Consider the following 71117-nt stretch of genomic DNA (forward strand, 5'->3'; position numbering starts at 1 on the left):
GCACAACTTTTCCCAGTGGTGAAGATTGGAAGGGATTGTGTAGAGCACCAGAAGTATCTCTCTGAACTGGGCGAATGAGCAGCAAAATGGCAGATGCGTTTCTGTGTAAAGAAGTTTAACGTAATGCACATTGGTACAAAAAAATAAAAACTTAACATATAGGCCAGGGCCGCCCAAGCCCTGGCCCTAGGGCCGCCCAAGCCCTGGCCCTAGGGCCGCCCAAGCCCTGGCCCTAGGGCCGCCCAAGCCCTGGCCCTAGGGCCGCCCAAGCCCTGGCCCTAGGGCCGCCCAAGCCCTGGCCCTAGGGCCGCCCAAGCCCTGGCCCTAGGGCCGCCCAAGCCCTGGCCCTAGGGCCGCCCAAGCCCTGGCCCTAGGGCCGCCCAAGCCCTGGCCCTCGAGGCCTCTCAATGTGGCCCTCAGGGAGCCCCCAGTCTCCAATGAGCCTCTGACCCTCCAGAGATTTGTTGGAGCCCGCACTGGCCTGATGCATCTGCTCTCAGCATGAGGGTGACTGTTTGACCTCTCTCTCGCATGAGCTGTGGGATGAGGGCTTCCTCCACTGCTTGCTGTTTCATGTCTGTGATACAGTAGCGGCAGCAAAGGAAAGGCCAGTCTTGCTTTGTGCAAGGCCTTTTACAGGCTTTGAGCTATTTCAAGACCTTCATTCATTCATATAAGTTCATCTTTAATATAGTCATTTATGTAATCTTATGTAATTTTATTCAAATTTTAAATGTAAATTGATTTTTTTCTTCTGCAAGCAAAGCTGCAAAAGCAATGCAGAGATAATTAGAGGGCTGTTAATCTCCAAGGCAGCTCTCCAGAGTAAAGCTTCAACCAAAGTTAAACTTTTGTTCTCCTGCTAAAGGCTTCCTTTTATATCAAGCAAGCATCATTCCATTTTGTAAATGCTGCTGCAGTCTGGTTTTTTAAGCACCAGGATGTAATCTTCATTTTCATTTGAAACGAAGTCCCAGGCTACAGTTCAGTGCACCATTACTTAAAAATAGCACCCAAGCAATGGGTCTGCTTCTGAGTAAATACGGTTGCACTATGTGTAGCTGCTCTTGTTCAACAGTAATTCCTTGTTGTTTATCTCTCTGCTGTGAATTGAATTGCACACTCCTAGTTATGTGTTATAAGTTGCATGTTATATGTAGAACCTCTGGCTTAACACACCAGGCACCTTAAAGAAAGATTTGATTAATGGTTTTCCTTCAGTGGTTCCCAACCTTTTTTCACTTCCATAACCCTTGGCAGCCCATTCGATAAATTGTACCCCTTGTATTAGCAAAATGTTTGTAATTAATATGAATAATATAAGCCTTCATCTCCTCTATATGAAAATCCATACTTAATGTATTCATCACAGTATTTTCTCTTTTTATCTGTTTGAAGAACTGAAGACTCTGCCTTTGCACTGTTTTGCCCCAGAAGTGTCCTGAGAAATTCTTGGTGATTGATCACTTTCTATATTGTTTTAGCTTTTTTACTGTGCTGGTTTTCAATCACTGATTCATACATGAATTGACGACCAAAAACTAGCTATTGGTGGCTTTAATGGCCAACTAGGTACCTCCCTTCCTGCCTTGCTGGCCCTGCAAGGCATTCTGGAGCACTACCTACCTTTTTCTGACAATTATGCAATTCTTTTTCAAATACCCATAAGGGTCCTGTCAAGTGCCCTTGTGGGTACATATACTCCAGGTTCGGAACCACTGTTCTACTGGTATGTTGTTTACGGTGCACTTAATCTGATAGTGTTTACAAAAAGATTGTGAAGACCAGAATTTAAAAAGTTAAAAAATAAAAATGTATCTTATGATTTTACTATATTTTTAATAAATTGGAGACTGTGCATTTCTTGGGTAAGAATTACTGATAGGTTATTTTTCAGGATCTGACCTCAGGGAAAAAATCAGACAAAACTATAGTCAGACACCTCCCTAAGTTTAACCCCCAACTTATCCAAGAATCACAGAACATTCCGTGATTTTTGGCTCAAAACCTGCTCTCAATTTATCTGTGAGATTGACTTATAGGTTCATGGTAATCATTTTTTTTCCCAAGCTTAAAAGCCCCACATGCTGTAACCTTACATTATCAAGAAAATGTTCCAGCCCTCTGATGATTTTGGTTGCCCTCTTTTGCGCCTCTTGCAGCTCTGCAATACCTTTCTTGAGGTGTATCAATCAGAACCAGACACAGTATCCCAAGTGTGAATGCACCATAGATTTATACAGGGGCAATGTAATATTAGCAGATTTGTCCCTGAGCAGGACTTGTGCTGGGGGGAGGGAGCAGGGAAAGAGGGAGGTGGGACCCTCGCTCTACACGGAGGCTCTTGATCCACTGCCGACCTTTTGGTTGGCGGTGAATCGAGTAGCCCCATTGTGGGGCTACTCTTTTTACCTAGGGAAAGGGGACTAAAGCCCCCTTCTCCCGAGGAGCCGCCGGCAGCTGCCCAGAGTGCGTAGGATGGGGCGGCAGCCATTTTCCAGGCAGCTCAGGATTGGGCTGTCAGTCCAGGAAAACCAGACCAGTTTTAGAATGTAATCTAAAAGCCACTGTACAACACCATGACACAGGCAACTGCCCTAGACTGATACCCCACCCCCAAGCAGCAATACCTTTGTAGTAATTAGCATGTTCCACAGTAGAAGAAATAGCAGCCTCCCCCCAGCCAGTACAAGCAGAAATCTCTCCCAGCCCTCCCTGAAGCTGCTCTCGACTAGCCCTGCTCTCTGTGTGCTCTGGATAGGGGCAGGGTGACCAGATGTCATAACTTCCAAGGAGCCCCAAGGACCCTGTTTTACTCACTCTATGCACATGTGCTCTCTCTCCCCCCATCCCTGCCAGAAGTGCCAAGCCCTCTTCCCTCCTGTGTGCGAAAATGACACTGCACAAAGGGCTTCAACTTGCCCCCAACTGATGCCGGAATAGAGCTCAGCAACAGCCTCCAGAACCCTGCACAGGGCAGGTCATGCTTGCTGCGGCTGAGCTCCCAGGAAAAAGATGGAGGGCAGTGGAACACATTCAGTTCAGGCTCCTTCCTTCCGCTTCTCCCATGTCATGTGACTATCAGGGGAAGGATCCCTATGATTGGCTCCTAGGCTGAGTTTCTAAGCAACAGCAGCCGGAGCTGACTGGGGGAGGCTGCCTTCAAGGAGGGGCTGAGCAGTCAGGGTACAGAAGTCAAAATAGAGGACATTCAATCAAGATTGGAGGACAAGAGGTCCAGTAAAAATGCTGGGGTGGGGTCAAAGCCCCCCTGCCCCCCCAGCTACAGCCTTGGGAGGCAGCTGCTGAAGTCTCCTCTGGATAAGGGACAATCATTCCTTTACCCAGGGGTAAGCCTCAGCAGCATGTGGGGTCTACTCAAACCTTTGCTAGCTAAATAGCAGGCAAATGTCCACGTGTATCTGTGCCATGGATTCCGCTGCTGCTGCTGAACCCAGCTGCTTCCTGGACCAAACCTGCCCATCCCCCATCCTGTTACCACCCACCCATCCCTGTTCTCCCCTCCTCTCCCCCACTCCTGTCTCTCCCACTGACGTATCTGCTTTTGGTGGGTGGCAGGAGAGCCAATAATGCTGGTGGGAAGGTGCAGGCCTTCCCGCCAGTTTCCCTAGCAGCGCACTGTGTAGCACACTGCTGGAGCACCTCTTATAAGTGGCGCTGACTGCTTTACTGCTATGGTTTCTGCCCCTCAGCTGGACTCTAAGCAAGTGTGAGAAAGATGGGGTGAGAAGGAGCCACTTCATGAAAGTACTGGGAACCCTCTAGCGGCAGTGGGGGGAGTGCAGCTTGGGGTGCAATAAGCCAGTCATTTTGGTGTCACTCCTCCTGTGGTGTCACCCAGTGCAGTTGTCACTCCCCTAATTACACTTCTGGAGCAGCTCAGCATTTCTCCAAGCAGCTGCTGCTGCTTCTTGCTGTTGTTTGTTTTTCTGATGTCTTCACAGCAGCACCTGCTTCAAAAAGCCCCAACGTAGCCCATTCGTAAGTCGGATGTCTGTAACTCGGGAACCTCTTTGTTTTTCCTTTAGGATGCTTTCACAGCATTTCACCTTGACAAAACTTTGGTGAGGAAGTACATGAAATCACTTCTGATTGGAGAACTGGCTCCTCATGAGCCCAGCTTTGAGCACAGCAAGAATGTAAGTTTGTCTTCCAATCCACAAGTGGAATTAACAAGGGTGGTGGCAGCTCTAGGCAAAAGACAAACTTGGGGTGCAATCCAGAGAGCACCCTTGGCTGGCGCAAGTCCCTTGTGCCAGCCGAAGGGTGTTGCAAAAGTGCTGTATCTGCAATGACTCTGGAGGAGGGAGGCCAGTCCAAGCCCCACTGGGCCAGCGTGAACCCAAACCGGCCAAGTCAAACTGGTGCAGGCATCTGGGAGGGGACAGGCAGAGGCATTTCGGGAAGGGGGTGGGGACAACAGGTAAATGGGGGGTGGAGTCAGGATCAGGTACTTGTGCCAGATCCTAACCCTGATCCATGTGGCCCAGAGCAGGTCCAGGCTGCTTGGATTTGCAGCACCTCTTGAGGCAGCACAGATCTGAGTAGACCATGGTATAGAAAAGAAAATCAAAGCTAAAAGACAAAATGGGGGATTTTCACATAACGCTTGAGGTGGTACAGATCTGAGTAGACCTATTGGGGCTGCTGTGGCTTTGTCCAGGGTAAGAGTAATGAATTCCCCTTACCCTGGGCTGAACTGCAATTGGTCCCAACCCTGCTCTTGATGGGGGGCAGGCCTGCTGGCATGCCTGCTCCCAGGCAAGTTTGGATTGGGCTCTCAGTGTTTCTTAATAGCAAAATTACTTGCAACCTACATCACACTGTACCAGGGAATTGTTGCTGTCAGCAAAGCAGGAATGAGTTGTATAGCATCCATGAGTTTTCAAATGTCAGAATGGTCTAGGAATCTCAAGTTCTATGACTCCTACCTAGGAGACGGGAACATATTACAATCCTTCTTTTGGCAAAAATGCCCACATGAAGACCAGTCTAGACAGTGGCACGTGCGTGACATAACTGCTCTGATTTCTAAGGCAAGTATGTTCCCACGCTTGGAGCAAAGTGAGATGCAAATTTGGATCTCTCCACAGAAATTGTTAGTAGAGGACTTCCGGGAACTGCGGTCCACTGTGGAGAAGCTGGGACTCCTGAAGCCAAATCATCTCTTCTTCTTCCTGCTTTTTCTGCATATCCTACTACTAGAAGCTGCTGGCTGGTTTGTCTTGTGGTACTTTGGGATCTCTGTAACTACTTTCCTGATTTCTACAGTGCTGCTTACTCTTGCCCAGGTAATTTTGTTCAATCAATTGCTTATGCTCATATTTATTTAGGGGCAGCTACAATCTTTCTATTGTATACTGTTGAGGAGTATCTTTCAACAAGCCTAGAAGAAAAAGAAAACCTAATAGAAGCCTAGCAGACACAGAACTCCACTAGAAACAGACGTATTTGGTTCACTGAGACAATTATATGGGTATTCAGCAGGGGTAAACAATGAACCCCATGAGGCAAAGTGTAGTTCTACAACTTAAATGCATTTTTTCCATATGGTGGCTCTTGAGGAATAGTGGAACAGATGAGTAGGTAATGGAATAACATTATAGAAATAATTGTCTCTTCTAGGAACATAGTTGGATAAATTCAGAAGATAGAGCTATATAAGCATATTTGCTATATGTATGTGCCCATGGTCAGTATGCTACTGGAAACCAGGAACTGAGGGAAAACAACAAGGAATAGTACCTTTGCTATCATGCCCTGCTTGGGGACCTTGTTAGGGCATTTGGTCCTGGTGACAGGAAAATCCTCTGGACTAGGTGAAGCTTTGTTCTGATCCAGCATGATAATTCCTATTGCAGATTCCATCCCCGAGTTTCAAGCTGTTGAGAATGCACAGGCTGTATTAGTCTTCAGATTGAGAAAGGAAGGGCATGATCCTGACCCCATTTGTTGGAACCTAATAACAGGCTCCTCTCTTCTGACCTGCCCTTTTTCCACTTTAGTGCCAGACAAATTGGCTAGAGCATGATTTGGGGCACCTTTCGGTCTTCAGCAGTCCAAAATGGAACCACATTGTTCATGAGTTTGTGATGTGCCATCTGAAGGTAAGTGCATTACTTTGGGTATGTTCTGAAGCTTTGGTCAAAAGTGAGAGTGGAATATAGTACAGAATATTGAAAAAGGTTCAGTAAGGGGCTTATGGGCCATTTTCTTTCAATGAACTTGTGGCAAACATGGAGCTTTGCTAGTAAGAAGAGCATTGAAGCCTGAGTTCTCAGCTTTCTTCTTTCTTAATAGGGGCTATCAGCCAACTGGTGGATACGTCACCATTCCCAGCATCATTCCAAACCAAATTGTTTCCTGAAGGATCCAGATCTTGACATACATCCCATCCCTCTTTCCGTAGGGGAAACTCCATCTATGGAGGTAACCAGCAATTCGTATTCCAGAACTGCTTGGGTGACATGCCAAGGCGTTCAGGGTTTCATGAGGGAGACTGCCTTTGTGGCCTTGGCAAACAATCTCTGTCTAGATGCAGACATAAGGAATTGAACTGAACCATTATTCTGAAATATCTCAGCAGTGGTAGACCACCGTGCCGTTCTGGACTGCCTGAGGCAGTTGGGGATTGGGTTCTGCTCCTATTTGAAGGGTCAATATTGGACAGTAGCAGTGGAGACTGTTGCTATATGACATGGGTGCTGCTCTGTGGGCACTGCAAGGCCACCAAGTAGGTGGAAGGAACTTTTTAGCCTTTCTTCACAGTACTAGTACATGGTATTGTCCAAACACATTGAGAGACAGTCGATTCAGGAAAAACAAAAGAAAGTACTGAATTATTTAAAAGAACTTGCTGTTGCAAGATATGGTGGTGGCCACTGACGATTGAGAACAGGGCTGGCCCATTCATGCACCAATTTATGATGTGGCTTGCATCGGTAGCAGATTGCAAGGGATATGAGGGGACAGCAGATTTAGTCTGTCTTGGTCTGTTTATTATTATTATTATTATTATTAACAGTATTTATATACCGCTTTTCAACTAAAAGTTCACAAAGCGGTTTACAGAGAAAAATCAAATAACTAAATGGCTCACTGCTGTCCCTTCCAACCTGCCACCACAGAATGAAATGATCTGCTTCTCACTCACTTGAGCAGAAGCAGATCATTCCCCGTCTTACTATACTTCTTGGGTGCTGCCAAGAAACTCAAAAAGGCAGGACTTCTAGCTTCATTTACAGGGACAGAGTGAGAGTTTGTGCTGTCCTGGTAGTCGCACACTTCTGGTTTCAGAGCAGCACTTGTGGAGCATGCTACGGTTTTAGTGGGATTTTTTGTAGAACAGAGGAGGCAGATCCAAGATAACATCACGTCGTGTTTTAGCTCATAATACCCCTGATCAAGAAGATAGCTTTAGAAGGGGATAAGACAAATCTAAGGAAGATAATGACGAAACCCTATCCTTGATTGGCCTGTGGGGTGCAATGGTGCTGACACAGTCTCTGCTGCCTCCTGCAGATACCTGGGAACACGTGGTAAATGGGAACGGTGTGGTAAATGAAATTCTTACTTACCTCGCCTGCCATGCCATAGTCATGAATGGGTCTGTTCAGATCTGTGCCAGCTCTTTGACTGGGCAAGACTGAGTGAATCCAAGGGCCACATGGGGAGCATAAGATATCAGTGGCACCATTGCTGGCAATAACTGCCCCTTGCCCTCCCCAACATGCCTCCAGGCAACCCTGATACCCACCATGATCTTCCTCCTCCTTGCGCACAGCACACCTCCTGCACCAAATCACCTCCTCCAGCAGTGGCTCGGTGCTTCAGTGGCACATGCACATGGTCACAAGCCTTTCACTCTGGCAGCCCTACTTCTTGTGTTTTCTTTGCAGCCACTACCCTGACAAAATGGGCTTTCATGGATGGAACTCTCATTCCATAAGCAAAGGTTTCTTACAGCTGAGCTGTTAATATGTCAATGACTACCAGCTGCCATATGGAAATGGAACCTCAGGTTTAGGAGCATTTACTTTTTAATAACAAAGAGATGGTGTGCTCTCTTCTCCCTCCTCTGAACAAGGACACCCCAAAGGCATCAGGCCGGCAACTGTTGGAAATGGGATGCTAGTGTAGGTAGACCCAGGGGCTGATCCAGCAGGGTCATGATCCTGTGTTCTTAAGATTAAATTTGTGCACAATTGGGGTCTCTACATTGCTACTGTTTCAGTTCACTCTGTTAGATCAGTTATTTGCTTCATGTTACACACCTTGTAGATTTTCTATTGGTTTCTTCTTGTGAAGAAACTTACTCCATACTAAGAGTTGGAAAACAGTCCTTTTACTTAGACGCTGTGAGAGAACAGGCTCCATACCTGCACTTGCTGGGGTGAAGGGCTGGAGGGGTGTTGAGAAGTCCGATTTGGCAAGGTCAGCCTCACGTGGCTACAGATCTTTGAAGGAATTCTGAGGTAATGTAGATTCACCTGGAAGTATTGCTCTAAAAGTGTACAGGGGTTCCTTGATAGAGGTGTCTGAGTCTCCTGCTATACTTGCTGAACTTGCTTTCTCTCACCTACCACAATCTTCACCATCTCTGCCCTTCATATTCCATCAAGAGAAGGACTCCAACAGGTGTTCAGAGTTTCTTCATCACAGTTTTTTGAAATAACAAATTAACTTTTTATTAGAGAATGTTTCAGTTTCATGAACAGAAAAGCAACTGGATAGCAAATATAAGATCCCAGAACACGGTTACATACAGTGAGAGAGTGTTGTCAGTCACAAACACAGAGCATTCAAGTCTGGTATGTAGGTCCATTCCAGGGGGTTACATGGGGTGAGTTGGAAGTCCATAAGTCACTATATTTAAGGCTAGAGCGAGATGCGCTCACTCCCGCCTTGTACATGGCCAGCAGTGCCAGGCCAGGCTTCTTCCGCCGAGGGCAGCCTCCGGTCGCGGGTCCTGGATCCAGGGGGTCCTCCTTGGGTGGCCTCCACGGTTGTCGCCGGCGTGTCTGGCTTCTGGGTGGGTTGTTCACACGTTGTAATAGTAAGGCACAAATCAGCATAAGGTGACATACAAAGCAGTAGGCAATTAGTTAAAGAGGAAAAGAGAGTAACATAGGAAAGGAGTATGTCAGTCCTTCTGACAGCATGTGCAGGTGCAGTTTCTTAGGTGGTATAGAGTCCAAGGTTGGAGGCGGGCAAGGCCCATCTCCTCACTGCCCGGTATTACATGAAGTGGATTCCAAATACAGTGGGCCCTCCCTGTCTGCAGACTCGGCATCCACGGATTTGAGCATCTACGGATGCCAAGCCTGCACCACAAGAGGGCCTCAGGAGGCCTCCTGGGATGCCTTTTTTGTGCTAATAACTTCATGTCACTTAGGGAGGTGTTCTGAGGTGTGGGGAGGTTGCTCATGACCTCCAGTGTGCTGGGCTCAGTCTCCGTATCAGTTTTGCAGCACTCCCCTGCTGCAGATTTCATTATCCATGGATTCCAGTATCTGTGGGGGGTCCTGGAACAGATTCCCATGAATACCAAGAGCCCACAGTATACTAACCCAATCTGGCAATGAGGGTAAGGAGTAAATACCATTTTTAAAAAAATCCCATTGGCAACATGTTCTTGTCTATGGTTGTGGAACAAGTGGCAATGTATTAGTTTATCAAGAAAGCGTATGTGACAAGCTCACTAGGCTGCAATCTGCTGCCATGGAAAGTGACATGTGGCTTTGATGGCTAACCGTGTTTCCTAATGGGGATCAGATGAAGTACATTCATGGAGATGCATCTCTGACAACACATCAGTCACTTAATGATGGTTTGTTGTTTTTCTCCTGACCTTCTCTGGACTTTCTTTCTTTGTAGCTGGGGAGGCAGAAGAAGAAGTACATGCCTTACAATCATCAGCACCAGTACTTTTCCTTCAGTAAGTATCTCCACTTTCCCCTTGTGTCCCTTTTATCCATATTGACCACCAGCCAGCACCTGTTTTTCAGTTGTCAGTCAATCCTCCCTTGCTCACAACAAAGTCCTTCACCTCACGTAAAAGCCCTGCTAATATCCCTGGTCTTTCTCCAATCCACCTTCTTTAAGTGGTAAATCTTTTGCAGATTTGTTGTGTTCATGTACTGAAGGCCCACACTGCAGTAGCCTTCCTAAAGTTGTGTAGTTCTGGGTCTGGTTAGTGCCTAGATGGGAGAACTCTTGTTGTCCCTGCACATGCTACCTTGAATTATGTTGAGGAAAGGTAGGATGTAAGGATCATTAATAATAATCTCATGATAGTTGTCATGCAAAAGGCGTGCCGAACCCCCTTTTGTCACTTGGTAGCATAACCGTGGCCAATTTTTTTAGCAACTGGACTTGCCAGGTTTGCACTTGGTCCCCATCAAACCACACTGACACATTAGGATTTCTTCTAAAGAATTTTTCTATTAACTTTACAACAGTGAAGTAAGTATTAATGTATATTCTACAGGTTTGCTGCTCAGTAGGGTGTTCCAGATGGTCTGCAGGGAATGCTTCTCCTATACATCAGCCCTCCCCAATCATCTGCTCAGCAGCTTTCCCTCAGAGCCATTGCCTGTCTCCCCCACATTCTTGAACCTCAGCCCTTCTCAAGCATCTGCTCAGAAGCTTTTTCCTCAGAGCAACCGTCTCTGTCCCCCACATTCTTTTCCAACCGCCTCTTTTAACTCTTCTCTCCCAACATTCCAATCGCCATTCCCCCACCCAAAATTCTCCTTTCTTAGAATGTTTCCCTGCTTCTCTCATCCCTTTCCTGCTTCCTGGATGCACAAGATCAATGTTATTCCCCACCATCTCCTGTTGCCACAGTGGACAATGCAACATGAACCCGATTGCCCCAAAACATTATTTCACCTAATTGTTATAGGAAAGTGGCACAAGACTTTTAGGATCAAAATATAAAAATCCAATAATTTGAGGAGAGAAAGGGCTGGGAGAACACTCCCTACTTTATTTCAGTTTTGGTGTGATTTTAAGCAGGGGAGGTTCATTCCTACTTTTAAAAAGACTGATTAATGACTCTGTCCTTTTGTTTCCTTCTACAGCATTGCCACCAATTGTTGTGCCAGTATTTCAGGCTTTTTCATTGTATTACGTATTCAAGCAAAAGCTTTGGAGGGTAAGTGCACCTGTCCTTTCCAAACAATAATATGCTGACATTTCCTAGTAGCCTTTTGAGAATGTCACATGTCTGAATGGTAGGAACATTATAGCCTATTTTGAGGAAAAGATGCACAAGCCAACTTTGACACAAAGATGATGGTGCTAAGAACAGCAGAATAGCCCTGGGATTTGTGAAATAGTGTAACTTGTGTTTTGGACTGCAAGTGGTCAGTGTAAAGCAAAACAGAAGCAAAGTAGAAAAAGTGAGATCTTCAGCACTGGCTTTAGGTCAGATTGGGCTCCAGATCTGGAGGGGCTCTGCACCTGTAGCCACAGCTGGCACTTCATGCCGTAGCGGACACTCTGGAATGGAATCATCGCCCGCCTCCCACAAGCCTGCCCCTGGGTCCAATTGACTTGAAATCCGCCTCCCCCCTGGAAGCAGTTGGCAGTGATGCTTCTGCAGGTGCCACTCATCCTGGTGAGGAGGGGGGCCTGTGGGCATGGGGGGCCTGCAGAAATGTTTTGTATTGGCCTCCGCAGCTCCTGCTTAAGTTATCTGTACTGTCCTAGAAAGAGTATCCCAGAACTGCATTTTTACTTTATCAGGTCCTCTTGCAACAAGTTCTGAAGGTCTGTCTAAGTTAGATGGAGCCCTTATTGAAAAGCTTGGTCCATACCAAATTGGGTCAGGGGCACACAGGCAAAATGGACTAGTGTCTCTTTTTTAACATTAGAAGAATTATGTGCTGGCGGGAGAGGGAGGGAGAGAGAGAGAGAGAGCACAGCAGAGACATTGTTGCAGAGTAAAGTGAACTGTATGGTATTGGGCCCAATCTTTAGGAAGTGCTAGATGAGCACTTCAGCTGCTTCTCCGAGTCAAAAGGGATATACTTAGCCAATAAATTTTTTTAAAAACTTTAATTTTTCTGCTATATAGATCTAAAATTTTTGAAAGGGACAGTGAAGGAAATGGCAATGGTGTAAAACTGATGTTGGTTCCTGTGCTGGTGCTCCTCTTAATGCTGTGTCCTTTAGGGTATCATGGACACTACTGAATCCCACAACCCTCACTCACACGCAGACCACAAAAGACCTTTCAGTGCATTACCTGGGGAGAAGGGAATGGGATCTCATTTCCCCAGCAAGAAAACATTGTGGGTTGGCTGCTGAGAGAATGCAGTTTTGCTGCAGTAGTATTGCTCATTTGGGGGGGAGGTATGTGGAATGGATGTCCTTCAAGTACTGAATTTCCACTGCACATTTTAGCATTTTATGATGAATGTCAGGAAAAGCCCTGAGAACCATCTCACATGACCCAGTGTGAATGTTCAGTCTGTGCTGTGAGAAGAAATTGCGTTGTGATAAATCAGTCCTTTATCACACATACCTCTGGTTAGTTTCTGATGAACTAACTGTAAGTTTCACATGCAGTTCCTTTTCATGAGCTTTCTGAAACTTTGGTGCACTGCTTGGAGGAAAGGTACTTCATGCACAGACTAGATCAATGGCTTCTGTTAATGCACAAAACAAAATAGACTTCAGTAGCACAAACTGGACCTTATTATTTAGGCCAAATCTCTATGGGAACTTCTCATGCATTAGGCTTGATGGTTTAGCATTAATCCAAAATTAGCGGAAGATCTCCACCACCACACCACTCTATCACCCCACTACAGTAGATGGATATGGGGTGTGTAACCTGTGCCAACTCTGAACCTGCTAGGAATACAGATAATGCTCTGTGGTGCAGTAGGGCATGGAACAAATGCAGGACCTGGATGGTTTCAAAGAGTCTGTCAAATCCATGCGTGATGCACTACATCTCTGGGTTGGGGAAATCCTTCAAAGAGTTTAAGTTTGAAATTTCCACTGTGTTGCTTGCACATGATAAGATACGTGTGAATAATGTTCATTCGAACTTTAAATGTGTGACTGCTTGGAGAGGGGAAAGTGCTACAATGACATTACTTTATCTATTAGATTTATTTATTTTTTAGATTTATATACCACTTTTCAAAACACCCAAAGTGGTGTACAACAGAGAAAACACCTAAGATAAAACATTAAAATAAATTGTTAAAATAAAACCATTAAAACAATTTAAAACATAACAATAAAAGAGCAGATTAAAATGTCAGCAGCATAAAAGTGTATAAGTGATCCCTAAGAAGTGCCTCCCTCCCGAAAGGCCAGGCTAGAGCGAAAGGTCTTCAAACTCTGCCGGAAACCATATACTGTAGAAGCTACCCTCAGATGTTCTAGCAACTGATTCCAGAGGCATGGTGCCACAACCGAGAGGTCCTACAGCTCACTGCCATCCCCCTGGCTTCAGATGGCGCAGGTACCCTAAGAAGGGCCCTCTCTGATGACCACAGGGGAGGTGCAGGAATATATGGGGAAGACGGTCCTTGAGATACCCCAGTCCTATGCTGTATAGGGCTTTAAAGGTCATCACCAACACCTTGAATCGGACTTGGAAAGGAATGGGCAGCCAGTGTAGCCAACAGAGCAATGGCATAGCGGATTCTGCAGGCCAAACCCCAGTGACCAACTGGGCTGCCGCATTCTGCACCAACTGCAAATTCCGAACCATTTTTAGGTGGTGTCCCATATAGACTGCTACATTACAGTAGTCTAACCAAGGTGTCACTAGGGCATGGACCACCAGCCAGATCTGACGGACACAAGTATAACTTCAGCCAGCACACCAGCCGAAGCTGGGCAAAAGCTCCCCTGGCCACAGATACTACCTGAGCATCCAGGGACAGCAGCATATCCAGGAGGACTCACAGGCTGCAGACTGTTCTTTCAAAGGAAGTGCTACCCCATCCACAGCTAGTTGTAGATCTAATACCTGTGTACTTACTTTCTAGATCAGGAGGACTTCTGTCTTGTCCAGATTTAATTTCAGTTTATTAGACCTCATCCAGGCTGCTTCCAGACAGTGCCCCAGCACTTCAACAGTCCCCTTGGAACTTGGTGGAAAAGAGAGATAGAGCTAGGTGTCATCTGCAAATTGGTGGCACCCAACTCCAAATCTTCGGTGACCTCCCCCAGCAGCTTCAAGTAGATGTTAAACAATATGGGGGACAAGATAGATCCCTGAAGCACCCTGCAATTTAGTGGCCAGGTGTCCCCCAGTCTCTCCGTCTGGGTCCACTTCTGTAAGGAAGGAGCGGAACCACTGCAAAACAGTGCCTCCAACTTCCAACCTGGTCAGCCTGTCCAGAAGGATACTATGGTCGATGGTGTTGAAGGCCGCTGAGAGGTCCAGCAATACCAATAGGGACACATTCCCCCTGTCTAATCCCTGGTGCAGGTCATCAGTCAAGATGACCAAGGCCGTCTCCGTCCCATGTCCTGACCCAAAAGCAAACTGGAAGAGATCCAGATAATCCGCTTCTTCCAGAATTCCCTGGAGCTGAGACACCACCACCTGCTCAATCAACTTACCCAAAAATGGGAGGTTGCACACAGGTCGGAAATTGTCCAAGACCATTGGGTCTAGGGAGAATCTTTTTAGAAGAGGGTGAATTACCACCGCCTTTAAAGCGGCAACCCCTCCCTGAGAGATGAATTAACTATCTTCTCCACCCAGTCTGCTAACGCACTCAGAACGTAACAGCAGAACGTAACAACCACGCTGGGCAAGGGTCAAGAGGTCCCACACTCCGGAGTTTTCTGTGCACATCCTCAGGTTGTATACACTGAAAAAATCCCAAATAAATAACTGGCAAGACAGATCTGAGTGACCGTATTCACAAATCTGAGCGACTGTATTCACAAAATGTGTTGCAAAAGCGTCACAGTGGGCATGAGGAGAATCTACCCGACTTGCAACAAGCCCTAAACAATACAGGTCCGTTCCGCTGGATGACGTTCTGCTGCAGTCATGGCTGCCAAGAAGAAATCATTCTTTGCCACCATCACCACCACAGAATAGGCATTAAGTTGTAATTTTGCCTGGATTTGGTCAGATTCGTCCCAAGTCTTTCTCCAGCGCCACTCTAGACATCTGTTGAGCCGTTTCATCACCCTAAGGTCCTCAATAAACCAAGGAGTTCTACAACCCAGTCGAGGTCGCATTAGTACAACGTCATCCACTGCTGTGACCATTTTCTCATTCCAGAGGTCAACCAGAGCAGTGGGTGAGTCACTGGCCTTAGTAGCAGGGAAATCCCCCAAAGCTCTCAGGAAACCATCCGGATCCATCAGTCTTCGGGGGCAGACCATACTGCTAGGTCCTTCTACCTTAAGAGGAATAGGTGCTGCCGTTAGACTACTCTTTACTAGGTAATAATCTGTCCGTGACAAAAATCTCCGAAACCCAAATCTCCTCTGCCATTAAGGGGGCCCTCCCTTTGCCCAGCAGTGAAAATGAGGTCCAATGTGTGCCCAGTCATGTATGTTGGGGCCTCCACTAGTTGGGCAAGGCACATACCTGACATAGTAGCCAGGAAGTCCTGAGCTGGATAATCAGCTGGGGGAATTCCAGCACCAAAGCCAAGACCACCCCGGCCAGCTCAGAAGGAATCTGCTGTACAGCTAAGAGATTGATACTCCGTCCTTTACAACCTCCTCAGTACCACGCTCAGGCACTCAACCCCCACACACTGCTGGAAAGGATTACATAGTAAGGGAAGTAGACTCCCAGTAGAACAAAGTGACACCACCACCCCATCCCTGCTGCCATGGCTACTTCTGTACACAGACACCTGGTGAGCACAGCTGGGTGAGATTAACATCCCCCAGCCTCAGCCAACCAGGTTTCTGTGATACAAGCCAGGTCAGCGCCCTCCTCCACAATCAGCTCATGGATGAGGATGGTCTTGTTGTTTACCAACCTGGCATTCAACAGCAGTAGCTTCAGGCCTGCAGTGCTGCCACTAAGGCTACCAAGGGCCCCAAGGGAGAAGGAAATTATAAAATAACTATTTTATCTATTTTCTTTTTCCACAGGAAATAGCATGGATTGTGGCATATTTTGTCAGATTCTTTGTGTCATTTGTACCCTTCTTTGGAGTGACGGGTGCTCTGGGATATCTTCTCCTGATCAAGTAATGTTCATATTTTGCTACTCTTTTGAGTTTCCCCTGGTCCTTCATCATTATGACTAATGAATCTTTCTCTTTTCTGATTTGGCAATTAGCCCTTCCCACCCCACCAGAGACTACCTTTTAGATCCCTTCTCTTCTCCATCCCTTTTAGACCCCTTCTTTTCTGATTTGGCAATTAGCCCTTCCCACTCCACCAGAGACTACCTTTTAGACCCCTTCTCTTCTCCATCCCTGAGGGCTGGCCCACATATGCTCATCACATGACAACAGCACTAAGCAATTCCATGATTGAATTACCACTGTAGAGCTAACACTGCAGGCTGAACTTCCACAACTGGTCTGGTCCATCCAAATGCAGCACTGCTCAATGGAGCAACTGCTGCAGGTCATCAAGTGTCATGAGAGCAAGGACAGGGAAACCATGTGGTGTCCATGAGTGTGTGAACCTGCCTGCAGTCATGGTTTTGTCTCTTAAATAATACTTCTTGTTTTCTCTTTAATTTTTTTCTGGGTATCAAATCTGCACAGATTACTCAACTGTTTTGAGCAGGGAAATAATAGTGTCTGCTGGACACCTGCTGAATCAGACAGTGGGGCATTAGACCAGCTTTTCTTAGACTATGGGTCGGGACACACTAGGTGGGTCATGAGCCAATAGCAGGTGTGTCACATAGCACCTAACTCAGCCACCATTGAAAATAACTGAAAATACAGGGTACTGAGCTGCTGGGCAGGGTGGGCTCCCCATGGGAGAGAGGCATGGTGCTTTTCCCTGAATAGGTGGGAGGATTGGATGCTGGAAAGGAGGAAGGACTGTGAGGTTGGAGGAGATTTCAAGTCTGTGCTCTTTGATTTCCCAGCTGGAAAGTCTGAATTTCAAGCTATGCAAAATAACAGCACAATTGTTCTATGTAATTGGACCTTTGGCGGATCATGGCTTAGGTTTGAAGTCTAAATTGATAATGTCACTTCCAGTCATGATGTCACTTCCAGGTTAGTGACATCACTTTCTGTGGGTCCTGACAGATGGTCTTTCTGAAAAGTGGGTCCTGTTGCTAAAAAGTTTTAGAAGCACTGCTTTAGACTTTACTGGCATTTAAAATCTGTCACAACTGATTTGTATCATTTCTATCCTGACTTTCTTTTGTCATGGAACCCAAGGCAGTGTATACAGGATTCCCAGCCTGTTAACCATCCAAGCACTGATCAGGTGGCTTGGCTTCAGCAAGGGTGCTGAATCATGCCTTCTCCCATCATGCCCCAGAACTAGTTTACTATCAAACTAAGATTAGATCAATGAACTGGTCCATCTTCAGCTAGTGGGCTAGATGGGAATGTTGGTGTCCTTTTTATCTCCACTGAGTCTTATGCACCCTGACTTGTTTTTCTTTTCTGCAGAATTACAGACAGTATCATATTTGTATGGATAAGTCAATCAAGCCACATTCCTATGCCTATTGATTATGATAAGAACCTGGACTGGTTCTCTACCCAGGTAATGTAGCCCTTTTCATTCCATTCCAGAAACTCCGAATATGAATGAGACAGAACTGATTCATACATGCTCGCAGTACTGTAACATCAAATTTCAACCTTTCCTGAGTGAATCAAATCTGACACACAGGGGGATCTTTCACACATTCATCTGCCAGTTCCTTAATGCTGAATATGCAAGAACAGAAAAGTCAAGTGAGGGGCATGGAGTGGTGGGGAGGTAGTGAATCCTGCTGGATGTTAAAATCTGAATGAGATGGGCCAAATGTGTAGATCCAAAGAGATGGCCAGTTTTGAGATTCTGGATAGAACCTTGCATGAACACCAGGAGTAGGATGTGCGTTGTTTTCCTACTTTGACCCTTTACATACGTAATCTTTTTGAATAGCCCACATTAGATGTGCAGGACAAATATACGCTATTCACATTTTAGGGTAGTAGCACTGGTCCACCAGTGAGACAACACAAAGGCAGAAAGGAAGGATTCCATTTCCCAGCATCCCCTTTTCACCAAGAACAATTTAGGAAAAGAGAGGTATGCAGTTTCCACACTCTAGTGACCTCATTCAATCTCAGGAATGAGACAGTTGGGAGGAAGAGCTGAAAATAAACGCTGCACAAATGGCAAATTAGACATGATTTTACAATTCGGTTTTGTCTTTCTGAATTGTGAAAAGTTACCATTTTGTTTTTGTAATTTGAGGGGCACAGTTGTTCACGTTGTTCAGTTTTTTTCCTTAAGCTGTTAGGATCAATTTTTAGTCAACAAAATGAAATTCTAATATTGAAAATCAACTTAATACATGGAATCCTTTTTTTAAACCCTTCAAATTCAATAGCTTCCATAACCGGGAATGTTAACAAAAAATGAATAATGAAAAAATTGATTAGAATTTTGCAATCACTTTTGAATTAGAAGGATTTGCCTTAGACATTCCTCCACCCCCTCCCAGAGATAATTTCAGCTGTATTTGCTTGATGGAGCATCTGTGGAGTCACACCTGACTTTCTCTCTTTTCTCCCACTAGCTTCAGTCAACATGTAACGTGCACCAATCTCTTTTCAATGACTGGCTAACAGGACACCTGAATTTTCAGATTGAACACCAGTGAGTTTGAATTTGGGGAGTGGGGAGGATTGCCAAAGGCATTATTGTGGAATTTTCCTATGCGATGGGCAGGTGTTCTGGTGAAGCACAATGCCCTAGCCTACCGGAGTTGTGAAAATGGAACATTGGCACAAAGTGTGAAATCCCCAAATTCATCCCCACCAATTTCTCTGAATTTTTTCTGTGGAAAGCAGAGAGCTGAAACTTTTTTACTGAACTGGTTTCAGAGTGTTAGGATCACCCCATTTTATGCCCCAAAAGGGCAAAGATAATTATTTTAGGGAAACTGAGGTACTGTAATCGTTTACAAGGTATTCCCCCTCCTGTAATTAAAAATGAAACTTGGGCACAGTTTTTATGATAAAGACTAGACTTTGGAATCCTCTTTGTTTGCAGCACTTCAGTTACAGGTGAAAACCTGTACTCAGCTGTCACTACAATCCTATGCCTTTCTACTCCTCAGTAAGTTCCATTCTCTTCAGTGGGGTAACTCCCAGGAAAGTGTGCATCGGATTGCAGCCTGAGGAACCTACTGTTGTGCAAATGCAACTAATCTAGGAAAAGGAGTCAAATTCACCACATTCAGTCATATTTTTCACAGTTCATTGCTTCCTCTTTTTGGGGGGAGGAGGGTTATTTGGTTGGTTGTGCTAGTTATTAGCCACATATACCACTGTGCAACATATAAGCACAACTTCATAGTTTGAGGAGTTGCCTTGAGACTAGCCTCAGTAAAAATCTGTTTCTTACCTCCATTGTTATGTAAAGAGATTAGCTAAATGACTGAGAGCCTAATCCTGAGCTCCACCTGCCAGCTTACCGCCTGCGCACACTTTCAAAAGTGTGCCGTAAGGCACATTTGTGAACTCTAACTCCAGGCAAGTGCCCATGGTAGCCCAGTGCTGGCCGGCGCTGGGCTAGCACCATACAGGTGCCCAGCCTCCGCATCTTGGCGGTTGTATAGATCGCCAAGCAGCAGAGAGGAAAGCGGAAGCAGGGGGAGGTGTCCCGGGGAGGGGGGAGGCGAGGAGAGGGCAGGGAGAAGCAGGGACAGGGAGGCGGGGAGAGGGCGAAGGGAGGTGTGTTGGGAGGGAGTGGGGAGAGGTGGAGGCGGGACTGGTGGAACAATGCTCCATCAGATCCTGGGCCTTTGCGTCAGGCTCGGCGCCTAACATGAAGGCTCTTACCTCACTGTCGACCTTTTGGTTGGTGGTGAATCGAATAGCCCTATTGCGGGGCTAGTCCCTTTACCCGGGGGAAGGGGACGAACGTCCCCTTCTCCTGAGGTGCCGTCCACGGCTGCCATGAGCGTGCAGGATGCGGTGGCAGCTATTTTCAGTGCTTCCACAGCTGCGCACCTTGGGAGCTCAGGATTGGGCTCTGAAACTGCACTCCTGTCCATACTCACCTGGAAGTAAGCTCCATTGACTATAATGGAACTTGCTTCTGAATAGACAAGTATTGGATTGGACTCAACCATTGAGAGCCAACAGGTTTTTTTAAACTGTGTGTTTTTACTACTTTTTCCTAGCAACATTTATAGGGTATCCAAAGGTCATGGAGCACTCCCCTCTTGACACTTATTTTACTAAAAGTCTTCTGTCTCCAGGTCCTCAGCAGTTTGGTTTTTTTGTTTGTTTTCTTGCTGGCTGGCTGGCTTGTTTGTTTTAAGGTAGCTAGCTAGATCTGGGGTAAGCCTGAAAAACACCTCAGCTGCTGTTTTAGCAGCTAGCTCTACTTGAAATAAAGTGTTGTCTTTCCAGGGTATTCAAAAAAGGTCAAGGAGCACCCCCTGAAGCCATGCTCTGCAAGATCCTGCAACTGTTAGGACTATGTGCTCAGTAAAATAATGATTTTTAAGATTTTCTTGGGTAAGGTCAACTTCTGTGTATGATTTACATATGAATGTATAGTCAACACCTTGAACAGTACTACAAATAAACTTGTATCTTACATCCAGTGTTGCTCATTTGCAGCATTTCTCCTTCAAGTATCTAGAAACACCTTGAATTTTTTTCTGCAGGCATTTACCTCATTTTGCAAGTCCCCAGAACATGTTGCAAACGTGCACCTTTGGCAGTGGTGCAGAATCATATCCTTGGTGGAATATGGCATTTATTAAGGAGAAAAAGGGCCTGACATTCCTTTCTTTTTTCCCTTTCTGTTTCCTTTCAGCCTATTCCCTACGATGCCTCGACACAACTACTGGAAGGTGACCCCTTTGGTCAAGTCCATGTGTGCCAAACATGGTATTGAGTATCAGTCAAAGACCCTGTTTACTGGCTTTGCAGATATACTTCGGTAGGTAGCTGATAAGCTATATCAGGGTAGGGAGAGATGCTGATGCAGAAAAGCATGTAGGACTTGGGGGAGGCAAACGAGGGCAAAAGATGATAAATGCAGTTAGCTATCCTTCCATTTCTGCTGTAAAGGACAAGGCAGGAAAAGGTAGATAAGATGTTCCCTCTTCCTTGGATTTGCATTTGTGAGTATGCAAACTGCACCTGATCAGATTTGGGAGAATCTATGCAGAGGCCACAAAAGAAGTCTTGTGTATGAACATAAGCAAGTGATTGCTCAAATGAACAGCATAAAGTGAAACATTTCGCATGAAGATTGTTCTCTAGAAAATGTTGGGTAGCCCAATTCTTTAGCATTCCACCTGCGCTGGTGCTGAAACGCAACCATAAAGCGTGCTCTGTCAGCATGTGCTGCTGGAGCACTGGCAGGAAGGCCATGCATATCATCAGAGTGCCCCCTGTGTGCCTGAACAGGTAAGCCAGCACTAAAGGGGGTGGGGGAACGGCAGAAAGGGGCAGGGAGGGGGCAGAACTGGGTAGAGGGGATGCATGGGAGCAGGGGGCTGCAGGAGGGGTTGGATCCAGCGATGATGGCACACACCATATACTATCTTTTTTCCCCCCTGCAGCTTTCTCTCCTTGGACTACAGAACTGGTGCAGGCCTGAGAAAACCCATTGCGGAGCAGTGGGCTTATTCAGGGGTAAAGGGATTTAAATCCCTTTTTCAGCTTGCCTGCACCAGTGGGGAGGGGAAGAGTAGGATTGGGCTCCAAGTCTACCTTCAGAACATTATTGTTGTTGATTAGCATATGTACAGAGGTCCATGGTTTGTGAATTGAGGTTGTGAACTGATTGTTAACTGAAATTTTAAAGGTGTGAAATGTCTGGAAAGAGAAGTTGTGTTCAAAGATAGTTGATGATAAGAGTACTGCTCTAAATTCACTGCTTGTCCCTGAGCTGAATCAGAAATGAATCTATCAAATATATGTTCTGTGTTTTCTCTTCTCTCATTACAATTAATCAGGCTGGTTTTTCCCCCCCACTGGTATTTGCAGATCCTTGAAGGTTTATGGGGAAGTCTGGTTCAAAGCCTATCATCAGGAACAAGAAGCATGTACCCTGAGCCGAGAGTGATCATCATGAACATGCAGCACATGAAACTAAAGGACACAAGAATGGCAAATGGAATATGAAATCTGAGCTTACTCAGCTGCGCTATGACTATGGAGACAATAAGTCTACCTTTACTGTTTTCCCTTTACTGGGGCTTGCACACTGTATTATTATAATAACATTATTATTTATTAATATTTCATAGCAAGACTACTGGGAATGTGTTTTAACTGAAAAGGGGCTTTGCCACTGGAATAGCTTCTTTCTACTAACTATTCTTTTATGTAGAAATGAATAAAAATGCTCTGTTATTTTGGGTATTAAAAAAAACTATAATACATTTTGTTCATAATATGCAACCAAAAACTAGAGAGATCCATTTGTGAGATATGATAAGGTTATGCCTCTTGACACTTGCAGTTTTGGTGGGTTTTGTCCAAACTGTATGGCAGGTTCAAGGATTGTACTGTGCCATTAAAGTTTCAGTACTACGCACATGTAGATGTGCCTGGGAGTAAGGCCCATTGAACTCAATAGGACTTACTTCTGAGCAGACAGGAATAGGCTTGTGGTTTAAGGCCTCAAACCTCATAATGATTGGATATAGGGAACCAATTTTATAGGCAATTAAAATTCACACATTAGTTTGATATTTGCATTGATTTCAAATGACAGAAATCCAGCAAATCCCTTGCTGTTTGAAATGAAAAGTAGGCTTACAGCCCAATCTGATCTCAGTAGATGCTATGCTACAGTGTGGTATGCTCTAGCACAGGGGTGTCCAAAGTTTTTGGCAGGAGGGCCACATCCCCTCTTTGACACTGTGTTAGGGGCCAGGGGGGGAAAAAGAATTAATTTACATTTAAAATTTGAATAAATGTACATAAGTTTACATAAATGAATATATTAAAGATGAACTTATATGAATGAATGAAGGTCTTGCGATAGCTTAAGGCCTATAAAAGGCCTTGCACAAAGCAAGGCTGGCCTTTCCTTTGCTGCCGCTGCTGCATCACAGACGTGAAACAGCAAGCAGTGGAGGGAGCCCTCATCCAACAGCTCATGCGAGAGGTCAGACAGTCGCCCTCACACTGAGATCAGTTGCGTCGGGCCAGAGCAGGCTCCAACAAATCTCCAGAGGGCCAGAGGCTCATTGGAGACTGGGGGCTCCCTGAGGGCCACATTGAGTGGCCTTGAGGGCTGCAAGTGGCCCCAGGGCTGGGGTTTGGGCACCCCTGCTCTAGCACCACAGACAAGCACAATGAGACTGCCAGCACAGTTGCTGGTGGCCGCACACATAGGCTAAGGGCAAGGCTTCTGACTACCATTGAATAAAATAAGAGGTGGTGGGAGGGACAGAGGAGGGAGGATCAGGGGTGTTTCTGAGTGGGGTGGAGGGAGGAACTGTGGGCGGTGTGGAGGCAAGAGAAGGTGACAATGCTGCACACCATATCCTATCTCCTCCGTTTCAAATTTCCCCGGCCGTTTCCTCTTTTCAGACCTATGCCACCTAAAGAGGTGGCATATACCCAAGGAGATCCATTGCCGCTCTTCCAACCAACCAGGAGGTAAGTACAAACATTTCTATTTGCTTGGGGTCTCTCCGAACCCCCCCACCCACCATATCATGGTGCATGTACTGATTTGTCATGTGTGTCTTGGTGCTGATGATAGGGGATTGGTTTAGAGTCTAAGAGTTAAGACTGGAACAGAGTTTCTGCTGTTGTCGAATGTGGTGGTGTGTGCAATGGTGCTGCTGGTGAAAATTTTAGAATTGCTGCGGCTGCTGCTACGTGCAGGAGCACAGGTAAGTTGGGGGCGGATGGTGGGAGGAACAGAGCAAGGTGGTAGGAAATGCCTATGTAGGGAGGTGAACAGAGGAGAGGATTTAAGTAGGCTGTAGGGAATTTTATGTTCAGTCAGGAGGCAGAGACAGGGTTTAGGGTGGAGGAAAATGGTTAATTTGAGGAGGGGGGTGTTGTTAAGGGTATTAGGTTGCAGAAGTAACTAGCTGGGTGCTGCATGTGTCCAGAACACAGAGGAGGGAAGTGCTGCCTCTTGTCCCGGACTATCCATTGGATGGAGGATGTGCCCTGGTTTTATGTCTGGCACAATGAGACTCTTGGAGTAGAGCTGCAGAGTAGAGTAGCGGGTGGGTCGTAAGCTAGCCTCGCAACTGCTGTGGGTGAGTGATGCTTCCCATTCGCCCGCAGTCACTTCTGTCCACTCGCTTGCTCATTCTCTTGCTCATGCCGCCCCCATCCCCTCCCGCCTTGCCAAGCTGGGATGCGTCCTCCCTCTCTCCCTGCAGGTCCACCCATGCCCATGATTATTATTATTATTTTAATGATTTATATCCCACCTTTTTGCCCCATGGTGTGAAAGGGGAATGGGTTTCGTTGTGGCTGGAGATCTTACGGAAGGAACCAATCAGCACATTCTTTAATCTTTTTTTCCAGCCCTTGACACTGCCAGATATTTGATGCGACCCTTCAGCCACAAAGTTCAGAGACTCCTGCTGTAGAGGGAGGGAAATTTGTTGACTTCCTCAAATGACCCAGCAGGGATATTTGCCTTCACTGTGCAATAAGCAACCTTCCCAATTTCCATTATGCAGCCTGGGACCGAAGGACTGGAGCCCTGCCCAGCCCAGCACCAAGCCAAGTTTTTTGAAAACATTTGCTGGGAAACAAGGCACGCAGCACAGGATGGGAGTGGCTGTTGCTGAAGCCAGTGGCTTCCCACTAGCTATGAACAGGCAGGGAGGGGGAAGCTGAGAAGGTGAAGAAGCTGCACAGTGACTGTTTTTTTTTACTAAAGCAGCCTCCGTTTGCACACACTCCGCTGCACACGCACTCAGCCCTTCCCTGCTGCCTGGTTGCTGCTGCAGCTTTTCTTTGGCTGTCCCTGTCAGCAAAGGCCATTTTTCACTAGAGCAGCTTCTTGCCCACTCTGTGTGCCTTTGCAGTGTGTGCAGCCCCACACCTTTCCTTTGCTGGGCCTGCTGCTTCCCCTGTGCTGCCGAGAGCTTCATATCCTCCTCCTCAGCTCCCCCTACTGGTCGCATGGCCAACTGTTATCCTGCAAGCAGAGATTTCATTGCAGCTGCTGTTGGCAACCAGGAGATGACAATCATGTGGGCCAGATAAACAGCTTCCCCAGGCTGCATGTTTGACACTCTTGTTGTCAGCCATTTAAGATAGTTGTGATCAACTATCAGTTGTGACCATGTTATCAAAATTACTTGGCAGTCCTGTGCAAAATAAAAGGATTGCTTGCAGCACGGGCCTATGCAAGTCTACTCACTAGTAGTAAGTACCATTGTATTCAATTGGCCTTACTTCCAGGAATATAGGTCTCATGGAGGTTCGGCTAGGTGCCTCCCTCCTTTCTACATACAGTCACACTGGAACTGGGAAGAGGGTTCTTTGACATTGAAGAAGCTGAAAAGTATGCTTTGAAGTGTAACTATCCTGTCTCTGTAATAGTTTCTTTAATATCCAAAGGTTACTTAGGTGGTGAACTGATTAGAGGTAGTTGGGAGTAGAGTGTGAAGTTGGTTGAAGATAACCAGGGACAGTGTAAACCTGCCAGGAAGTCACAAGAAGACCTTGGGAACAGGATCACAGGATTGCAGCTGTCCATGAAGCTATTATATTATCTATTAACAGAAGAAGCACACAGATGCCGTCAATTTTGATATCAGGCCAGATGAGCAGGGCTATGTATCAGGCAGATCATTGTTCAGCCATGACTCAGCACATAGTGGGAATAGGGGATTGGGCATGACCCCACAAGGGATGTGAAGCTGGTCCTTTTGGAGTAAGCAAGGCACTTGCTGGGCATGGCGTTGGCATCTGAGAAGCTGCACGGGATGCTGCCGGTTTGGACCACCACTGATGGTCTGAAACTCTGGACTTGGTAACATTAGCTTAGTTGTATGTAGCTAGAGTGGAATTTTAGTCAGCCTTAATGCGTTCTTTGCTCCCAATGACTATGGTTGTGTTACTTATGCCTTTGACATTCATCCAGGTATTGCCCTCCCCCACCCAGGGGAATGATGGTGACTTCCAGACTACTAATCAAATATCTTCTATGAAACTGCTGGAGTGCATGTGATCTTAATGACCAGAGGAGAGTGGGCTATTTTATGGAACTCAGACAATCAGACTTCTGGAATCTGAAGTGATCGGCCCTTCTCCCTTTTCATCAGCTGCTGATCTCTTCGAGTGGAGAGGCATGCACTGATGGGGAAAGGACAAGAGGAAGGGGGACTGGGGTCAGCACTCGGCTACCACCAGCACTTGCCTGGCGGTAGGGTCCACAAACATGCCTTACAGCATGTTTGCGACAGTGCGCACCGGCGGTGAGCCGGCACGCTGAGCCCAGATTGAGCTCTGAAGCAAGCAGAAGATTGGTGAGTGGCGCCCATCTCTGTCCACCTACATGTCTCTGATACTCCTCCTTTTCCTTCCTGAATTGGAAAATGCAGATGCGGATAGAGAGGAAAAGCAAATGTGGATGGGAGGAGAGTTAGAATACTGGAGAATGGGAGGAGCAGAACTGGCACATCATCATGTGAAGCACCTTCCTGGATAAACTGGCTCTGCTTGGGGTGACATTCATATTCAGTTGAATGTGACTTATCCTCCATAATTCTGCATAAGGCTGTTTGGAGCAGATTTTCCTGACTATCATTATGTCTTTCCTCATGACTTGAGTTTTTTTTTAAAGAAACTTTTGCTTTCTGAATACAGTTTCTTTTTGCTCAGGGACTTTTAACATACTTTTTGGGAGATATTGTATTAATGTTGCCTGTTTGCTAGGAGGAAGGGAATAACATAGAATTTGCCTCCATTCCACTTAGACTGAACTCCTCTGTATGCGAACTCTCCTTCTGAAATACATTCTGAAATGTTAATGGATTAACATTTTGGTAATCCACTTAAAAATTATGTCTTGACCAATACTTGAGCTATGTTCTTTAGATTTCTTACTATAATCCTCACAAGCAGTTTTATGTTCACGACATAACGGTATCCTGAAAAGGCCCAAGGAAAATCAGACTGCTCCTAACACAAATTTTGGTCAGTTCCATATCCAAATCTGGGACATAGGCTCTAAAGTCATGCTTTTATTTGGAATAGAAATTGTGGAAGAGCCCCCCCAATAAGCTCTTCGCTCTTTTGTCAGGTAATTACAACTTCTAAAAGGATACTGGGAAGTTCCTTATGATATTTACACCCCAATGCAGCTTAAGAGGTGGTTGAAGGTCTCCTCAGGGTAAGAGGATATATTTCCCCTTAACTCGGGTAAAGCCCCAGCCACCCCATGAGGTTTCTTGGATCCACACCAGCTATATCACTGGCACAAATCTGGGAAGCCCCATCCAGGGCTGCCCAGTTTGGAAAGGTGGATCCAGCATTTTGTGTCGGCGCACCTCCATGCACGGATGCAGCTTACTCCAGAGGAGGCGCAAATGTGCCTGACGGCATGTTTGCAACCCTCCTGGGCCAGCAGAGGGGACTTTCGCTGGCCCAAGTGAACGGCAGGATTGCACCCTAAATAATACTTCTCTTTGCATTTGGAATCCATGAAGAAACAGAGGTCTGATGTGCTCAGAAGAAAAAAGAGATTATTCCAGTCTTTTCAAAATAGGGAGAGAGAAGAAATGCCTGACATAATTGTACAGCTAACTGTGATAAATGACCTTTGCACAGGCGTCCTAAAGGGACAGATTCCTGCTTTCCAGATGAGGATACTGTTTTAGATTTCAGTCTGGTGTGATCTTCTCAACAAGGACCTTCTCAGCAAGGTTTAAAGGCACACTGGGGAGATGTTCAAGCTTAAATTGCCACACATACAGAGAAACAAAGAAGCTTTTAAAGAGCATTTGTTTTTGGTACTCCTTATTCTTCATCAAATGACTGCAGCAATGCTCCCAATATAGGTCAAAATAGTGTTTACTTGGAAGTAGAAAGTGGCAGAGCAGCCTTTAAACTTATCCCTGGGAGAAAGTCGACAGGGGCCAAGAGACATCTGGTTCAGGACTCCTCATGCCTATGGAATGAGGATGGGGAGGTTAGAGAACAAGGCAGGGACATAGTAGGAGTAGGAATTGGGAGTGGAAGCATGTTAGGGAGTGATAGGTCGTCCAGCAAAACAAGAGACTGCAGGGATAAAGGAGCAAATAAGCAGCCCTTCTTGGGGGCTTCCATGTACAAGTGCTTTTATGCAAATGCCCAAAGTCTCTGAGCAAAGATGGGAGAACTGGAATGTTTGGTGGTTAGGGGAAACATTGATATAGTGAGCATAATGGAAACCTGGTGGAATGTGGAGAACCAGTGGGATACTGCAATCTCAGCCCATAAACTCTATAGGAGGGACAGGAAGGGGCGTGTTAGAGGTGGGGTGGCCATCTATGTTAAAGGGGTGGAATCTTGCAAAGTAGAGATTGAAGGAGAGTCCAGCTCCACCATAAAATCACTGTGGGTGAAATTACCAGGCTCAAGTAGCGATGTAATACTGGGGGCGTACTATCGTCCTCCAGACTACAAACTTGAAGCAGACCTTGAAATGAGGAAACAGATCAGGGAGATGTCAAGGAGGGACAGGGTTGTAATCATGAGGGACTTCAATTATCCTCATATCAACTGGGTCAATTTGTGATCTGGTCACAAAAGAGAGAGCAGATTTCTAGACATGCTAAATGACTGTGCCTTAGAGCAGCAAGTCATGGAGCGCACCAGAGGACAGGTGACTCTGGATTTAATACTGTGTGGTACTCAGGAGCTGGTTAGAGGTGTAAATGTTACTGAGTTGTTGGGAACAGTGACCACGCTGCAATCTGTTTTGCCATGCAAGTCAGGGGAAGAGTGCCAAGCAAATCTGACACAAAAACCCTTGACCTCCGAAGGGTGGACTTCCCTCAAATGAGGAGACTAGTTAGAAATAAGTTCAAAGGGAAGGTAAAGAGGGTCCAATCTCTCCAGAGTGCATGGAAGCTGTTTAAACCAACAGTAATAGAGACATAAGAACATAAGAACAGCCCCACTGGATCAGGCCATAGGCCCATCTAGTCCAGCTTCCTGTATCTCACAGCGGCCTACCAAATGCCCCAGGGAGCACACCAGATAACAAGAGACCTCATCCTGGTGCCCTCCCTTGCATCTGGCATTCTGACATAACCCATTTCTAAAATCAGGAGGTTGCGCATACACATCATGGCTTGTACCCCATAATGGATTTTTCCTCCAGAAACTTGTCCAATCCCCTTTTAAAGGCGTCCAGGCCAGACGCCATCACCACATCCTGTGGCAAGGAGTTCCACAGACCAACCACACGCTGAGTAAAGAAATATTTTCTTTTGTCTGTTCTAACTCAATTTGAGTGGCTGTCCCCTGGTTCTGGTGTTATGTGAGAGTGCAAAGAGCATCTCCCTATCCACCCTGTCCATCCCCTGCATAATTTTGTATGTCTCAATCATGTCCCCCCTCAGGCGTCTTCTTTTCTAGGCTGAAGAGGCCCAAGCGCTGTAGCCTTTCCTCATAAGCAAGGTGCCCCAGCACTGTAACCATCTTAGTCGCTCTCTTTTGCACCTTTTCCATTTCCACTATGTCTTTTTTGAGATGACAATACTCCAGGTGTGGCCTTACCATAGATTTGTACAACGGCATTATAATATTAGCCGTTTTGTTCTCAATACCCTTCCTAATGATCCCAAGCATAGAATTGGCCTTCTTCACTGCTGCCACACATTGGGTGGACACTTTCATCGACCTGTCCACCACCACCCCAAGATCTCTCTCCTGATCTGTCAGACAGCTCAGAACCCATCAGCCTATATCTAAAGTTTTGATTTTTTGCCCCAATGTGCATGACTTTACACTTACTGACACTGAAGCGCATCTGCCATTTTGCTGCCCATTCTGCCAGTCTGGAGAGATCCTTCTGGAGCTCCTCACAATCACTTCTGGTCTTCACCACTCGGAAAAGTTTGGTGTTGTCCGCAAACTTTGCAACCTCACTGCTCACCCCTGTCTCCAGGTCATTTATGAAGAGGTTGAAAAGCACCTAAACCTAAAAGGTTTAGCGATGTAACTGTCTTCAGCCAAGAGGCCAGACAGAAAACAGTGTTTACCACACATGTGGGGCTATTTTATTTCAGAGTACTAAGCTTTGGGCTTAGTTTGGGCTTAATACTTAGCTTTGTCATGTTTGGGGAAGGGGATTGCCACTTAATTAAAAGAGGCTCCCAATCACACATGAGATGAGGAGCTCATTCAGTCCTGGAGGGACTACTGTACTGTATTGGACACATTCCAGCTGATCTATTTTGAGGTGACACAAAGCTCATTGTAGTTGGAACAACAGGTTTGGTTCAGGGAACCTAGCATCTGAGGCCAACTCCATGTATTAACACAGGCCAGGACAGTGTAACAGCCCGAGCGCCCCCCACATCCATGTTTTCTTCCCCAAAGCGTGTGACCTTCATTCCAATCAGATGCAATTGCGCGGAAGGGACACAGAAGCAGGCGGAATTCTCCACCACGCGCCTCTTTCTGCGCTTCAAAGCTGTCGCATCATCGCAGCTCGCCTTCTGCATTCCCAGTTGTCCGCTCAGCACGTTGTCCGCAGCCGATTTGCAGGATGACTCCCTGGACTGGGGCTGGATGTGACCTGCGGTGCGCTAGTGGGGGTGGTGGGTCCTCAGTTCCAGCGCGCTCCGTCTCCATTTCGGGGGTGCACTTTTCCTCGGCGGGGGTGGTGGTGAAGGCGATGCCAAGGCACTGAGCGTACTGCTGCTCCCAGGAGGACAGAAGGCACCCGACGACACGACCTTCCCCGGTGCTTCTTCCTCCGCCTCCGGCCGTGGGAGTGAGGGCGGCGCCGGCACAGCCCACCCGCCGAGAGAAGCGGACAACTGCTGGGACCTCAGGCAGGGTTTCAGGGGGCGCAGCCAATGAGCTCCCGCGAGGGCGCTCCTGACCAATGGCGTGCGTGGCCGAGGGAGAGAGCGGAGCGCCCCTTTCCCGGCCGCACGTGGCGCTCAAAAGGGGAGAGGCGTGCCCCGCCCGGCAGTCCGCCGCGTATCTCCGATGGCGCCGCAGGAAGGAGCTGCAGCGGGGAAGGGGCAGCCCGAGGCCGGCGCTGGTTCCCCGCGGCTGTTCACCTGGGAGGAGGTGGCGCTGCGCAACGGCCAGGGACGCCCGGCTGCAGCCCGCTGGCTGGTGATCGACAGGAAGGTCTACGACGTCAGCCGCTTCCACAAGAAGCACCCCGGCGGGTCCCGAGTCATCTCCGGCTGCGCTGGCCAGGACGCCACGGTGAGCAGGGGCGCGCGTGTGGCCGGTGGTGGAGTTCTGATTTTGAAGTGGATGAGTTCGTCATGACACTCGTCCAGGCACATTTGCAGAGGACTGCAGCCCCCAGTGGAACCTTTGCTGCATGTTACTTTTCAGGCGATCCTTCGAAAAGGCAATCGGGTAGAACTGTTATATGCCCTTCAGCAAATTTCTCAGTTCGCCTCCTGCTGAGCCTGTTTTCAGCTCAGCTCCTTTGAAAAAAGCTTCAGCGGCTGCATCTTGGCCCTCCTGCTGATGATGTCACTGCCCTTTTGGAGAAGTCTGGAAGCTCCATTTTTACCTCCCCTGTGCTACATTTCTGTCTGCGTGACAGGTGGTGGGGGTGTTTGGAACATCTGTGGCAGACCATGAAAACTTTGAAGCATTCAGCCTTATGACCCCGAAAAAAAGCTTCTTTGCATTGGGGGGTGGGAAGCAAAGGTGTATCCATTAAATCCTCTGGGATCATATTTACTTTACTGCAACGAAATCTGGATTCTTAAGAACATAAAACAGCCCCACTGGATCAGGCCATAGGCCCATCTAGTCCAGCTTCCTGTATCTCACAGCAGCCCACCAAATGCCCCAAGGAGCACACCAGATAACAAGAGACCTCATCCTGGTGCTCTCCCTTGCATCTGGCCTTCTGACATAGAAGCTCTCCCTTGCATCTGGCCTTGTATCCATCTCCCTCCCTCCCTCCCTCCCCCCCCCCCACACACATACACAGACACACACACATGGTCCTTCATATCTGTTGGGGGTAGACCTGGTATCTATTACTTCACTTATCCGGGAGGACCCTCACCCCTCCACACCTATTAGAGTACCTTTTTTTAGTTGTAATGATGGCAGCACATGTGTTTCTTGTTGAAACTGCTTAAACTAAAGAGTGCAGGCAAGTGGTCTGCACTCTAGAAGGAGACTAACAATGTTAATCTGCTTCCTGTTGATGTTTTTCAATGTCAGTAAGTGTAAAGTCATGCACATTGGGGCAAAAAAATGAAAAATTCACATATGTGACAGATCAGAAGAGAGATCTTGGGGTGCTGATGGACAGCTCAATGAAAGTGTCAACCCAATGTGCGGTGGCAGTAAAGAAGGCCAATTCTATGCTTGGGATCATTAGAAAAGGTATTGAGAACAAAACTAAGCTAATATTATAATACCATTGTACAAATCTATGGTAAGGCCACACCTGGTGTATTGTGTCCAGTTCTGGTTGCCATATCTCAAAAAGGATATAGTGGAAATGGAAAAGGTGCAATAGAGAGCGACTAAGATGATTACTGGGCCGGGGCACCTTCCTTATGAGGAAAGGCATTTGGGCCTCTTCAGCATGGAAAAGAGGCACCTGAGGGAAGATATGCGTAGGAAGGATAGAGTGGATAGAGAGATCCTCTTTACACTCTCACACAACACCAGAACCAGGGGACATCCACTAAAGTTGAGTGTTGGGTTAGTTAGGACAGGTAAAAGAAAGTATTTCTTTATTCAGCATGTGGTTGGTCTGTGGGACTCCTTGCCACAGGATGTGGTGATGGCATCTGGCCTAGATGCCTTTAAAAGGGGATTGGACAAATTTCTAGAGAATAATCCATCACAGGTTACAAGCCATGATGTGTATGCGCAACCTCCTGATTTTAGAAATGGCTACGTCAGAATGCCAGATGCAAGGGAGATCTGGTGTGCTTCCCTGGGGCATTTGGTGGGTGCTGTGAGATACAGGAAGCTGGACTAGATGGGCCCATGGCCTGATCCAGTGGGGCTGTTCTTACGTTGTTGGTCTCCCTCTAGCACAGGGGTGCCCAAACCCCGGCCCTGGGGCCACTTGTGGCCCCCCAAGGCCTCTCAATGCGGCCCTCAGGGAGCCCCCAGTCTCCAATGAGCCTCTGGCCCTCCAGAGATTTGTTGGAGCCCGCACTGGCCTGATGCAACTGCTCTTAGTGTGAGGGCAACTGTTTGACCTCTTGAATGAGCTGTGGGATGAGGGCTTCCTCCACTGCTTACTGTTTCACGTCTGTGACGCAACAGCAGCAGCAAAGGAAAGGCCAGCCTTGCTTTGTGCACGGCCTTTTATAGGCCTTGAGCTCTTTCAAGACCTTCATTCATTCATATAAGTTCATCGTTAATATATTCATTTATGTAAACTTATGTAAATTTATTCAAATTTTAAATGTAAATTAATTCTTTTTTCCCCTCTCGCATGAGCTGTGGGATGAGGGCTTCCTCCACTGCTTGCTGTTTCACTCTGTGATGCAGTAGTGGCAGCAAAGGAAAGGCCAGTCTTGCTTTGTGCAAGGCCTTTTACAGGCTTTGAGCTATTTCAAGACATTCATTCATTCATATAAGTTCATCTTTAATATAGTCATTTATGTAATCTTATGTAAATTTATTCAAATTTTAAATGTAAATTGATTTTTTTCTTTTCCTGACACAGTGTCAGAGAGATGATGTGGCCTTCCTGCCAAAATCTTTGGACACCCCTGATATAGGCTAATGGGTTCTGAGCTGTCTGTGACAAATAAGGAGCAAGATCTTGGGGTGCTGGTGGACAATCCTGTTCTTGTATAGTGAGAGAGGAAGAAAACATTCTTTCCATCCACTCTCTCCATCACATGCATTATTTTATGGGTGTCACTCAAGTCCCTACTTACTGTATATGCCTACAAGACAAGACATTTTTGCCAATAAACCAAGCTTAGGTCATCACCTAACCTTATCTCCGAGGTCGCTCAGGGGTCAGGGCTTTTCCTCAAAGTTCTTCAAGGTTAATCTCCAAGGCAGCTCTCCAGGGCAAAGCTTCAACCAAAGTTAACCTTTTGTTCTCTTGCTAAAGGCTTCCTTTTATATCAAGCAAGCATCATTCCATTTTGTAAATGCTGCTGCAGTCTGGTTTTTTAAGCACCAGGATGTAATCTTCATTTCCATTTGAAACGAAGTCCCAGGCTACAGTTCAGTGCACCATTACTTAAAAATAACACCCAAGCAATGGGTCTACTTCTGAGTAAATACAGTTGCACTATGTGTAGCTGCTCCAACCCTCTGATGATTTTGGTTGCCCTCTTTTGCGCCTCTTGCAGCTCTGCAATACCTTTCTTGAGGTGTATCAATCAGAACCAGACACAGTATCCCAAGTGTGAATGCACCATAGATTTAAACAGTGGCAATGTAATATTAGCAGATTTGTCCCTGAGCAGGACTTGTGCTGGGGGGGAGAGAGCAGGGAAGGAGGGAGGTGGGACCCTCGCTCTACACAGAGGCTCTTAATCCACTGCCGACCTTTTGGTTGGCGGTGTATCGAGTAGCCCCATTGTGCGGCTACTCTTTTTACCTAGGGAAAGGGGACTAAAGCCCCCTTCTCCCGAGGAGCCGCCGGCAGCTGCCCAGAGTGCGTAGGATGGGGCGGCAGCCATTTTTGGCGCAGCTTCAGCCCCACTCCCCAGGCAGCTCAGGATTGGGCTGTCAGTCCAGGAAAACCAGACCAGTTTTAGAATGTAATCTAAAAGCCACTGTGCAACACCATGACACAGGCAACTGCCCTAGACTGATACCCCACCCCCAAGCAGCAATACCTTTGTAGTAATTAGCATGTTCCACAGTAGAAGAAATAGCAGCCTCCCCCCAGCCAGTACAAGCAGAAATCTCTCCCAGCCCTCCCTGTAGCTGCTCTCGACCAGCCCTGCTCTCCGTGTGCTCTGGATGGGGGCAGGGTGACCAGATGTCATAACTTCCAAGGAGCCCCAAGGACCCTGTTTTACTCACTCTGTGCACATGTGCTCTCTCTCCCCCCATCCCTGCCAGAAGCGCCAAGCCCTCTTCCCTCCTGTGTGCGAAAATGACACTGCACAAAGGGCTTCAACTTGCCCCCAACTGATGCCGGAATAGAGCTCAGCAACAGCCTCCAGAACCCTGCACAGGGCAGGTCATGCTTGCTGCGGCTGAGCTCCCAGGAAAAAGATGGAGGGCAGTGGAACACATTCAGTTCAGGCTCCTGCCTTCCGCTTCTCCCATGTCATGTGACTATCAGGGGAAGGATCCCTATGATTGGCTCCTAGGCTGAGTTTCTAAGCAACAGCAGCCGGAGCTGACTGGGGGAGGCTGCCTTCAAGGAGGGGCTGAGCAGTCAGGGTACAGAAGTCAAAATAGAGGACATTCAATCAAGATTGGAGGACAAGAGGTCCAGTAAAAATGCTGGGGTGGGGTCAAAGCCCCCCTGCCCCCCCCAGCTACAGCCTTGGGAGGCAGCTGCTGAAGTCTCCTCTGGATAAGGGACAATCATTCCTTTACCCAGGGGTAAGCCTCAGCAGCATGTGGGGTCTACTCAAACCTTTGCTAGCTAAATAGCAGGCAAATGTCCACATGTATCTGTGCCATGGATTCCGCTGCTGCTGCTGAACCCAGCTGCTTCCTGGACCAAACCTGCCCATCCCCCATCCTGTTACCACCCACCCATCCCTGTTCTCCCCTCCTCTCCCCCACTCCTGTCTCTCCCACTGACGTATCTGCTTTTGGTGGGTGGCAGGAGAGCCAATAATGCTGGTGGGAAGGTGCAGGCCTTCCCGCCAGTTTCCCTAGCAGCGCACTGTGTAGCACACTGCTGGAGCACCTCTTATAAGTGGCGCTGACTGCTTTACTGCTATGGTTTCTGCCCCTCAGCTGGACTCTAAGCAAGTGTGAGAAAGATGGGGTGAGAAGGAGCCACTTCATGAAAGTACTGGGAACCCTCTAGCGGCAGTGGGGGGAGTGCAGCTTGGGGTGCAATAAGCCAGTCATTTTGGTGTCACTCCTCCTGTGGTGTCACCCAGTGCAGTTGTCACTCCCCTAATTACACTTCTGGAGCAGCTCAGCATTTCTCCAAGCAGCTGCTGCTGCTTCTTGCTGTTGTTTGTTTTTTTCTGATGTCTTCACAGCAGCACCTGCTTCAAAGCCCCAACGTAGCCCATTCGTAAGTCGGATGTCTGTAACTCGGGAACCTCTTTGTTTTTCCTTTAGGATGCTTTCACAGCATTTCACCTTGACAAAACTTTGGTGAGGAAGTACATGAAATCACTTCTGATTGGAGAACTGGCTCCTCATGAGCCCAGCTTTGAGCACAGCAAGAATGTAAGTTTGTCTTCCAATCCACAAGTGGAATTAACAAGGGTGGTGGCAGCTCTAGGCAAAAGACAAACTTGGGGTGCAATCCAGAGAGCACCCTTGGCTGGCGCAAGTCCCTTGTGCCAGCCGAAGGGTGTTGCAAAAGTGCTGTATCTGCAACGACTCTGGAGGAGGGAGGCCAGTCCAAGCCCCACTGGGCCAGCGTGAACCCAAACCGGCCAAGTCAAACTGGTGCAGGCATCTGGGAGGGGACAGGCAGAGGCATTTCGGGAAGGGGGTGGGGACAACAGGTAAATGGGGGGTGGAGTCAGGATCAGGTACTTGTGCCAGATCCTAACCCTGATCCAGGTGGCCCAGAGCAGGTCCAGGCTGCTTGGATTTGCAGCACCTCTTGAGGCAGCACAGATCTGAGTAGACCATGGTATAGAAAAGAAAATCAAAGCTAAAAGACAAAATGGGGGATTTTCACATAACGCTTGAGGTGGTACAGATCTGAGTAGACCTATTGGGGCTGCTGTGGCTTTGTCCAGGGTAAGAGTAATGAATTCCCCTTACCCTGGGCTGAACTGCAATTGGTCCCAACCCTGCTCTTGATGGGGGGCAGGCCTGCTGGCATGCCTGCTCCCAGGCAAGTTTGGATTGGGCTCTCAGTGTTTCTTAATAGCAAAATTACTTGCAACCTACATCACACTGTACCAGGGAATTGTTGCTGTCAGCAAAGCAGGAATGAGTTGTATAGCATCCATGAGTTTTCAAATGTCAGAATGGTCTAGGAATCTCAAGTTCTATGAATCCTACCTAGGAGACGGGAACATATTACAATCCTTCTTTTGGCAAAAATGCCCACACACCACCATGAAGACCAGTCTAGACAGTGGCACGTGCGTGACATAACTGCTCTGATTTCTAAGGCAAGTATGCTCCCACGCTTGGAGCAAAGTGAGATGCAAATTTGGATCTCTCCACAGAAATTGCTAGTAGAGGACTTCCGGGAACTGCGGTCCACTGTGGAGAAGCTGGGACTCCTGAAGCCAAATCATCTCTTCTTCTTCCTGCTTTTTCTGCATATCCTACTACTAGAAGCTGCTGGCTGGTTTGTCTTGTGGTACTTTGGGATCTCTGTAAATACTTTCCTGATTTCTATAGTGCTGCTTACCCTTGCCCAGGTAATTTTGTTCAATCAATTGCTTATGCTCATATTTATTTAGGGGCAGCTACAATCTTTCTATTGTATTCTGTTGAGGAGTATCTTTCAACAAGCCTAGCAGAAAAAGAAAACCTAACAGAAGCCTAGCAGACACAGAACTCCACTAGAAACAGACGTATTTGGTTCACTGAGACAATTATATGGGTATTCAGCAGGGGTAAACAATGAACCCCATGAGGCAAAGTGTAGTTCTACAACTTAAATGCATTTTTTCCATATGGTGGCTCTTGAGGAATAGTGGGACAGATGAGTAGGTAATGGAATAACATTATAGAAACAATTGTCTCTTCTAGGAACGTAGTTGGATAAATTCAGAAGATAGAGCTATATAAGCATATTTGCTATATGTATGTGCCCATGGTCAGTATGCTACTGGAAACCAGGAACTGAGGGAAAACGAGGAATAGTACCTTTGCTGTCATGCCCTGCTTGGGGACCTTGTTAGGGCATTTGGTCCTGATGACAGGAAAATCCTCTGGACTAGGTGAAGCTTTGTTCTGATCCAGCATGATAATTCCTATGGCAGATTCCATCCCCGAGTTTCAAGCTATTGAGAATGCACAGGCTGTATTAGTCTTTGGATTGAGAAAGGAAGGGCATGATCCTGACCCCATTTGTTGGAACCTAATAACAGGCTCCTCCCTTCTGACCTGCCCTTTTTCCACTTTAGTGCCAGACAAATTGGCTAGAGCATGATTTGGGGCACCTTTCGGTCTTCAGCAGTCCAAAATGGAACCACATTGTTCATGAGTTTGTGATGTGCCATCTGAAGGTAAGTGCATTACTCTGGGTATGTTCTGAAGCTTTGGTCAAAAGTGAGAGTGGAATATAGTACAGAATATTGAAAAAGGTTCAGTAAGGGGCTTATGGGCCATTTTCTTTCAATGAACTTGTGGCAAACATGGAGCTTTGCTAGTAAGAAGAGCACTGAAGCCTGAGTTCTCAGCTTTCTTCTTTATTAATAGGGGGTATCAGCCAACTGGTGGATACGTCACCATTCCCAGCATCATTCCAAACCAAATTGTTTCCTGAAGGATCCAGATCTTGCATTACATCCCATCCCTCTTTCCGTAGGGGAAATTCCATCTATGGAGGTAACCAGCAATTATTATTCCAGAACTGCTTGGGTGACATGCCAAGGCGTTCAGGGTTTCATGAGGGAGACTGCCTTTGTGGCCTTGGCAAACAATCTCTGTCTAGATGCAGACATAAGGAATTGAACTGAACCATTATTCTGAAATATCTCAGCAGTGGTAGACCACCATGCCATTCTGGACTGCCTGAGGCAGTTGGGGATTGGGTTCTGCTCCTATTTGAAGGGTCAATATTGGACAGTAGCAGTGGAGACTGTTGCTGTATGACATGGGTGCTGCTCTGTGGGCACCTTTATCCTTTCTTCACAGTACTAGTACTTGGGTATAGTTCAAACACATTGAGAGACAGTCAATTCAGGAAAGACAAAAGAAAGTACTGAATTATTTAAAAGAACTTGCTGTTGCAAGATATGGTGGTGGCCACTGACTATTGAGAACAGGGCTGGCCGATTCATGCACCAATTTATGATGTGGCTTGCATCGGTAGCAGATTGCAAGGGATATGAGGGGACAGCAGATTTAGTCTGTCTTGGTCTGTTTATTATTATTATTAACAGAATTTATATACTGCTTTTCAACTAAAAGTTCACAAAGCGGTTTACAGAGAAAAATCAAATAACTAAATGGCTCACTGCTGTCCCTTCCAACCTGCCACCACAGAATGAAATGATCTGCTTCTCACTCACTTGAGCAGAAGCAGATCATTCCCCGTCTTACTATACTTCTTGGGTGCTGCCATGAAACTCAAAAAGGCAGGACTTCTGGCTTCATTTACAGGGACAGAGTGAGAGTTTGTGCTGTCCTGGTAGTCCCACACTTCTGGTTTCAGAGCAGCACTTGTGGAGCATGCTACGGTTTTAGTGGGATTTTTTGTAGAACAGAGGAGGCAGATCCAAGATAACATCACGTCGTGTTTTAGCTCATAATACCCCTGATCAAGAAGATAGCTTTAGAAGGGGATAAGACAAATCTAAGGAAGATAATGACGAAACCCTATCCTTGATTGGCCTGTGGGGTGCAATGGTGCTGACACAGTCTCTGCTGCCTCCTGCAGATACCTGGGAACACGTGGTAAATGGGAACGGTGTGGTAAATGAAATTCTTACTTACCTCGCCTGCCATGCCATAGTCATGAATGGGTCTGTTCAGATCTGTGCCAGCTCTTTGACTGGGCAAGACTGAGTGAATCCAAGGGCCACATGGGGAGCATAAGATATCAGTGGCACCATTGCTGGCAATAACTGCCCCTTGCCCTCCCCAACATGCCTCCAGGCAACCCTGATACCCACCATGATCTTCCTCCTCCTTGCGCACAGCACACCTCCTGCACCAAATCACCTCCTCCAGCAGTGGCTCGGTGCTTCAGTGGCACATGCACATGGTCACAAGCCTTTCACTCTGGCAGCCCTACTTCTTGTGTTTTCTTTGCAGCCACTGCCCTGACAAAATAGGCTTTCATGGATGGAACTCTCATTCCATAAGCAAAGGTTTCTTACAGCTGAGCTGTTAATATGTCAATGACTACCAGCTGCCATATGGAAATGGAACCTCAGGTTTAGGAGCATTTACTTTTTAATAACAAAGAGATGGTGTGCTCTCTTCTCCCTCCTCTGAACAAGGACACCCCAAAGGCATCAGGCCGGCAACTGTTGGAAATGGGATGCTAGTGTAAGTAGACCCAGGGGCTGATCCAGCAGGGTCATGATCCTGTGTTCTTAAGATTAAATTTGTGCACAATTGGGGTCTCTACATTGCTACTGTTTCAGTTCACTCTGTTAGATCAGTTATTTGCTTCATGTTACACACCTTGTAGATTTTCTATTGGTTTCTTCTTGTGAAGAAACTTACTCCATACTAAGAGTTGGAAAACAGTCCTTTTACTTAGACGCTGTGAGAGAACAGGCTCCATACCTGCACTTGCTGGGGTGAAGGGCTGGAGGGGTGTTGAGAAGTCCGATTTGGCAAGGTCAGCCTCACGTGGCTACAGATCTTTGAAGGAATTCTGAGGTAATGTAGATTCACCTGGAAGTATTGCTCTAAAAGTGTACAGGGATTCCTTGATAGAGGTGTCTGAGTCTCCTGCTATACTTGCTGAACTTGCTTTCTCTCACCTACCACAATCTTCACCATCTCTGCCCTTCATATTCCATCAAGAGAAGGACTCCAACAGGTGTTCAGAGTTTCTTCATCACAGTTTTTTGAAATAACAATATTACATGAAGTGGATTCCAAATACAGTGGGCCCTCCCTGTCTGCAGACTCAGCATCCACGGATTTGAGCATCTACGGATGCCAAGCCTGCACCACAAGAGGGCCTCAGGAGGCCTCCTGGGAAGCCTTTTTTGTGCTAATAACTTCCTGTCACATAGGGAGGTGTTCTGAGGTGTGGGGAGGTTGCTCATGACCTCCAGTGTGCTGGGCTCAGTCTCGTATCAGTTTTGCAGCACTCCCCTGCTGTAGATTTCATTATCCATGGATTCCAGTATCTGTGGGGGGTCCTGGAACAGATTCCCATGAATACCAAGAGCCCACAGTATACTAACCCAATCTGACAATGAGGGTAAGGAGTAAATACCATTTTTTTTAAAAAAAACCCATTGGCAACATGTTCTTGTCTATGGTTGTGGAACAAGTGGCAATGTATTGGTTTATCAAGAAAGCGTATGTGACAGGCTGCAATCTGCTGCCATGGAAAGTGACATGTGGCTTTGATGGCTAACCATGTTTCATAATGGGGATCAGATGAAGTACATTCATGGAGATGCATCTCGGACAACACATCAGTCATAAGAACATAAGAACAGCCCCACTGGATCAGGCCATAGGCCCATCTAGTCCAGCTTCCTGTGTCTCACAGCGGCCTACCAAATGCCCCAGGGAGCACACCAGATAACAAGAGACCTCATCCTGGTGCTCTCCCCTACATCTGGCATTCTGACTTAACCCATTCCTAAAATCAGGAGGTTGCGCATACACATCATGGCTTGTACCCCATAATGGATTTTTCCTCCAGAAACTCGTCCAATCCCCTTTTAAAGGCGTCTAGGCTAGACGCTAGCACCACATCCTGTGGCAAGGAGTTCCACAGACCGACCACGCGCTGAGTAAAGAAATATTTTCTTTTGTCTGTCCTAACCCGCCCAACACTCAATTTTAGTGGATGTCCCCTGGTTCTGGTATTATGTGAAAGTGTAAAGAGCATCTCCCTATCCACTCTGTCCATCCCCTGCATAATTTTGTATGTCTCAATCATGTCCCCCCTCAAGCGTCTCTTTTCTAGGCTGAAGAGGCCCAAACGCCGTAGCCTTTCCTCATAAGGAAGGTGCCCCAGTCCCGTAATCATCTTAGTCGCTCTCTTTTGCACCTTTTCCATTTCCACTATGTCTTTTTTGAGATGCGGCGACCAGAACTGGACACAATACTCCAGGTGTGGCCTTACCATAGATTTGTACAACGGCATTATAATACTAACCGTTACTTAATCACTTAATGATGGTTTGTTATTTTTTTCCTGACCTTCTCTGGACTTTCTTTCTTTGTAGCTGGGGAGGCAGAAGAAGAAGTACATGCCTTACAATCATCAGCACCAGTACTTTTCCTTCAGTAAGTATCTCCACTTTCCCCTTGTGTCCCTTTTATCCATATTGACCAACAGCCAGCAGCTGTTTTTCAGTTGCCAGTCAATCCTCCCTTGCTCACAACAAAGTCCTTCACCTCATGTAAAAGCCCTGCTAATATCCCTGGTCTTTCTCCAATCCACCTTCTTTAAGTGGTAAATCTTTTGCAGATTTGTTGTGTTCATGTACTGAAGGCCCACACTGCAGTAGCCTTCCTAAAGTTGTGTAGTTCTGGGTCTGGTTAGTGCCTAGATGGGAGAACTCTTGTTGTCCCTGCACATGCTACCTTGAATTATGTTGAGGAAAGGTAGGATGTAAGGATCATTAATAATAATCTCATGATAGTTGTCATGCAAAAGGCGTGCCAAACCCCCTTTTGTCACTTGGTAACATAACCGTGGCCAATTTTTTTTAGCAACTGGACTTGCCAGGTTTGCACTTGGTCCCCATCAAACCACACTGACACATTAGGATTTCTTCTAAAGAATTTTTCTATTAACTTTACAACAGTGAAGTAAGTATTAATGTATATTCTACAGGTTTGCTGCTCAATAGGGTGTTCCAGATGGTCTGCAGGGAATGCTTCTCCTATACATCAGCCCTCCCCAATCATCTGCTCAGCAGCTTTCCTTCAGAGCCATTGCCTGTCTCCCCCACATTCTTGAACCTCAGCCCTTCTCAAGCATCTGCTCAGAAGCTTTTTCCTCAGAGCAACCGTCTCTGTCCCCCACATTCTTTTCCAACCGCCTCTTTTAACTCTTCTCTCCCAACATTCCAATTGCCATTCCCCCACCCAAAATTCTCCTTTCTTAGAATGTCTCCCTGCTTCTCTCATCCCTTTCCTGCTTCCTGGATGCACAAGATCAATGTTATTCCCCACCATCTCCTGTTGCCACAGTGGACAATGCAACATGAACCCGATTGCCCCAAAACATTATTTCACCTAATTATTATAGGAAAGTGGCACAAGACTTTTAGGATCAAAATATAAAAATCCAATAATTTGAGGAGAGAAAGGGCTGGGAGAACACTCCCTACTTTATTTCAGTTTTGGTGTGATTTTAAGCAGGGGAGGTTCATTCCTACTTTTAAAAAGACTGATTAATGACTCTGTCCTTTTGTTTCCTTCTACAGCATTGCCACCAGTTGTTGTGCTAATATTTCAAGCTTATTCATTGTATTACATATTCAAGCAAAAGCTTTGGAGGGTAAGTGCACCTATCCTTTCCAAACAATAATATGCTGACATTTCCTAGTAGCCTTTTGAGAATGTCACATGTCTGAATGGTAGGAACATTATAGCCTATTTTGAGGAAAAGATGCACAAGCCAACTTTGACACAAAGATGATGGTGCTAAGAACAGCAGAATAGCCCTGGGATTTGTGAAATAGTGTAACTTGTGTTTTGGACTGCAAGTGGTCAGTGTAAAGCAAAACAGAAGCAGCAGTAGAAAGAGTGAGATCTTCAGCACTGGCTTTAGGTCAAATTGGGCTCCAGATCTGGAGGGGCTCTGCACCTGTAGCCACAGCTGGCACTTCATGCCGTAGCGGACACTCTGGAATGGAATCATCGCCCGCCTCCCACAAGCCTGCCCCTGGGTCCAATTGACTTGAAATCCGCCTCCCCCCTGGAAGCAGTTGGCAGTGATGCTTCTGCAGGTGCCACTCATCCTGGTGAGGAGGGGGGCCTGTGGGCATGGGGGGCCTGCAGAAATGTTTTGTATTGGCCTCCGCAGCTCCTGCTTAAGTTATCTGTACTGTCCTAGAAAGAGTATCCCAGAACTGCATTTTTACTTTATCAGGTCCTCTTGCAACAAGTTCTGAAGGTCTGTCTAAGTTAGATGGAGCCCTTATTGAAAAGCTTGGTCCATACCAAATTGGGTCAGGGGCACACAGGCAAAATGGACTAGTGTCTCTTTTTTAACATTAGAAGAATTATGTGCTGGCGGGAGAGGGAGGGAGAGAGAGAGAGAGAGCACAGCAGAGACATTGTTGCAGAGTAAAGTGAACTGTATGGTATTGGGCCCAATCTTTAGGAAGTGCTAGATGAGCACTTCAGCTGCTTCTCCGAGTCAAAAGGGATATACTTAGCCAATAAATTTTTTTAAAAACTTTAATTTTTCTGCTATATAGATCTAAAATTTTTGAAAGGGACAGTGAAGGAAATGGCAATGGTGTAAAACTGATGTTGGTTCCTGTGCTGGTGCTCCTCTTAATGCTGTGTCCTTTAGGGTATCATGGACACTACTGAATCCCACAACCCTCACTCACACGCAGACCACAAAAGACCTTTCAGTGCATTACCTGGGGAGAAGGGAATGGGATCTCATTTCCCCAGCAAGAAAACATTGTGGGTTGGCTGCTGAGAGAATGCAGTTTTGCTGCAGTAGTATTGCTCATTTGGGGGGGAGGTATGTGGAATGGATGTCCTTCAAGTACTGAATTTCCACTGCACATTTTAGCATTTTATGATGAATGTCAGGAAAAGCCCTGAGAACCATCTCACATGACCCAGTGTGAATGTTCAGTCTGTGCTGTGAGAAGAAATTGCGTTGTGATAAATCAGTCCTTTATCACACATACCTCTGGTTAGTTTCTGATGAACTAACTGTAAGTTTCACATGCAGTTCCTTTTCATGAGCTTTCTGAAACTTTGGTGCACTGCTTGGAGGAAAGGTACTTCATGCACAGACTAGATCAATGGCTTCTGTTAATGCACAAAACAAAATAGACTTCAGTAGCACAAACTGGACCTTATTATTTAGGCCAAATCTCTATGGGAACTTCTCATGCATTAGGCTTGATGGTTTAGCATTAATCCAAAATTAGCGGAAGATCTCCACCACCACACCACTCTATCACCCCACTACAGTAGATGGATATGGGGTGTGTAACCTGTGCCAACTCTGAACCTGCTAGGAATACAGATAATGCTCTGTGGTGCAGTAGGGCATGGAACAAATGCAGGACCTGGATGGTTTCAAAGAGTCTGTCAAATCCATGCGTGATGCACTACATCTCTGGGTTGGGGAAATCCTTCAAAGAGTTTAAGTTTGAAATTTCCACTGTGTTGCTTGCACATGATAAGATACGTGTGAATAATGTTCATTCGAACTTTAAATGTGTGACTGCTTGGAGAGGGGAAAGTGCTACAATGACATTACTTTATCTATTAGATTTATTTATTTTTTAGATTTATATACCACTTTTCAAAACACCCAAAGTGGTGTACAACAGAGAAAACACCTAAGATAAAACATTAAAATAAATTGTTAAAATAAAACCATTAAAACAATTTAAAACATAACAATAAAAGAGCAGATTAAAATGTCAGCAGCATAAAAGTGTATAAGTGATCCCTAAGAAGTGCCTCCCTCCCGAAAGGCCAGGCTAGAGCGAAAGGTCTTCAAACTCTGCCGGAAACCATATACTGTAGAAGCTACCCTCAGATGTTCTAGCAACTGATTCCAGAGGCATGGTGCCACAACCGAGAGGTCCTACAGCTCACTGCCATCCCCCTGGCTTCAGATGGCGCAGGTACCCTAAGAAGGGCCCTCTCTGATGACCACAGGGGAGGTGCAGGAATATATGGGGAAGACGGTCCTTGAGATACCCCAGTCCTATGCTGTATAGGGCTTTAAAGGTCATCACCAACACCTTGAATCGGACTTGGAAAGGAATGGGCAGCCAGTGTAGCCAACAGAGCAATGGCATAGCGGATTCTGCAGGCCAAACCCCAGTGACCAACTGGGCTGCCGCATTCTGCACCAACTGCAAATTCCGAACCATTTTTAGGTGGTGTCCCATATAGACTGCTACATTACAGTAGTCTAACCAAGGTGTCACTAGGGCATGGACCACCAGCCAGATCTGACGGACACAAGTATAACTTCAGCCAGCACACCAGCCGAAGCTGGGCAAAAGCTCCCCTGGCCACAGATACTACCTGAGCATCCAGGGACAGCAGCATATCCAGGAGGACTCACAGGCTGCAGACTGTTCTTTCAAAGGAAGTGCTACCCCATCCACAGCTAGTTGTAGATCTAATACCTGTGTACTTACTTTCTAGATCAGGAGGACTTCTGTCTTGTCCAGATTTAATTTCAGTTTATTAGACCTCATCCAGGCTGCTTCCAGACAGTGCCCCAGCACTTCAACAGTCCCCTTGGAACTTGGTGGAAAAGAGAGATAGAGCTAGGTGTCATCTGCAAATTGGTGGCACCCAACTCCAAATCTTCGGTGACCTCCCCCAGCAGCTTCAAGTAGATGTTAAACAATATGGGGGACAAGATAGATCCCTGAGGCACCCTGCAATTTAGTGGCCAGGGAGCCAAAAGGTGTCCCCCAGTCTCTCCGGCTGGGTCCACTTCTGTAAGGAAGGAGCAGAACCACTGCAAAACAGTGCCTCCAACTTCCAACCTGGTCAGCCTGTCCAGAAGGATACTATGGTCGATGGTGTTGAAGGCCGCTGAGAGGTCCAGCAATACCAATAGGGACACATTCCCCCTGTCTAATCCCTGGTGCAGGTCATCAGTCAAGATGACCAAGGCCGTCTCCGTCCCATGTCCCGACCCAAAAGCAAACTGGAAGAGATCCAGATAATCCGCTTCTTCCAGAATTCCCTGGAGCTGAGACACCACCACCTGCTCAATCAACTTACCCAAAAATGGGAGGTTGCACACAGGTCGGAAATTGTCCAAGACCATTGGGTCTAGGGAGAATCTTTTTAGAAGAGGGTGAATTACCACCGCCTTTAAGACGGCAACCCCTCCCTGAGAGATGAATTAACTATCTTCTCCACCCAGTCTGCTAACGCACTCAGAACGTAACAGCAGAACGTAACAACCACGCTGGGCAAGGGTCAAGAGGTCTCACACTCCGGAGTTTTCTGTGCACATCCTCAGGCTGTATACACTGAAAAAATCCCAAATAAATAACTGGCAAGACAGATCTGAGCAACCGTATTCACAAATCTGAGCGACTGTATTCACAAAATGTGTTGCAAAAGCGTCACAGTGGGCATGAGGAGAATCTACCCGACTTGCAACAAGCCCTAAACAATACAGGTCCGTTCCGCTGGATGACGTTCTGCTGCAGTCATGGCTGCCAAGAAGAAATCATTCTTTGCCACCATCACCACCACAGAATAGGCATTAAGTTGTAATTTTGCCTGGATTTGGTCAGATTCGTCCCAAGTCTTTCTCCAGCGCCACTCTAGACATCTGTTGAGCCGTTTCATCACCCTAAGGTCCTCAATAAACCAAGGAGTTCTACAACCCAGTCGAGGTCGCATTAGTACAACGTCATCCACTGCTGTGACCATTTTCTCATTCCAGAGGTCAACCAGAGCAGTGGGTGAGTCACTGGCCTTAGTAGCAGGGAAATCCCCCAAAGCTCTCAGGAAACCATCCGGATCCATCAGTCTTCGGGGGCAGACCATACTGCTAGGTCCTTCTACCTTAAGAGGAATAGGTGCTGCCGTTAGACTACTCTTTACTAGGTAATAATCTGTCCGTGACAAAAATCTCCGAAACCCAAATCTCCTCTGCCATTAAGGGGGCCCTCCCTTTGCCCAGCAGTGAAAATGAGGTCCAATGTGTGCCCAGTCATGTATGTTGGGGCCTCCACTAGTTGGGCAAGGCACATACCTGACATAGTAGCCAGGAAGTCCTGAGCTGGATAATCAGCTGGGGGAATTCCAGCACCAAAGCCAAGACCACCCCGGCCAGCTCAGAAGGAATCTGCTGTACAGCTAAGAGATTGATACTCCGTCCTTTACAACCTCCTCAGTACCACGCTCAGGCACTCAACCCCCACACACTGCTGGAAAGGATTACATAGTAAGGGAAGTAGACTCCCAGTAGAACAAAGTGACACCACCACCCCATCCCTGCTGCCATGGCTACTTCTGTACACAGACACCTGGTGAGCACAGCTGGGTGAGATTAACATCCCCCAGCCTCAGCCAACCAGGTTTCTGTGATACAAGCCAGGTCAGCGCCCTCCTCCACAATCAGCTCATGGATGAGGATGGTTTTGTTGTTTACCAACCTGGCATTCAACAGCAGTAGCTTCAGGCCTGCAGTGCTGCCACTAAGGCTACCAAGGGCCCCAAGGGAGAAGGAAATTATAAAATAACTATTTTATCTATTACTTTTCTTTTTCCACAGGAAATAGCATGGATTGTGGCATATTTTGTCAGATTCTTTGTGTCATTTGTACCCTTCTTTGGAGTGACGGGTGCTCTGGGATATCTTCTCCTGATCAAGTAATGTTCATATTTTGCTACTCTTTTGAGTTTCCCCTGGTCCTTCATCATTATGACTAATGAATCTTTCTCTTTTCTGATTTGGCAATTAGCCCTTCCCACCCCACCAGAGACTACCTTTTAGACCCCTTCTCTTCTCCATCCCTGAGGGCTGGCCCACATATGCTCGTCACATGACAACAGCACTAAGCAATTCCATGATTGAATTACCACTGTAGATCTAACACTGCAGGCTGAACTTCCACAACTGGTCTGGTCCATCCAAATGCAGCACTGCTCAATGGAGCAACTGCTGCAGGTCATCAAGTGTCATGAGAGCAAGGACAGGGAAACCATGTGGTGTCCATGAGTGTGTGAACCTGCCTGCAGTCATGGTTTTGTCTCTTAAATAATACTTCTTGTTTTCTCTTTAATTTTTTTCTGGGTATCAAATCTGCACAGATTACTCAACTGTTTTGAGCAGGGAAATAATAGTGTCTGCTGGACACCTGCTGAATCAGACAGTGGGGCATTAGACCAGCTTTTCTTAGACTATGGGTCGGGACACACTAGGTGGGTCATGAGCCAATAGCAGGTGTGTCACATAGCACCTAACTCAGCCACCATTGAAAATAACTGAAAATACAGGGTACTGAGCTGCTGGGCAGGGTGGGCTCCCCATGGGAGAGAGGCATGGTGCTTTTCCCTGAATAGGTGGGAGGATTGGATGCTGGAAAGGAGGAAGGACTGTGAGGTTGGAGGAGATTTCAAGTCTGTGCTCTTTGATTTCCCAGCTGGAAAGTCTGAATTTCAAGCTATGCAAAATAACAGCACAATTGTTCTATGTAATTGGACCTTTGAACATAAGAACATAAAAACAGCCCCACTGGATCAGGCCATAGGCCCATCTAGTCCAGCTTCCTGTATCTCACAGCGGCCCACCAAATGCCCCAGGGAGCACACCAGATAAAGTGATGGCGGATCATGGCTTTGGCGGATCATGGCTTAGGTTTGAAGTCTAAATTGATAATGTCACTTCCAGTCATGATGTCACTTCCAGGTTAGTGACATCACTTTCTGTGGGTCCTGACAGATGGTCTTTCTGAAAAGTGGGTCCTGTTGCTAAAAAGTCTTAGAAGCACTGCGTTAGACTTTACTGGCATTTAAAATCTGTCACAACTGATTTGTATCATTTCTATCCTGACGTTCTTTTGTCATGAAACCCATGGCAGTGTATATAGGATTCCCAGCCTGTTAACCATCCAAGCACTGATCAGGTGGCTTGGCTTCAGCAAGGGTGCTGAATCATGCCTTCTCCCATCATGCCCCAGAACTAGTTTACTATCAAACTAAGATTAGATCAATGAACTGGTCCATCTTCAGCTAGTGGGCTAGATGGGAATGTTGGTGTCCTTTTTATCTCCACTGAGTCTTATGCACCCTGACTTGTTTTTCTTTTCTGCAGAATTACAGACAGTATCATATTTATATGGATAAGTCAATCAAGCCACATTCCTATGCTTATTGATTATGATAAGAACCTGGACTGGTTCTCTACCCAGGTAATGTAGTCCTTTTCATTCCATTCCAGAAACTCCGAATATGAATGAGACAGAACTGATTCATACATGCTCGCAGTACTGTAATATCAAATTTCAACCTTTCCTGAGTGAATCAGATCTGACACACAGGGGGACCTTTCACACATTCATCTGCCAGTTCCTTAATGCTGAATATGCAAGAACAGAAAAGTCAAGTGAGGGGCATGGAGTGGTGGGGAGGTAGTGAATCCTGCTGGATGTTAAAATCTGAATGAGATGGGCCAAATGTGTAGATCCAAAGAGATGGCCAGTTTTGAGATTCTGGATAGAACCTTGCATGAACACCAGGAGTAGGATGTGCGTTGTTTTCCTACTTTGACCCTTTACATACGTAATCTTTTTGAATAGCCCACATTAGATGTGCAGGACAAATACATGCTATTCACATTTTAGGGTAGTAGCACTGGTCCACCAGTGAGACAACAGAAAGACAGATAGGAAGGATCCCATTTCCCAGCATCCCCTTTTCACCAAGAACAATTTAGGAAAAGAGAGGTATGCAGTTTCCACACTCTAGTGACCTCATTCAATCTCAGGAATGAGACAGTTGGGAGGAAGAGCTGAAAATAAACACTGCACAAATGGCAAATTAGACATGATTTTACAATTCAGTTTTGTCTTTCTGAATTGTGAAAAGTTGCCATTTTGTTTTTGTAATTTGAGGGGCACAGTTGTTCACGTTGTTCAGTTTTTTCCTTAAGCTGTTAGGATCAATTTTTAGTCAACAGAATGAAATTCTAATATTGAAAATCAACTTAATACATGGAATCCTTTTTTTTTAAACCCTTCAAATTCAATAGCTTCCATAACCAGGAATGTTAACAAAAAATGAATAATGAAAAAATTGATTAGAATTTTGCAATCACTTTTGAATTAGAAGGATTTGCCTTAGACATTCCTCCACCCCCTCCCAGAGATAATTTCAGCTGTATTTGCTTGATGGAGCATCTGTGGAGTCACACCTGACTTTCTCTCTTTTCTCCCACTAGCTTCAGTCAACATGTAACGTGCACCAATCTCTTTTCAATGACTGGCTAACAGGACACCTGAATTTTCAGATTGAACACCAGTGAGTTTGAATTTGGGGAGTGGGGAGGATTGCCAAAGGCATTATTGTGGAATTTTCCTATGCGATGGGCAGGTGTTCTGGTGAAGCACAATGCCCTAGCCTACCGGAGTTGTGAAAATGGAACATTGGCACAAAGTGTGAAATCCCCAAATTCATCCCCACCAATTTCTCTGAATTTTTTCTGTGGAAAGCAGAGAGCTGAAACTTTTTTACTGAACTGGTTTCAGAGTGTTAGGATCACCCCATTTTATGCCCCAAAAGGGCAAAGATAATTATTTTAGGGAAACTGAGGTACTGTAATCGTTTACAAGGTATTCCCCCTCCTGTAATTAAAAATGAAACTTGGGCACAGTTTTTATGATAAAGACTAGACTTTGGAATCCTCTTTGTTTGCAGCACTTCAGTTACAGGTGAAAACCTGTACTCAGCTGTCACTACAATCCTATGCCTTTCTACTCCTCAGTAAGTTCCATTCTCTTCAGTGGGGTAACTCCCAGGAAAGTGTGCATCGGATTGCAGCCTGAGGAACCTACTGTTGTGCAAATGCAACTAATCTAGGAAAAGGAGTCAAATTCACCACATTCAGTCATATTTTTCACAGTTCATTGCTTCCTCTTTTTGGGGGGAGGAGGGTTATTTGGTTGGTTGTGCTAGTTATTAGCCACATATACCACTGTGCAACATATAAGCACAACTTCATAGTTTGAGGAGTTGCCTTGAGACTAGCCTCAGTAAAAATCTGTTTCTTACCTCCATTGTTATGTAAAGAGATTAGCTAAATGACTGAGAGCCTAATCCTGAGCTCCACCTGCCAGCTTACCGCCTGCGCACACTTTCAAAAGTGTGCCGTAAGGCACATTTGTGAACTCTAACTCCAGGCAAGTGCCCATGGTAGCCCAGTGCTGGCCGGCGCTGGGCTAGCACCATACAGGTGCCCAGCCTCCGCATCTTGGCGGTTGTATAGATCGCCAAGCAGCAGAGAGGAAAGCGGAAGCAGGGGGAGGTGTCCCGGGGAGGGGGGAGGCGAGGAGAGGGCAGGGAGAAGCAGGGACAGGGAGGCGGGGAGAGGGCGAAGGGAGGTGTGTTGGGAGGGAGTGGGGAGAGGTGGAGGCGGGACTGGTGGAACAATGCTCCATCAGATCCTGGGCCTTTGCGTCAGGCTCGGCGCCTAACATGAAGGCTCTTACCTCACTGTCGACCTTTTGGTTGGTGGTGAATCGAATAGCCCTATTGCGGGGCTAGTCCCTTTACCCGGGGGAAGGGGACGAACGTCCCCTTCTCCTGAGGTGCCGTCCACGGCTGCCATGAGCGTGCAGGATGCGGTGGCAGCTATTTTCAGTGCTTCCACAGCTGCGCACCCTGGGAGCTCAGGATTGGGCTCTGAAACTGCACTCCTGTCCATACTCACCTGGAAGTAAGCTCCATTGACTATAATGGAACTTGCTTCTGAATAGACAAGTATTGGATTGGACTCAACCATTGAGAGCCAACAGGTTTTTTTAAACTGTGTGTTTTTACTACTTTTTCCTAGCAACATTTATAGGGTATCCAAAGGTCATGGAGCACTCCCCCCTTGACACTTATTTTACTAAAAGTCTTCTGTCTCCAGGTCCTCAGGAGTTTGTTTTTTTTGTTTGTTTTACTTAAGAACATAAGAACAGCCCCACTGGATCAGGCCATAGGCCCATCTAGTTCAACTTCCTGTATCTCATAGCGGCCCACCAAATGCCCCAGGGAGCACACCAGATAACAAGAGACCTCATCCTGGTGCCCTCCCTTGCATCTGGCATTCTGACATAGCCCATTTCTAAAATCAGGAGGTTGCGCATACACATCATGGCTTGTACCCCATAATGGATTTTTCCTCCAGAAACTTGTCCAATCCCCTTTTAAAGGCATCTAGGCTAGACGCCAGCACCACATCCTGTGGCAAGGAGTTCCACAAACCGACCACACGCTGAATAAAGAAATATTTTCTTTTGTCTGTCCTAACCCGCCCAACACTCAATTTTAGTGGATGTCCCCTGGTTCTGGTATTATGTGAGAGTGTAAAGAGCATCTCCCTATCCACTCTGTCCATCCCCTGCATAATTTTGTATGTCTCAATCATGTCCCCCCTCAGGCGTCTCTTTTCTAGGCTGAAGAGGCCCAAACGCCGTAGCCTTTCCTCATAAGGAAGGTGCCCCAGCCCCGTAATCAGCTTAGTCGCTCTCTTTTGCACCTTTTCCATTTCCACTATGTCTTTTTTGAGATGCAGTGACCAGAACTGGACACAATACTCCAGGTGTGGCCTTTACCATAGATTTGTACAACGGCATTATAATACTAGCCGTTTTGTTCTCAATACCCTTCCTAATGATCCCAAGCATAGAATTGACCTTCTTCACTGCTGCCCCACATTGGGTCGACGCTTTCATCGACCTGTCCACCACCACCCCAAGATCTCTCTCCTGATCTGTCACAGACAGCTCAGAACCCATCAGCCTATATCTAAAGTTTTGATTTTTTTGCCCCAATGTGCATGACTTTACACTTACTGACACTGAAGCGCATCTGCCATTTTGCTGCCCATTCTGCCAGTCTGGAGAGATCCTTCTGGAGCTCCTCCCAATCACTTCTGGTCTTCACCACTCGGAAAAGTTTGGTGTCGTCCGCAAACTTAGCCACTTCACTGCTCAACCCTGTCTCCAGGTCATTTATGAAGAGGTTGAAAAGCACCGGTCCCAGGACAGATCCTTGGGGCACACCGCTTTTCACCTCTCTCCATTCTGAAAATTGCCCATTGACACCCATTCTCTGCTTCCTGGCCTCCAACCAGTTCTCAGTCCATGAGAGGACCTGTCCTCTAATTCCCTGACTGTGGAGTTTTTTCAGTAGCCTTTGGTGAGGGACCGTGTCAAACGCCTTCTGAAAGTCCAGATATATAATGTCCACGGGTTCTCCCGCATTCACATGCCTGTTGACCTTTTCAAAGATTTCTATAAGGTTCGTGAGGCAAGACTTACCCTTACAGAAGCCATGCTGACTCTCCCTCAGCAAGGCCTGTTCGTCTATGTGTTTTGAGATCCTATCTTTGATGAGGCATTCCACCATCTTACCCGGTATAGATGTTAGGCTGACTGGCCTATAGTTTCCCGGGTCCCCCCCCTCTTTCCTTTTTAAAAATAGGCGTGACATTTGCTATCCTCCAATCTTCTGGCACCATGGCCGTTTTGAGAGACAAGATGCATACCTTACTCAAGAGGTCTGCAACTTCATTCTTCAATTCCTTAATAACTCTTGGGTGGATGCCATCAGGGCCCGCTGACTTATTGATCTTTAATTTATCAATGAGGTCTGAAACGTCTTCTCTTTTAACCTCTATCTGACTTAACTCCTCGGTCAGGAGGGGTCGTTCGGGCAGCGGTATCTGCCCAAGGTCTTCTGCCGTGAAGACAGATGCAAAGAACTCATTTAATTTCTCTGCCATCTCTAAGTCTCCTTTTATCTCCCCTTTCCCTCCCTCACCATCCAGAGGGCCAACCGCTTCTCTGGCGGGTTTCCTGCTTCTAACATATTTGAAGAAGCTTTTATTATTCCCCTTAATGTTGCTGTCCATGCGTTCCTCATAGTCTCGCTTGGCCTCCCGTATCACCTTCTTACATTTCCTTTGCCACAGTTTATGTTCCTTTTTTACTCTCTTCATTAGGGCAAGACTTCCATTTACGGAAGGAAGCTTCCTTGCCCTTCACAGCCTCTCTAACTTGGCTGGTTAGCCATGCGGGCACCCTCCTGGATTTAGTGGAACCCTTCTTTCTTTGCAGTATACACCTCTGCTGGGCCTCTATTACTGTTGTTTTAAGCAGCCTCCATGCACTCTGGAGAGATTGGACTCTTTTTACCCTCCCTTTCAACCTCCTTCTAACCAGCCTCCTCATTTGGGGGAAGTCTGCCCATCGGAAGTCAAGGGTTTTTGTTAGAGATTTGCCTGGTATTCTTCCCAGCATGTTTTCGTGCTTGCTGGCTGGCTTGTTTGTTTTAAGGTATAGCTAGATCTGGGGTAGGCCTGAAAAACACCTCAGCTGCTGTTTTAGCAGCTAGCTCTACTTGAAATAAAGTGTTGTCTTTCCAGGGTATTCAAAAAAGGTCAAGGATCACCCCCTGAAGCCATGCTCTGCAAATCCTGCAACTGCTAGGCCTGTGTGCTCAGTAAAATAATGATTTTTAAGATTTTCTTGGGTAAGGTCAACTTCTGTGTATGATTTACATATGAATGTATAGTCAACACCTTGAACAGTACTACAAATAAACTTGTATCTTACATCCAGTGTTGCTCATTTGCAGCATTTCTCCTTCAGGTATCTAGAAACACCTTGAATTTTTTTCTGCAGGCATTTACCTCATTTTGCAAGTTCCCAGAACATGTTGCAAAAGTGCACCTTTGGCAGTGGTGCAGAATCATATCCTTGGTGGAATATGGCATTTATTAAGGAGAAAAGGGACCTGACATTCCTTTCTTTTTTCCCTTTCTGTTTCCATTCAGCCTATTCCCTACGATGCCTCGACACAACTACTGGAAGGTGACCCCTTTGGTCAAGTCCATGTGTGCCAAACATGGTATTGAGTATCAGTCAAAGACCCTGTTTACTGGCTTTGCAGATATACTTCGGTAGGTATCGGCTGATAAGCTATATCAGGGTAGGGAGAGATGCTGACGCAGAAAAGCATGTAGGACTTGGGGGAGGCAAACGAGGGCAAAAGATGATAAATGCAGTTAGCTATCCTTCCATTTCTGCTGTAAAGGACAAGGCAGGAAAAGGCAGATAAGATGTTCCCTCTTCCTTGGATTTGCATTTGTGAGTATGCAAACTGCACCTGATCAGATTTGGGAGAATCTATGCAGAGGCCACAAAAGAAGTCTTGTGTATGAACATAAGCAAGTGATTGCTCAAATGTACAGCATAAAGTGAAACATTTCGCATGAAGATTGTTCTCTAGAAAATGTTGGGTAGCCCAATTCTTTAGCATTCCACCTGCGCTGGTGCTGAAACGCAACCATAAAGCGTGCTCTGTCAGCATGTGCTGCTGGAGCACTGGCAGGAAGGCCAGAGACTTTCCCATGCATATCATCAGAGTGCCGCCCGTGTGCCTGAACAGGTAAGCCAGCACTAAAGGGGGTGGGGGAACGGCAGAAAGGGGCAGGGAGGGGGCAGAACTGGGTAGAGGGGATGCATGGGAGCAGGGGGCTGCAGGAGGGGTTGGATCCAGCCCATTGCAGAGCAGTGGGCTTATTCAGGGGTAAAGGGATTTAAATCCCTTTTTCAGCATGCCTGCACCAGTGGGGAGGGGAAGAGTAGAATTGGGCTCCAAGTCTACCTTCAGAACATTATTGTTGTTGATTAGCATATGTACAGAGGTCCATGGTTTGTGAATTGAGGTTGTGGACTGATTGTTATCTGAAATTTTAAAGGTGTGAAGTGTCTGGAAAGAGAAGTTATGTTCAAAGATAGTTGATGATAAGAGTACTGCTCTAAATTCACTGCTTGTCCCTGAGCTGAATCAGAAATGAATCTATCAAATATATGTTCTGTGTTTTCTCTTCTCTCATTACAATTAATCAGGCTGGTTTTTTCCCCCCACTGGTATTTGCAGATCCTTGAAGGTTTATGGGGAAATCTGGTTCAAAGCCTATCATCAGGAACAAGAAGCATGTACCCTGAGCCGAGAGTGATCATCATGAACATGCAGCACATGAAACTAAAGGACACAAGAATATCAATTGGAATATGAAATCTGAGCTTACTCAGCTGCGCTATGACTATGGAGACAATAAGTCTACCTTTACTGTTTTCCCTTTACTGGGGCTTGCACACTGTATTATTATAATAACATTATTTATTAATATTTCATAGCAAGACTACTGGGAATGTGTTTTAACTGAAAAGGAGGCTTTGCCACTGGAATAGCTTCTTTCTACTAACTATTCTTTTATGTAGAAATGAATAAAAATGCTCTGTTATTTTGGGTATTAAAAAAACTATAATACATTTTGTTCATAATATGCAACCAAAAACTAGAGAGATCCGTTTGTGAGATATGATAAGGTTATGCCTCTTGACACTTGCAATTTTGGTGGGTTTTGTCCAAACTGTATGGCAGGTTCAAGGATTGTACTGTGCCATTAAAGTTTCAGTTCTACGCACATGTAGATGTGCCTGGGAGTAAGGCCCATTGAACTCAATAGGACTTACTTCTGAGCAGATAGGAATAGGCTTGTGGTTTAAGGCCTCAAACCTCATAATGATTGGATATAGGGAACCAATTTTATAGGCAATTAAAATTCACACATTAGTTTGATATTTGCATTGATTTCAAATGACAGAAATCCAGCAAATCCCTTGCTGTTTGAAATGAAAAGTAGGCTTACAGCCCAATCTGATCTCAGTAGATGCTATGCTACAGTGTGGTATGTTCTAGCACAGGGGTGTCCAAAGTTTTTGGCAGGAGGGCCACATCCCCTCTTTGACACTGTGTTAGGGGCCAGGGGGGAAAAAGAATTAATTTACATTTAAAATTTGAATAAATGTACATAAGTTTACATAAATGAATATATTAAAGATGAACTTATATGAATGAATGAAGGTCTTGCGATAGCTTAAGGCCTATAAAAGGCCTTGCACAAAGCAAGGCTGGCCTTTCCTTTGCTGCGAAACAGCAAGCAGTGGAGGGAGCCCTCATCCAACAGCTCATGCGAGAGGTCAGACAGTCGCCCTCACACTGAGATCAGTTGCGTCGGGCCAGAGCAGGCTCCAACAAATCTCCAGAGGGCCAGAGGCTCATTAGAGACTAGGGGCTCCCTGAGGGCCACATTGAGTGGCCTTGAGGGCCGCAAGTAGCCCCAGGGCCAGAGTTTGGGCACCCCTGCTCTAGCACCACAGACAAGCACAATGAGACTGAGCACAGTTGCTGGTGGCCACACACATAGGCTAAGGGCAAGGCTTCTGACTACCACTGAATAAGGTAAGAGGTGGTGGGAGGGACAGGGGAGGGAGTGGAAGGATCAGGGGTGTTTCTGAGTGGGGTGTGGAGGCAGGAGAAGGTGACAATGCTGCACACCATATCCTATCTCCTCCGTTTCAAATTTCCCCGGCCGTTTCCTCTTTTCAGACCTATGCCACCTAAAGAGGTGGCATATACCAAGGAGATCCATTGCCGCTCTTCCAACCAACCAGGAGGTAAGTACAAATATTTCTACTTGCTTGGGGTCTCTCCGACCCCCCCCCACCATATCATGCTGCACATACTGATTTGTCATGTGTGTCTTAGTGCTAATGATAGGGGATTGGTTTAGAGCCTAAGGGTTAAGACTGGAACAGAGTTTCTGCTGTTGTCGACAGCTATATGGTGGTGTGTGCAATGTGCTGCTGGTGAAAATTTTAGAATTGCTGCGGCTGCTGCTACTGCTGCTGCTACGTGCGGGAGTACAGGTAAGCTGGGGGCAGGTGGTGGGAGGAACAGAGCAAGTGGGGAGGCAATGCCTGTGTAGGGAGGTGAACAGAGGAGAGGATATAACTAGGCTACACTGGCATGCACCAGTTTCCTATCCCTATTCTCTTCTCTTGCAAATCTCCTCAGACTTGTTGGCACTGCTGCTTCGGCAGAGGGGACGGATTGGGCTGTTAACTGTCATTTAGGTTTACATCTCTGTTGAGCTTCAAAATCAAAGTCTACATTCAAACAAAGATGTATTATTTCTGTTAGCCACATCTTTCATTTCCTGGGTACCGCAGCAGCCTAATCCCCCTTCAGTCAGCACTCATTGCCCACACAACTTCAAAGACATACATACAAATCATATGACCTTGGCTTATTTTGAAAAATGACACAAAACATTTCCAGACAGTGAAGACCAGAAGGAAATGTGAAGAACTCCAGAAGGTTCTCTCCAGACTGGGAGAATGGGCAGCAAAATGGCAGATGCGTTTCAATGTAAGAACATTATACAAATTGATGGTAAGGCACATCTGGCATATTGCATACACATCACATCTTTAAAAGGATGTAATGGAACCAGAAAAGATGCAGAAGAGAGTGATCAAAATGATTACAGGGCTGGGGTACCTCTCTTTTTATACTTGCAGAGTTATATCACGGGCAGCCCAATTCTAACCAGTGCTAGCCTGCACCATATCCAGAGGGATTGGGGCAGGTTGCAGCTGAACCTGGGGCAAGGGGAATTCCTTACACATATCCTGGGTAAAATCACAGCAGCCTCGTGGGCTTACTCGGATCTGCACCCCCTCAAGGGGAGGCACAGATCTGAGTGAGGATCCAGCACTGGCCTCACCCCTCATTCAGCGGTGGTCCACCCATGGGCCTGCCTGTTGCCCTCCCTCGCCCCAAAACACCTTTCTACCTTCCTTCCACCCCTCCATACTTCTGCATCAACCTGACTTGGTGAGTGCTGGCTTACCTTTGCGCTGGCCCAAAGGGGCTTGGGCTAGCCTCCAGAGGCCAGTGCACATACATGCACAAGCTTCCCTGCTCTCTCAGTGGTGCAAAAGTGCTTTATAGCACTTTAGCGACACTGTTGAGCCATCCCAAGTCCCTTGTGCCGGTCTATCTCCATTTCTGGATTGGGCCCTGTGGCCTGGGTGCCTGCATAGCAGTGGGACATCACCTGGAACCTGAAGAGACTGGCTGTTGAGATCCCAGCAGCACATCAGCAACAAGGCTCACCAGCTGTGGCAATCACTGGGGAGCCGACAGGCTAGAAAGCCCTGCCATGCTACCGCTCCTGGTTCCTGCCCCTGGGTCAGGGAGCGACCGCAGAGCCAAAACATGGCCACTTCTGCTGGCAGCTGGGGCTGACTGAGCTCCAAGAAGGCCTGAGATCCCACAAGATAATGGGCCTGCTCCAAAATGAGAAGGTGCGAAGACCAGGAGCGCAGCACTTGGCCTCATAAGGAGCCCAGCCACTGAGGAGACTGGTCACTTTTCTTTGGGCCTGGGCTCCTGAAGGATGGCTGGGGGACCCCAACAACTGAATCTTGTCTGTCTCTTATCTTGGAGGGATAGGATTCGCCTCTCCATTAGGGCTTGACCTCAAGGAGAGGGAGAAAGAGAGGAAGGCGCAGGATCCCTGGAGGGCAGACTGCAGGACCCTGCGACACCCCAGCACTACCCCGCCCCACCAGGAGGAGTCACAAGAGGGAGGAAGCCTCACCAGCTGGGGCCAGTACCCGGATCCTTGCCACAGGCCTGCAAGAGGGCTTCCAACCAACAGCAAGTGCCCCATTGACACAGGCTGTGCTTCCTACCTATGTTGGAACTCCTGCTGAACTCTGGTCTTTGACCTGGTGATGCAACAGTGAATGTCAAATCACTTATCCGAATAAACCATTTCTGCCATGCCAACAAAAGGTCTCTGTGGTCCATTCCCAGGAGGGGTAGATCAACCACACTGTGCCCACCCCACCGCTAGCACCACAAGACCACACAGTGGGAAGTCAGGGTACTGCCATGGATATCACTGTCCCTTTGGGGCTCTTCAGTCTAGAAAAAAGGCGCCTGAGGGGGGGGGGACGTAATTGAGACATACAAAATTATGCAAGGGATGGATAGAGGGATGTTTTTTCCCACTCACACAACACCAGTACCAGGGGACATTCATTAAAATTGAGTGTTGGGAGAGTTAGAACAGACAAAAGGAAATATTTCTTTGCCCAACTCCCCTGATTCACAGATGCGAATTCAGCAAAAAGTATCATTGTGACTTTGTTCAATAAGTCTTTCTTGGTCTATGAGGATTAATGCTTTTTTGTGCCATCCAGTGGTGATATAATGAAGTCTAAATGAAACTATAGTGGCATAGAGTGAAGAACATTGGTATTATAATATATGCAAAGGTATGTGTGGAATGAGAGACAGAAATGTATTCCTTCCTGTCTATGGAGTGAGTTCATTTAAAAAGAAAATACACACCAGAATGTGTGTTAACCCATCTTAAACCTTGGCTGCAGTGTCTGGTCCTTAATGATTCTGGGAAGATTCAGCTGCTACAAAATGGGGGCAGGGCATCCCATCCATAAAGCAATGCACATAGAACAGCAGGGGGCAGAGGGAGTGGCAGACTCAGGGTGCCTGCTATAGATACAGATGCATTGATCCACTTCCTTACCATGCTCCTGCCTTGCATGGCAACTTTCTAAAAACAGGACGTCCCTTCAAACTACACTAGGAAGGAAAGCTTCCCTACTCCCTCACTTCACTCCTTATTTATTCCCTTTAAATAAAACAGGAAATCCCCTACTTCTTCTGTGGAAAAACTAAGGACTTTTTTTATTTGGAGAGGGGTGCATATGCACTTGTCTGTGTATGCTGTTGTGGAGGCAGCAGCAGTGGGTCATGGGCAACATTGGGCAGCAGACCCAGTGGGGCCACCCCTGAATGTGGCAGCCACGTTCACATGACTTAGGAATTCTGGGATCATGGTTTGCATCTCCTGAATGCTGGGTCCTCTTAATGAATTAACCTCTGCTCTTGGCAAATTTCTAAGTACCTGGCAATGCCCTGTGGGCCAACCTGTACATTCTTGTTCGTCTGAGCGCAACCTTCTCTGGAGGTTTATCAAGGCATATTTTGTTCGCATACAGAAGGTCTTCTACTTACAGATGTTTGAGTTATGACTTATGAATGGGCTTGGTTGGGGCTTTGAAGCAGGTACATCTGAAAAGACATCAGCAAGCAGCTTCCATTGTTTTGTCTATTTCTCCACAGCTGTGCTTGCTTGAAAATCAGAAGTTCATAACTCCAACATCTGTGAGTCTAGCACCTTCTTCATAGGATGCACAGTAAATCTGTGTTCCACTCTGACACATCTGAGCCCCCTAGTATGATTATCCTGTTCCCGAAGGGAAATTAGCCTTTATGCATGTGTGAGGCGCGGACAAACTTAAAGAGGAAAAACAAAAACTCAGCATTTATTGAAGCATTTGCAAATGGGGGGGGGGGGGTTTGTCTCCACACAAAAGTAAGCCAACAGCCCCCCAGCATGCTTTGCTGTGATTGCACTTTTATAACAAAGAAAAAAAGTTGTCTTTAACTTGCACCCACACAGTTTCCTGTCACCCTTTCCTTTGTCTTAATCTTTTGCCCCAGCTTGTGGCTGGCTATGCAGTTTCCGTTAAGCATCTAGGTCTGCAACCTGCTGGCATTCTGCAAGCATGCTGCTTCATACCTTAGCAAAATTAGCACAGAGGTATCAAAGTAGATTGACTACTTATTGAGGGCAGAGGGATAGTGATGCATTTTCCTGGTCATTTGGCAACAATCCATAAGAGGAAGCATGTTCACTTTGAAAAATTATATACCAACCATTTTTTTCCACTAAGATTGTGGTGAAAAAAACAAAGGAATAACACTGTAAGTTGCTTCAGTTGTAAAGCACCCAAATTGAAATCAGAGTACTTCTAAAAATCCTCTTTACTTATAGCAGCCTATCCATCCATCAACCCACCCATCATTTACTTTTACCAAAAACACTCCAGCCATTAAAGCCATATGCTCCTGTTCTCGTTCAGCAAGAGACGTGGCTTGATTGATACTGGCAATTTAGGTTCTTGTGCACAATGGCAGACACTCATGGCCAATATAGATGTGCTGTTGCTGGTACTGCAAATAGAGAGCAGGAAGTAGCAGTTAAACCAGGGGCTGAATAAACCCCACCTCAGTGTTGTCTTCTCTCATCTTCCATAACTCAGAACAAAAAGTTGCCGAAAGTATTGACTTGCCGTGGACAACCATGAGCCAGGACTGAGGCTGAGAAGTCATAGATGACAGAAACCCACATGATTCTCAGCCAAAGGTACAGTATGGGATTTGCTATATTTTTGCGCATTGGCTTATATTTCTTATACAAGAATTTATTCAGGGAATGTATCTCTTACAAGGATACAGGACACAGTGCTGAGAAAAGGTTAAGAGTTCAGATACCTCCCTCAGTAAACAGGAAAAGATTTTCCCGCCTAAACTATTTACCTGGCTTAAATAAAACCTTGGAGCCTCTAGTTGTTATGAAAAGTTTATTTCAGAAGAAAATTTCACCTCCAGATTTATAGGTGGTTTAATTCACATACTTACCTTATAGGGCAGGGCTTTCCAAACTGGGGCATCGTGATGCCCCAGCCTGCGGGCCCTGGCCCCTGCCCCCTTAAGGGGCAGGGGCAGCCTGGAGGCGAGGATCACTCCACTAGGGGTCTGCGGGGCCTTGGGTACACGTACCCAAGCCCCTGCAGCCTCCCGGGGGTGTGGGGAGCCTGGCGCAACCTGCAGCAGAGCTCGCCGCAGCAGTGAAAGTAGATGCAGAGCAATCGCGCTCCACTTCCGCTTTAGCCCCTCATCCTCTATGCAGGGGCTCGTCTACCCTGGGGCAAGACAGGGCAAGAGCTCTGTGTGCCAGTGGGAGGTGGGGCCAGAGTGTGTGCTCCAGTCGCTTCCCGGCCTGTGGCCCTCTCAGCAAAATCCCTTGACAGGTTGCTGAGAGCAGAGTGTGCATGCGCTCCAACAGCTTCCCAACAGGGGAAGCAATTGGAGTGCATGCAACCTCTCAGCAGCTTATCGGGTGAAATCGCCCCACCAGCTTCTGAGAGAGTGTGCACCCCAGTTGGAAGCTGTTGGAGTGCACACGCGCTATCAGAAGTCAGTTGAGTGATTTTGCTCCAGCAGCTGCTGGGACCACCTGCTGCCTGGGCCATCACAGCCCCAGTTCGGGCCATCTCACTCCAGCCGTTGTTGTGAGCGCGCAGGCTCATTCCCGCCGCTTCCCCGAAGTGTCACCAGGTGGCTTCACTCCATTCCTGCCCAAGACGCCGCATCACCCTGGTACGCCTCTGCCTCTAGGCTTTCCTTCCCACTCTGTCCCCCTCTTCCTTTTATAATCTAGGAATGGGAGGAACAGATGCTGACACATCACCAAGGAAGAGGGGAATTTGGCAAACCACTCCAGGTGCCAGAAAACAAATCAGTTTTACCTAATTTAATTAATATTTAATTGAATGAGTAAGTTTTACTTGAATATTTTTGTAATCAGTATGATATGATTGTAAATTTAACACATTTACATGAAATGAGAATTCTGTCTGCACTTTTCAACCCAGTTCTGGTCATCAAAGTTTTTACCATAACCAACAAAGTTAATTTAGGAGTTTAAAGCTGTAATTGTTAGAATGTTTTTTCAGGCTGGTTTATAACTTCATTTTCAGTATTTAGTTATATTTTTGCTCAGTTCAGTTCTGGTCATCCACTTCAGATTTGTCTTACACTTTTCCTTCCCCAACCCCCTGTCTCTATACAATTGCAGCTAGTTATCAGTAACTTCAGTTCTCCATTAAAGGTTAGCTGTTTCCATTACAGCCACCTGGGTCAGACAACTCCAGTCACCTGGGTCAGAAATCTCCAGGCAATGTTAGCCATTTGGCATCTGAATTATACAAGTCTGTCCCTCCAGAGTCTTCTGACAGGAACTTCCTTTTTTTGCGAAAACCGGAAGCCCCTTCCAGAAGGTTCCAGCAGGCATTCTGAGTTGGGGGGAGGCTGTATGCAACCTCCCTGTGACTAAGAATGCCTTCTGGAGTCTTCTGGAAGGTACTTCTGTTTTTTGCGAAAACTGGATGCTTCATAGGTCCTTCAGCCACAGGTTCAGAACCTGGAGTGAGTGAAATCCATGGATTCCAAATCTGCAGATAAAGAGGACCCACGGTACCGACTTACCACTCCTTGGGTTCACATGTAAGAATGTGTTCAGAAGCCCAATCAGGTCTAGCTTACACAGGCTTTCCTACCACCTCTAAAGGTGCTTGATCAGGTGCCATTAAATGTTAAGTTGCTGATTTCCAGCTTTGAGAAGAGAGATGAGGAAAGGAAAGATGATGAGGAAAGAGAGATGATATTTAATACAGTTATTCCTCTAGAAATATTTTAGCAACCATTTAAGCCGCATAAAGATAGCTGTGACTCACATTGCCTGACCTGCGGTACACAAACCACCTCACAAATTCTAATCTCTAATTTCACACATTTTATGCAAATTCCCAGCATTTCCACTGCAGATGAGGCAGGGCTTAATTTTTAGCAGGACAGCAGCAATGTTTCAACTGCCTTTGATTTTAATACCATATTTATCTAGAAACTTGTTACACTCTTACAAGTTTGTTTCTAAGTTACAAGTTTTTTGTTTGGATTTTATGGCTTCACAGGAGGATGCAATACTTTCCAGCTATGGGGGAGAGACAGGGAGGAACACTTACCTGGTGGTCACTTAAGCTCAGTGGGTGTGTAATCACACTGTAAAACCACTTCACCCTAACCTCCAGGTTCATTACGCAAAGAAAGAACCTTACATTTTTGGTTGTTTGTGCACCTTTGATTCGTGTTGCCAAACTGTCGCACACAAGCCACCTCAGAAACGCAATAGCACAAGCCCTCAGTCTCAGGCAACAGCTCTAACTTCTTGCATCCCAGCACCAGTGAGACTGCCACAGTGTAACCAGACTGCTGAGCTGCTTTCTCTCCATGCACATGCCTGCTGGTGTGCTGCTCTTTCCTCTGAACAGCCCACCAGTTGGAGTGTATCCGGAAGTCTGCCTGCCTCAGGAGCGCTCGGGTATGTTCGCATGCTTTCTGCTTGTGCTCAGTCACCCTAAGGCCAGCCGTGGTTGCTGCAGACTGGATAAAATCTTAAGAGCCAGAGTAGAAGTGGTCCCTTAGTATTGGTGGGGAATTGGTTCCAGGGCTACCCTTGGATGCTGAAATTTGCAGTCCATAGCACCACAGTAATTCACTAGGGCCATGAAGGGCCATCCAGAGGCCATGCTGGCTGCATGGCCCACTCCACAGGCCTATCAACTTTCTCAGGAGACCTCTAGAATGTGACCAGAAGGCAATTCCAGTTCACATCCTTGATTTCCAGTCCCATTTGGGAGGAGTTCTGAGCTTCAAGGAGGCCTGTGGAGTGAGCTGTGGGCCTTCTGAGGCACAGACGTGGCATCCATGGCTGAAAGAATCCAGAGATGCCAAGGCTGTAGGCACCAAGGGCCCCCTGTATACATCACATTGTACTGGGGAATGCCAGCTATCTGCAAAGCAGGAATTAGTTGTGCAGAATTCATGGAGTTTTCTAATCTCAGAATGGTCTAGGAATTTCAAGCTCTAGGAATACTAACTAGGAGATGGGAAGAAGTTGCAATACTTCTTTTGACAAAAGTTCCCACCATCATTATGAAGACCAATCTGACATAACTACTCTGATTTCTAAGGCAAATACGTATCCATGCTGAGAGCAAAGTGAGCTGCAAATTTGGATCTCTCCACAGAAATTGCTAGTAGAGGACTTCCGGGAACTGCGGTCCACTGTTGAGAAGCTGGGACTCATGAAGCCAAACCAGTTCTTCTTCTTCCTGCTCCTTCTGCACATCCTACTGCTGAAAGCTGCTGGCTGGTTTGTCTTGTGGCACTTTGGGACCTCTGTATATACTTTCCTGATTTCTACAGTGCTGCTGACCCTTTCGCAGGTAATATTCTTCAATCAATTGCTTATGCTCATATTTATTTAGGGGCAGCTACAATCTGTCTATTTCAGACTTTCAACCAGCCTAGCAGAAAAAGAACTTCTTCCCAAGACCAGATGAATTTGGCCCACTGATTCAGTGACGTGGGCATTCAGAAGGGGCAAATGGAGAACCACATGTGGCGAAGTGCAGTTCTACAGCCTAAATGTGTTTTTGCAGCTGGTAGCTCTTGCAAAGAAGTAGAAAAGATTAGTAGGCAATGGATTAAAACTACAGGAGCAACTGATTCACTCTATTGGAGATAGAGCGATCCAGGCTTACTTGCTATAATGCATAACAAAGTAAGCTTGGTCAGTGTGCTACCGGGACCTCGTTAGGGCAGGTAGCTGAAGAACCTGGTTTCTGGCTTGGCCCTGGTAGCTGAAGAAAAACTTCTGGACTAGGTGAACCTTTGTTCTGATCCAGCTTGGCAATCCCTATGGCAATTTCATTCCTAATATACTAATTTAATCTGACCCTGCACAGGCTGTGTATTCCTAGAATTGAAAAAGGATGGGCATAACCCTGTCCATAACCCTGTTTGATGGAGTCTAATAACAGGGTCCTCTTGTCTGAACTGCCCCTTTTCCATTTTAGTCCCAGGCAGGTTGGCTAGAGCATGATTTGGGGCACCCTTCAGTCTTCAGCAGTCCAAAATAGAACCACATTGTTCAAGAGTTTGTGATGTGCCATCTACAGGTAAGTGCATTACTCTGGGTGTGCTCTGAAGTATTGACCAAAAGTGAGGGTGGAATATAGTACAAAGAGAGGTCTCTGAAAATCAGGGACAGGAAGCATTCAGATCTGTGTAAGCAGCAGCAACCAGCAGCAGGGAATTTTATGTTCAGTCAGGAGGCAGAGACAGGATCTGAGGTGGAGGAAAATGGTTAATTTGAGGGGGGTTGTTGTTGTTAAGGGTATTAGGTTGCAGAAGTAACTAGCTGGGTGCTGCATGTGTCCAGAACACAAAGGAGGGAAGTGCTGCCTCTTGTCCCGGACTATCCATTGGATGGAGGATGTGCCCTGGTTTTATGTCTGGCACAATGAGACTCTTGGAGCAGAGCTGCAGAGTAGAGTAGCGGGTGGGTCGTAAGCTAGCCTCGCAACTGCTGTGGGTGAGTGATGCTTCCCATTCACCCGCAGTCACTTCTGTCCACTCGCTTGCTCATTCTCTTGCTCATGCCGCCCCCATCCCCTCCTGCCTTGCCAAGCTGGGATGCATCCTCCCTCTCTCCCTGCAGGTCCACCCATGCCCATGATGATGATGATGATGATGATTTTATTGATTTATATCCCACCTTTTTGCCCCATGGTGTGAAAGGGGGATGGGTTTCGTTGTGGCTGGAGATCTTACGGAAGGAACCAATCAGCACATTCTTTAATCTTTTTTTTCCAGCCCTTGACACTGTGCCAGATATTTGATGCGACCCTTCAGCCACAAAGTTCAGAGACTCCTGCTGTAGGGGGAGGGAAATATGTTGACTTCCTCAAATGACCCAGCAGGGATATTTGCCTTCACTGTGCAATAAGCAACCTTCCCAATTTCCAGTATGCAGCCTGGGACTGAAGGACTGGAGCCCTGCCCAGCCCAGCACCAAGCCAAGTTTTTTGAAAACATTTGCTGAGAAATAAGACAGGCAGCACAGGATGGGAGTGGCTGTTGCTGAAGCCAGTGGCTTCCCACTAGCTATGAACAGGCAGGGAGGGGGAAGCTGAGGAGGTGAAGAAGCTGCACAGTGACTGTTTTTTTTTACTAAAGCAGCCTCCGCTTGCACACACTCCGCTGCACACGCACTCAGCCCTTCCCTGCTGCCTGGTTGCTGCAGCAGCTTTTCTTTGGCTCTCCCTGTCAGCAAAGGCCGTTTTTCACTAGAGCAGCTTCTTGCCCACTCTGTGTGCCTTTGCAGTGTGTGCAGCCCCACACCTTTCCTTTGCTGGGCTGCTGCTTCTCCTGTGCTGCCGAGAGCTTCATATCCTCCTCCTTAGCTCCCCCTACTGGTCGCATGGCCAACTTTTATCCTGCAAGCAGAGATTTCATTGCAGCTGCTGTTGGCAACCAGGAGATGACAATCATGGGCCAGATAAACAGCTTCCCCAGGCTGCATGTTTGACACTCTTGTTGTCAGCCATTTAAGATAGTTGTGATCAACTATCAGTTGTGACCATGTTATCAAAATTACTTGGAAGTCCTGTGCAAAATAAAAGGATTGCTTGCAGCACGGGCCTGTGCAAGTCTACTCACTAGTAGTAAGTACCATTGTATTCAATTGGCCTTACTCCCAGGAATATAGGTCTCATGGAGGTTCGGCTAGGTGCCTCCCTCCTTTCTACATACAGTCACACTGGAACTGGGAAGAGGGTTCTTTGACATGGAAGAAACTGAAAAGTATGCTTTGAAGTGTAACTATCCTGTCTCTGTAATAGTTTCTTTAATATCCAAAGGTTACTTAGGTGGTGAACTGATCAGAGGTAGTTGGGAGTAGAGTGTGAAGTTGGTTGAAGATAACCAGGGACAGTGTAAACCTGCCAGGGAAGTCGCAAGAAGACCTTGGGAACAGGATCACAGGATTGCAGCTGGCCATGAAGTTATTATATTATCTATTAACAGAAGAAGCACACAGATGCCGTCAATTTTGATATCAGGCTAGATGAGCAGGGCTATGTATCAGGCAGATCATTGTTCAGCCATGACTCAGCACATAGTGGGAACAGGGGACTGGGCATGACCCCACAAGGGATGTGAAGCTGGTCCTTTTGGAGTAAGCAAGGCACTTGCCGGGCATGCCATTGGCATCTGAGAAGCTGCACGGGATGCTGCCGGTTTGGACCACCACTGATGGTCTGAAACTCTGGACTTGGTAACATTAGCTTAGTTGTATGAAGCTAGAGTGGAATTTTAGTCAGCCTTAATGCGTTCTTTGCTCCCAATGACTATGGTTGTGTTACTTATGCCTTTGACATTCATCCAGGTATTGCCCTCCCCCACCCAGGGGAATGATGGTGACTTCCAGACTACTAATCAAATATCTTCTATGAAACTGCTGGAGTGCATGTGATGTTAATGACCAGAGGAGAGTGGGCTATTTCATGGAACTCAGACAATCTGACTTCTGGAATGTGAAGTGATCGGCCCTTCTCCCTTTTCATCAGCTGCTGATCTCTTCGAGTGGAGAGGCATGCACTGATGGGGAAAGGAAAGTTGGAAGGGGGACTGGGGTCCCGAACAAATCTGCCAGGTTTGTTGACAGACCTTGGTAATCTGAGGGGCAGGAGTGAGCTATTAAGGTGCAGGTTTGGTGTATCATATGTCCACCAAAGCTGGGGCACGCCCTGGCTCCTGGATGACTAGTGTGACAAAAAGATTGCAGCTTTCCCCCTCTCCACTGATGCTGCAGCGCCAATTGCGTGTGCACTGCATCCTACGGAGGAGGGCAATTGTGAAGGTCTCCTTTAATACTGTTCCTTTTGTTCATCACATTAATGTATGTCAAATGAAAAAAAAAAAGTTGTGAAGGTCTCCTTGAGGTAATGGAGCATCTGTTCCCTTACCCTACAGTAAGCCTCTCCTGCCTCAATGGGTCTCCTCTAACCCAGCCATTATGCTGGCACAGGTTTGAGGAGAGTAAGGTTGACAGGTATTGGAAAAGGTATTGAGAATAAAACGGCTAATATTATAATGCTGTTGTACGAATCAATGGTAAGGTCACACAATGGTAAGGCCACAATGGTAAGGAGTATTGTGTCCAGTTCTGGTCACCACATCTCAAAAAGGACATAGTGGAAATGGAAAAGGTGCAAAAGTGAGCAACTAAAACGATTACTGGGCTGGGGCACCTTCCTTATGAGGAAAGGCTACAGCTTTTGGGGCTCTTCAGTCTAGAAAAGAGGCACCTGAGGGGGGGATATGACTGAGACATACAAAATTATGCACGGGAAGGATAGAGTGGATAGAGAGATGCACTTTTCCCTCTTGTACAACACAAGAACCAGGGGACATCCACTAAAGTTGAGTGTT

General features: G+C 46.6%; 2 protein-coding genes across 5 annotated transcripts in view; both read left to right on the forward strand.

Annotated features, from left to right (window-relative positions):
- Positions 1–23070, forward strand: part of LOC136636256 (acyl-CoA (8-3)-desaturase-like) — a 26664-nt gene extending 3594 nt beyond the window's left edge. Inside the window, exons 2-12 of one of the 2 annotated variants that reach the window (XM_066611227.1) lie at positions 4050–4160; positions 5115–5312; positions 6027–6128; positions 6322–6450; positions 9898–9958; positions 11106–11179; positions 16126–16223; positions 17622–17718; positions 18746–18825; positions 21001–21126; positions 22182–23070. In XM_066611227.1, the coding sequence (XP_066467324.1) occupies positions 4050–4160; positions 5115–5312; positions 6027–6128; positions 6322–6450; positions 9898–9958; positions 11106–11179; positions 16126–16223; positions 17622–17718; positions 18746–18825; positions 21001–21126; positions 22182–22260 (1155 nt within the window). In that variant the 3' untranslated portion in view covers positions 22261–23070. The remainder of the gene's footprint in view (positions 1–4049; positions 4161–5114; positions 5313–6026; positions 6129–6321; positions 6451–9897; positions 9959–11105; positions 11180–16125; positions 16224–17621; positions 17719–18745; positions 18826–21000; positions 21127–22181) is intronic. The other variant, XM_066611228.1, reaches the window with a different exon arrangement.
- Positions 23071–31323: 8253 nt separating this feature from the next.
- LOC136636260 (acyl-CoA (8-3)-desaturase-like) lies at positions 31324–57544 on the forward strand. 3 transcript variants are annotated; one of them, XM_066611233.1, is made up of 12 exons: positions 31324–31565; positions 36579–36689; positions 37652–37849; positions 38561–38662; positions 38856–38984; positions 42527–42587; positions 43736–43809; positions 48772–48869; positions 50314–50410; positions 51439–51518; positions 56041–56166; positions 57150–57544. In XM_066611233.1, the coding sequence occupies exons 1-12, from the start codon at positions 31338–31340 to the stop codon at positions 57226–57228; spliced, it is 1383 nt and encodes a 460-aa protein (XP_066467330.1). In that variant the 5' UTR covers positions 31324–31337; the 3' UTR covers positions 57229–57544. The 3 variants fall into 3 exon arrangements, with proteins under 3 accessions (XP_066467330.1, XP_066467331.1, XP_066467332.1); XM_066611234.1 differs by lacking the exon at positions 38856–38984; XM_066611235.1 differs by lacking the exon at positions 51439–51518 and having other exon boundaries at positions 57150–57238.
- The last annotated feature ends 13573 nt before the right edge of the window (positions 57545–71117 follow it).

Source organism: Tiliqua scincoides, chromosome 1, assembly GCF_035046505.1.
Source record: "Tiliqua scincoides isolate rTilSci1 chromosome 1, rTilSci1.hap2, whole genome shotgun sequence".
NCBI lineage: Eukaryota > Metazoa > Chordata > Lepidosauria > Squamata > Scincidae > Tiliqua > Tiliqua scincoides.

What these genes read in the sequence shown, in the direction of transcription:
- LOC136636260 (XM_066611233.1), top strand. Translation starts at nt 31,338, where the DNA reads ATGGCGCCGCAGGAAGGAGCTGCAGCGGGGAAGGGGCAGCCCGAGGCC. An exon ending in GCACCAGTACTTTTCCTTCA is followed by an intron (nt 42,588 to 43,735) that starts GTAAGTATCTCC and finishes TTCCTTCTACAG; the next exon opens with CATTGCCACCAGTTGTTGTG. An exon ending in AATTTTCAGATTGAACACCA is followed by an intron (nt 51,519 to 56,040) that starts GTGAGTTTGAAT and finishes GTTTCCATTCAG; the next exon opens with CCTATTCCCTACGATGCCTC.